The sequence below is a fragment of the Coregonus lavaretus genome (assembly GCF_964263955.1).
Source record: "Coregonus lavaretus genome assembly, chromosome: 11".
In the NCBI taxonomy this organism is placed as follows: Eukaryota; Metazoa; Chordata; class Actinopteri; order Salmoniformes; family Salmonidae; genus Coregonus; species Coregonus lavaretus.
The window spans coordinates 2,638,160-2,710,248 of NC_139998.1; the positions used below are offsets into that span (position 1 = coordinate 2,638,160).

Consider the following 72,089-nt stretch of genomic DNA (forward strand, 5'->3'; position numbering starts at 1 on the left):
AGCAAAACAGTCCTGTAGCTTAGCATCTGCGTCATCTGACCACTTTTTTATTAACCGAATCACTGGTGCTTCCTGCTTCAGTTTTTGCTTATAAGCAGGAATCAGGAGGATCGAGTTATGGTCAGATTTGCCAAATGGAGGGCGAGGGAGAGCTTTGTATGCGTCTCTGTGTGTGGAGTAAAGGTGGTCTAGAGTTTTTTTCCCTCTGGTTGCACATTTAACATGCTGGTAGAAATTAGGTAGAACGGATTTAAGTTTCCCTGCATTAAAGTCCCCGGCCACTAGGAGCGCTACATCTTGATGAGCGTTTTCCTGTTGATTAATGGCCTTGTACAACTCATTCAGTGCAATCTTAATGCCAGCATTGGTTTGTGGTGGTAAATAGACAGCTATGAAAAATATAGATGAAAACTCTCTTGGTAAATAGTGTGGTCTACAGCTTATCATAAGATACTCTACCTCAGGCGAGCAAAACCTCGAGACTTCCTTAGTATTTGATTTTGTGCACCAGCTGTTGTTTACAAATATACACAGACCGCCACCCCTTGTCTTACCAGAGTCAGCCGTTCTGTCCTGCCGATGTAGCGTATAGCCTGCTAGCTGAATGTTATCATTGTTGTCGTTCAGCCACGACTCCGTGAAACATAAGATATTACAGTTTTTAATGTCCCGTTGGTAGGATAACCGTAATCTTAAATCGTCCATTTTATTCTCAAAAGCTTGAACGTTGGCTAATAGGATTGATGGAAGAGGCAGTTTACTCGCTCGCCGTCGGATCCTTACAAGGCACCCGGATCTGCGTCCGCGATATCTCCGTCTCTTCCTCACGCGAATGACGGGGATTTGGGCCTTGTCGGGTGTCTGTATGATATCCTTCGCGGCCGCCTCGTTGAAGAAAAAATCTTCGTCCAATGCGAGGTGAGTAATCGCTGTCCTGATATCCAGAAGCTCTTTTTGGTTATAAGAGACGATGGCAGAAACATTATGTACAAAATAAATTACAAATAACGCGGAAAAACACACATTGGTTATTGTGTGTGATTGTTTTCCGTGAGGTCGGCAGTGTTCGGGTGTATGCGTGTTTTGTTCCTCCCTGTTTGGAGGTTTTGTTTGTACTTTGATTACTGTAGTAAGTAAAGTAAAGTTTGTCTGCCAGTAGCTCGGTGTCCTGCACTTGACTTCACTCACAGCATACACGTCGCCCTGACAGTTAGTCAGTTGAACTAAGCTCATGACGCATTAATAAGTGATATTCTTCAAGAATGAATGGGTAAATATAATTCATTTGAATTTGAAATATCACAGAGTGGGCCTTTAAGATAACTTTGACCTATGAGTTATGCTTTGACCTATGAGGTTGTGATGTTCTCTGGTTAGTTTGGAAGAGATCCTGGGAAAACCATAATGGCAACCTGTTTCAACATTCCTCCAATCAACATTCCTTGATAGAGTGCAAATGCTTCCTTAATCTATTCTTATGAAAACCAAAAAAAGTATCAGTTACAGACAACGCATTGAAGAATGTAAGCAAAGCAGAAGAGAGTAAATTAAATTGAATTGGGCCTAGATACATTTGTTTTGTGTTTGTTAATAGGGTTTTACAGGTGAGAGAATCCACTTCTAATCCCTTATGAGCATTATGGTGTTGTTGTGACCCTTATTAATTAGCCTACTACTGTTGTCGATAGTCACACCAATGCTTCTCTCACAGTGGTGGTGACAGCTGGTGGTAGTTCAACCACTGAGAAGCCAGTGGGTGTTTGGCCTTTAGTACCCTACAGGCCCCTATGACAACACAGTTCCAAGCCACTCACACTGAGGAGAACCAGTAGAAAACGCAGACCACTGGCGCCGACGAAGATGGCGGTCTCGCGACTAGCTCTTAGGAAACTTTGCAGTATTTTGTTTTTTTATGTATTATTTTTTTACATTATTAGCTCAGAAAGTGTTTTGCATCATTACATACAGCCGGGAAAAACTATTGGATATCAGAGCGGTGGTAACTCACCAGCATTATGACCAGGAATACAACTTTCCCGAAGCAGATCCTTTGTTTGCTCTCCCCAGGGCAACTGAACTGATTCCAGCGGCTGACCCAAAACATCGCCAGCGGAGGAGAGGCACTCGGAGCGGCCTGCTGGTCCGACTTAGGAGGCGCGCACACCACCCACCACTTCCAAGTATTCTACTCGCTAATGTTCAATCTACGAACTACGGGCAAGGATTTCTTTCCAGAGAGACATCAAGGCCTGTAACATACTCTGTTTCACGGAAACATGGCTCTTTTGGGATATTCTGTCGGAATCGGTCCAGCCAGATGGGTTCTCAGTTCATCGCGCAGACAGGAATAAATATCTCTCCGGGAAGCAGAAGGGCGGAGGTGGTGTGTTTCTTGATTAATGACTCGTGGTGCAATTGTAGTAATATAGAGGAACTCAAGTCCTTCTGTTCACCCGACCTAGAATATCTCACAATCAAATGCCGACCGTATTATCTCCGAAGATTTTCTTCGGTTATAGTCACGGCCGTGTATATCCCCACTCAAGCCGATACCACGACGGCCCTCAAAGAACTTCACTGGACCTTATGCAAACTGGAAACCACATATCCTGAGGCTGCATTTATTGTACCCGGGGATTTTAACAAAGCAAATTTGAGGACTAGGCTGCCAAAGTTCTATCAACATATTGACTGTTGTACTCGCGCTGAAAAAATCCTCGACCATTGCTATTCAAACTTCCGGGATGGTTATAAGGCCCTCCCCCGCCCTCCTTTCGGCAAATCTGACCACGACTCCATTTTGCTTCTCCCTTCCTATAGGCAGAAACTCAAACAGGAGTACCCGTGCTAAGGACTATTCAACGCTGGTCTGACCAATCGGAATCCACGCTTCAAGATTGTTTTGATCACGCGGACTGGGATATGTTCCGGGTAGCTTCCGAAAATAATTTAGACATATACACTGAAACAGTGACTGAGTTTATCAGGAAGTCTATAGGTGATGTTGTGCCCACTGTGACTATTAATACCTAACCAGAAACCGTGGATAGACGGCAGCATTCGCGCAAATCTGAAAGTGCGAACCATCGCATTCAACCATGGAAAGGTGACTGGGAATATGGCAGAATACAAACAGTGTAGCTACTCACTCCGCAAGGCAATTAAACTGACAAAACATCAGTATAGAGACAAAGTGGAATCGCAATTCAACGGCTCAGACACGAGACGTATGTGGCAGGGTCTACAGACAATCACGGACTACAAAAAGAAAACCAGCCACGTCGCCGACACTGACGTCTTTGCTTCCAGACAAGATAAACACCTTCTTCGCCCGCATCGAGGATAACACAGTGCCACTGACGAGGCCCACTACCAAGGACTGTGGCCTCTCCTTCTCCATGGACGACGTGATTAAGACATTTAAACATGTTAACCCCCGCAAGGCTGCCAGCCCATACGGCATCCCTAGCCGCGTCCTCAGAGAATGCGCAGACCAGCTGGCTGGTGTGTTCATGGACATATTCAATCTCTCCCTATCCCAGTCTGCTGTTCCCACATGCTTCAAGAGGGCCACCATTGTTCCTGTACCCAAGAAAGCAAAGGTAACTTAACTAAACGACTATCGCCCTGTAGCACTCACCTCTGTCATCATATGAAGTGCTTTGAGAGACTAGTCAAGGATCATATCACCTCTACCTTACCTGTCACCCTAGACCCACTTGAATTTGCTTACCGCCCCAATAGATCCACAGACAATGCAATTGCCATCACACTGCACACTGCCCTATCCCATCTGGACAAATCAAATCAAATCAAATTGTATTTGCCACGTGCGCCGAATACAACAGGTGTAGACATTACAGTGAAATGCTTACTTACAAGCCCTTAACCAACAATGCAAAGTAAAACAAATAAAACAAGTGTTAAGCAAAAAAAAATTAAGCAAATAACTAAAGAGCAGCAGTAAAATAAAATAACAGTAGGGAGGATATATATACAGGGGGGTACCGGTGCAGAGTCAATGTGCAGGGGCACCGGCTGGTCGAGGTAATTGAGGTAATATTTACATGTGGGTAGAGTTAAAGTGACTATGCATAAATAATAAACAGAGTAGCAGCAGAATAAAAAAGGGGGACGGGGTGGGGGTGGGGGGGCAGTGCAAATTGTCCGGGTAGCCATGATTAGCTGTTCAGGAGTCTTATGGCTTGGGGGTAGAAGCTGTTGAGAAGCCTTTTGGTACCGCTTGCCGTGCGGTAGCAGAGAGAACAGTCTATGACTAGGGTGGCTGCAGTCTTTGACAATTTTGAGGGCCTTACTCTAACACCGCCTGGTATAGAGGTCCTGGATGGCAGGAAGCTTGGCCCCAGTGATGTACTGGGCCGTACGCACTACCCTCTGTAGTGCCTTGCGGTCGGAGGCAGAGCAGTTGCCATACCAGGCGGTGATGCAACCAGTCAGGATGCTCTCGATGGTGCAGCTGTAGAACTTTTTGAGGATCTGAGGACCCATGCCAAATGTCTCCTGAGGGGGAATAGGCTTTGCCGTGCCCTCTTCACGACTGTCTTGGTGTGTTTGGACCATGATAGTTCCTTGGTGATGTGGACACCAAGGAACTTGAAGCTCTCAACCTGTCCCACTACAGCCCCGTCGATGAGAATGGGGGCGTGCTCAGTCCTCTTTTTTTTCCTGTAGTCCACAATCATCTCCTTTGTCTTGATCATGTTGAGGGAGAGGTAGTTATCCTGGCACCACACGGCCAGGTCTCTGACCTCCTCCCTATAGGCTGTCTCATCGTTGTCAGTGATCAGGCCTACCACTGTTGTGTCATCGGCAAACTTAATGATGGTGTTGGAGTCATGCATGGCCATGCAGTCATGGGTGAACAGGGAGTACAGGAGGGGACTGAGCCCACCAGCTGACCTTTTTGGTAATACAGTGGACCGATATACACGAAGCCTCTGGGTCTCTATTCTGACGGTGTTACTTTACACCGCATTCAACTTCCTTTCTATTTGCAGCTGATTTATTCCTTTCATTTTTTTTTTTCTCCCTTCATCCTCCTACCCTGTTCTCTCTTCTCCTCTATCCTCATTACCAGTCCATTCACCCTCGCCGGGCGCAGCGAAATGGCTTTGGTCCATCCTCTCCCCCCTTTTCTTTAACATTATTCATGGTTCTTGTCGTGCCTCATCCTCATCCCACCCCGTTCTGCCCTCGTCCTTTGTGCAGGGGAGACATATTTAATTTAATCTGTGTACTTTTTCAATGGAGCAAGCAATGAGGTGGATCAAAGTGAGTGTTTAGCATTTGATTTGGACCGATATGGAGATGAATGTGGGCGTAGGCTAGGACATGATTGGCCCAGATTGGTTATCTATGTGTGTCTGATAGTCTTTTTATTACTGAGGATGTGTGAGCTACGTCCGTAGGAGGTAGGATGTAGGCCTATTGATTTGGTTGTACTTTGCTCAGTGTTGAATATGGAGTGAGTGTTATGTTGGTCTCCTGTGGCTTTCACTAGATGTATGATAGGAGGCCGGTGGACTGTTAGACTGGCGTGACATAACAGCTTGTTTGGTAGATAGCCCTAGATATAGCCGGTTCAATTGAGGTCCATATGTATTTCTACGATTACTTAAAATCCCAGAACATAACAGAGAATCTTGTATCACACTGAAAAGTCATGATCTACTTCATAACCAGGCCATTATGGCTTAACTTCCTCCAGTTCATATGACTGTCTTTTTGTTAGGGGTTGAAAAGCTACCGGTAGTTTACCAAAGTTACCAGAATCTTCAGTAATCTTGGTAATTAACAGAAAATCTATGGCAATCTATCGTAACTTTGGTAACTAAACTTGAATGACTTTCACAAAATGTATTAACAAATAATCCACATTTTTGATGTGTCCATATTGTCCATGAGGTTTTAGTAGATAGACCATATGGTTCAAGACACAATAGGCTAATTAATTTTAAAAGCCTCTAATCAACAATGGCACTATTTTCAACTGCCACCAGTTTGACGCCAAAACATTGACAACAACGACATTGTGACATAGTAAAATAAATAAGTGTGTAAAAATATATATAAAGGATATTTCATGCTGAAACCCTCATTAAACAATAGTATTCACTAAGTTGATGGTTTATATTTAGGATAATGTTTTACAGCTTTGTCGTTCTATTTTTTTGTTGAAAATCATATTTAATTATTTGATAAGGCCAGAGATAACTACAGACGCCTGTAAAAATCAGAAGTACCCAAAATGGTCACTAGATGTCTTGCATTAGATTACATAAAATCCTTGAAAGATAAAAAAATCTGGCAGTTTACTGGTAAACTTTAAAAGTTTCCAGTAAAATACACTCCCTTTGCAACCCTTGCACATAGTGTTGCTTTCTTAAGATAATTCTGTAACCCAAGCTCATGGACTCATTTCTGCGCCAACAGCCACAGAGGAGTATTTAAAAAGGACAGTCCCTCCCTCAGGTTACCTTTTTCCGCCGCCACTTTAAGAGAAAGAAGACAGGCTCGCTGGCCGAAAAGGCGGAGCTGGACTATTGCTGCGGTAACCGCCGCCCCAGCATCGCTGTGCTGACCAGCAAGGCTTGCCGGCGCTCTAGCGTGGGCCTCCCCTCGGTTGCTCTGGCCCAACGCCACCGCTCCAGTGTGCAGCTACAGGGGCTCCCACTCCCGCTGGCGGGGGGTCACTGCGCAGGAGGCGACCGGCTGGCCAAAGCGGCAGGTTACGGCAAATCATCATGCGCCAAGTCATCCTCTGGCGCTAATGTCCGGAGACGCTCCAGCACCACAACGCCCAGCATGAACCCACGCTTTGCCAAAGCTGCGCACCATTGACACCCACCTGCTGGGGCCCTCCATGTTGCTGGCCAGCCTCATCCAGGTGACTGAGGTGGAGGGCGGGGAAGGGGAGAGCCTGTGGAACCTGGGCCTGCCTGCTGCGGGGGAGCAGCAGGTGGAGATGCGGGGCAGCGGAGGTGGCAGAGGGCCCTGTCCCACTCCAGCACCCTCCACTCGGATGGCGACAGTACCGATGACCACCACAGCCTCTCAGAGGATAGCCAGCTCTCAGAGCCCGACAATGAGCTGCAGCACCCAGCCGAGATGGTGGAGAAGTTGGATGTTTCCAAATGGGAAATCGAGGACACTTCCTGGTGGCTTACCCAGCATTCCCCCTTGCCACTGAGGTTGGTGGCCGAGAGAGTCTCCTCGTCTCGGCCCCTCATATGTGCCCCCTGCTGCCTGCGGAGGAACTTGTCATGTCTCTCGGGTGACGCCACGTCGTACAGTGGCTACTGCCGCTCCAGTCAAATACAGCGCCGGCCAATCTCCACCATCTCCAAGGTGGGCAGCCCCTGGCCGGGTAGGGAGCCTCCGCTGCCAAACCACCGGAGCTCAACCGTCTACCTCCGCCACCCCGCATTCTGCAGAAGTCCCGGGAGCCACTCAGCAGGCTCACTCAGCCCTGCCCTGGGTGCCTACTACGTCCCCTGGCTAGGCCTCCTGTAGCTCAGTTGGTAGAGCATGGTGCTTGCAACGCCAGGGTTGTGGGTTCGATTCCCACGGGGGGCCAGTATGGAAAATGTATGCACTCACTAACTGTAAGTCGCTCTGGATAAGAGCGTGTAAAAAAAAATCCTTCTGTATGTAGTCCATTACCTCCATCGGACAGGGTCCCATCTTTGTTAGTGTTCTTCCATCGTAACGCCTGTGTGAATCTGTGGTAGCTAGCTGCTTTGTTTTGTTTTGTGAGTGACTAGTACTATCCCGCTGTCCTTTTAATTTGAGGAATGTGTGTTTTTTTGTGACCAGTTGTTGAGGAACATGTGTGTTGATCTTTGTGAGGGACAATGCTCATAACTCCTGAGGTGAAATTTTCGAAGGCAATCATTGTCACACAGGTTAGGTCTATCAAAAAAAAAAATGTTTTATGCTAACGTAGTCTATGTCCTAATGTAGGGGTTCTCAAAGTGGGGTCCTTAAGGTACTGCAGAGGTTCCGTGGCCAGATGTTCCGAGTTGTGTTTTGATAATGAGGGGGTCCCTGATGAATTTGAAATCACAAAAGGGGTCCCCGGACCCAAAAAGTTTGAGAATCCCTGCCCTAATGAACCTGCCCCAGATCAGATGTACTCCTCATATGAGCTGTCCTTTCCTTCTCATTCTCGAGCATCCTAAACGATATTATAACCGCGATCGATAATAGACAGTACTGTGCAGCCGTTTTCATTGACCTGGCCAAGGCTTTCGACTCTGTCAACCACCGCATTCTTATTGGCAGACTAAATAGCCTTGGTTTCTCAAATGACTGCCTCGCCTGGTTCACCAACTACTTATCAGATAGAGTTCAATGTGTCAAATCGGAGGGCCTGTTGTCTGGACCTATGGCAGTCTCTATGGGGGTGCCACAGGGTTCAATTCTTGGGCCGACTCTTTTCTCTGTGTATATCAATGACGTCGCTCTTGCTGCTGGTGACTCTCAGATCCACCTCTACGCAGACGACACCATTTTGTATACATCTGGCCCTTCATTGGACACTGTGTTAACAAACCTCCAAACGAGCTTCAATTCCATACAACACTCCTTCAGTAGCCTCCAACTGCTCTTAAACACTAGTAAAACTAAATGCATGCTCTTCAACCGAACGCTGCTTGCACCCGCCCACCCGACTAGAATCACTACACTCGACGGGTCTGACCTAGAGTATGTGGACAACTACAAATATCTAGGTGTCTGGTTAGACTGTAAACTCTCCTTCCAGACTCACATTAAGAATCTCCAATCCAAAGTTAAATCTAGAATCGGTTTCCTATTTCGCAACAAAGCCTCCTTCACTCATGCTGCCAAACATGCCCTCGTAAAACTGACTATCCTACCGATCCTTGACTTCGGCGATGTCATTTACAAAATAGCCTCCAACACTCCACTCAGCAAATTGGATGTAGTCTATCACAGTGCCATCCGTTTTGTCTCCAAAGCCCCATATAATACCCACCACTGTGACCTGTACGCTCTTGTTGGCTGGTCCTCACTACATATTCGTCGCCAAACCCACTGGCTCCAGGCCATCTATAAATCACTGCTAGGCAAATCCCCGCCTTATCTTAGCTCATTGGTCACCATAGCAACACCCACCCGTAGTCTGCGCTCCAGCGGGTATATCTCACTGGTCATCCCCAAAGCCAACACCTCCTTTGGCCGCAATTCCTTCCAGTTCTCTGCTGCCAATGACTGGAACAAATTGCAAAAATCTCTGAAGCTGGAGACACTTATCTCCCTCACTAACTTTAAGCATCAGTTGTCAGAGCACCTTACCGATCACTGCACCTGTACACAGCCCATCTGAAATTAGCCCGCCCAACTACCTCATCCCTATATTGTTATTTATTTTGCTCATTTGTACCCCAGTATCTCTATTTGCACATCATCTCTTGCACATCTATCATTCCAGTGTTAATACTAATTGTAATTATTTTGCACTATAGCCTATTTTATTGCCTTACCTCCATAACTTGCTAAATTTGCACACACTGTATATATATGTATTTCTGTTGTATTTTTTGACTTTGTTTTGTTTTACCCCATATGTAACTCTGTGTTGTTGTTTTTATCGCACTGCTTTGCTTTATCTTGGCCAGGTCGCAGTTGTAAATGAGAACTTGTTCTCAACTGGTTTACCTGGTTAAATAAAGGTGAAAAAAAAAAAAAAAAAAAAAAAAAAAATAGAGACCACCTCCATAGAGCTACCTCATTAGCGACACCGCTAACAAAGACCGCTAGCTGGTTGGAGCTGAGTAACACGCTGCTACAGCATTGATCTCCCAGTTAGCATGGCTAACTCTCTAACAGTCTCAAAGGCAGGGAGGCCTGAGACAAAGGTCTCGATAGTGACTTAAGGACTGACTATCACTAGTGTTGTTTGAAAATGTTTGTATGATAGCTGAGGAAGTAAATCTGGTGTGTCTCTGCTGCTCCTGAACACACACGAAGCGGCATACATACACACGCGTTTTTTCAATGCTGAATTGAATGTCATTGAGAAAACAGAAAGTTGTCATAATGTATTTTTACGCAACCCTCCTTTCTGAATTGACAAGTAATCCAATAAGTAATCATCTAGTTTTTCAAAGTATTGTAATCACACAGGCGTGCGCTGTGTTTCAGTGGTTTGATCAAATATATACAGACATGATGTTGATCAATACTCGATTGGATTTCTAATAATAATATGCCATTTAGCAGACGCTTTTATCCAAAGCGACTTACAGTCACGTGAGCATAAATTTTTACATATGGGTGGTCCCGGGGATCGAACCCACTACCTTGGCATTACAAGCGCCATGCTCTACCAATTGAGCTACAGAGGGTCAATTGATGAAGTCCATTCAATGTACAGTATGGTGTAATAGCAAAACCTCAAGCAAAATACATAACACATTTCTCTGCTGCAGTTTTGGTTTGGGAGCGCAGCCTTGGGTGTTGTACTGTCCTGTTGATATTTTTAAAAGGCCTGGTTATTTCTCTCTTGTTTTGTTTCAGGAAAGCCATTGCTAAGTCAGGCCTCCAGCACTTGGCAGCACTGCCCAGCGCCTCAGCCCAAGGCAAAATCGACCCGCTTCGAGAGAACTGCAGCACCATAGACTGGAGTGTGAGTATAGCCTACAGCAGTGTTTCCCAACCCTGGTCCTCGAGTACCCCCAACATTACACAGTTTCGTTGTAGCCCTTGACAAACACACCTCATTCAACTCATTGAGGGCTTGATGATTAGTTGACAAGTTGAATCAGGTGTGCTTGTCCAGGGTTACAATAAAAATGTGTACTATTGGGGGTACTGGATGACCAGGGTTGGGAAACTCTGGCCTACAGCGTATAACGGTTTAGAAAGGTCCCATTCAAGGCCGCCACAGCAGAGATTTCAGATATTGAGGCTATATCCACAGTTGAGGCTTTTTCTTGTTACATTGTCCTCATAGAACCTCTAAAACAAGATTCTTTGCTTAGTTGCTAGAACTTTTTCAATGTGTTCACACAGGTTTTAGACCTAAATCGGGAGACAAAAAGAGGTGAAATGGGGATCGTTGCCTAAGCAAACATACAGAAGCAAAAACTAGTGACTCTCTCCAACCTCTATAATGTGGATAGATTACCTCCATATTCTCTTCTCTGTCCTCCCAGGGTAATGCCCAGTTTGGGGACCATATCTGGTTTGAAACCAGTCTCTCAGGAGACGTCTGTTACGTTGGAGAGCAGTACTGCATCGCAAAGACACTGGTACTGTTATTATTGAGACTGTTACAGTAGTACATTATTCAAGTATTATTTTGGGTACATTTTAAATAAAATAGTTGTTATTTAATTGTTTATTATTAATATTGGCTAAATAAAGACAAATGTTCTCTCTGTGATTCTAGCAAAAGTCAGTGGCGAGGAAGAAATGTGCTGGCTGCAGAATATCAGTCCACACCATGTGTACCGAGCAGCTAGAAAGGGTAAGTGACTGCGTGAACTTCATCAATTATTAGATTTCACTTTTTTGGAGGGGGTCAATGGGTCATTGACCAATGTTGTTGTATTTTCACTCCACAGGTTAATTTGAGATGTAAGGTATCGTTTAGGGAACCGGGATCTCGAAACATTTCAGAGGTCAGTATTTATGCTACCTGCACCACGCTATCTTTGTTTCTCTCCCAAGTTATTTGTTTGTTGACTGTATTTTGGACCGATTTAGTCTACTTTAGTACATTTTAGTTTCAATCATTTCTAAGCAGTTTTGAGTGACACAGAAGTCTTATCTGGTGTGCATTGACACAGAAGTCTTCTCTGGTGTGCATTATGATTTATAATGCGTTGTTGACTCAACAACGTTTCCTGATTTCAGCCCAATGTTGTGCGTCACCATTGGGTCCACAGGAGGAGCCAGACTGGGAAGTGTCGACAGTGTGGGAAGGTCAGTTAAAATTATTCAACAACATTAGATTCACATAGACACTACAGATACTGAAGTACTGCAAACCATTAAGAGCTGTCTTGACGCAGCTTTGAAACGTATGTTACTTATTCCTCCACAGGGTTTCCAACAGAAGTTTTCAGAGCTCACGCCACTGTCATAGTGCCGCCCACCTGGATCATACAGGTCCGCAAACCACAGGTACTGTAATGTCGTAATGTTCAACACACACACACACACACACACACACACAGGACAGCTGTTGGTGAGCAGTGAGCACTAGAGGTGCTACAGAGGCAACAAACACAGATATGTTGATTCAAAGGATGTATTTGTTTTTGTCTCCTCAGACATAATTAAAATCAAGTAAAAATAAGAAATGTGCATCAAGCCCAGTAAGAAGGTAGTAGAGGTAAGGAAAATCATGTTAACATAAAGCAATCTTGTGATTATGATCATGTCCTCTTATGTTGTCGCATATGATGATGAAAACGTTGAGAAGACACAGGATGCCATCTTGTTGTCTCAAGTGTTTTTCTGCTCCAGGAAGCCCTTCATAGTGAAGCCTGTCCCCTCTCAACTCATGAAACCTCTGCTGGTGTTTGTCAACCCTAAGAGTGGAGGCAATCAGGTGAGTTTGCTCAATGTCCACAGCACCCTTGAAACCCGTGTGTATGGGGTTGAATCCTTTAGATTTGTGCACACAACTCAAACATGCATTGATGTCAATGAGAGATTTATGCTGAAGTGGGAGTAAACACTGTCTGTGTCCCTTAGTGTACGAATGAATTACTGATGATGTTCATTAATTGCGGCTGCTGTTCTTGTCTATGGGCTCAGTTGTAAAAGAGATGTAAATCTCAATGTGATCTTCCCTGTTGAATAAATGATGTATTTACATTTTTACATTTTTGTCATTTAGCAGACGCTCTTATCCAGAGCGACTTACAGAAGCAATTAGGGTTAAGTGCCTTGCTCAAGGGCACATCGACAGATTTTTCACCTAGTCGGCTCAGGGATTAGAACCAGCGACCTTTCAGTTACTGGCACAACGCTCTTAACCACTAAGCCACCTGCCGCCCACGTTCATCTACTTACACGCCTTCTTAAAAGTGAAATGTGTTCAGTCACTTCATGGGAAAGACAGTGCATTCATAAATAAAACCCAGGGAGCCAAGATCATCCAGTCGTTCATGTGGTACCTCAACCCTCGACAAGTGTTTGATCTCACCCAGGGAGGGCCCAAGTAAGGGTAAGAGACCACACACTGATGCTGCCTTCACAATCACAAACCTTTGATCATGTTTTGAATGGTATAACAACATAAGTAGTGATTGAGTTTTTAATTGGTGTGCCTGGTTTGTGTTTATTTTTTAAGGTTAGAAATGTATTCCAAAGTGCCCAATCTGCGGATTTCGACATGTGGAGGGGATGGAACGGTGAGCAGCTATGGGACAGTTGAAAGAAAGCATGCTTTAGTCTACATCAGCACGTACATTCACAGTAGTGATATCATAAGTAATATGCTTAACATATTTTGTATTCCTGAAACATATTGATGGACATATAAGGACTGTATGGAGAGGATTACTTCACAGTTTCAGTAAAACAATCAGTTTGGTGCCTAACGTACACTACCCTGGTTCTGCAGGTGGGTTGGATCCTGTCTGTTCTAGACCAGCTCCAGTTGAACCCAGCGCCTGCCATGGCGGTCCTGCCCCTGGGGACGGGAAACGACCTGGCCAGGACCCTCAACTGGAGAGGGGTGAGTGACTGGCTGGCTGGAGAACCATGTCATGAACAAAACATTTCGCTTAGAAATGTTATACGGTGGTCAGTAGAGAGGGATGTCATGTCCCTCAGACTAGGTAGAATCATCACATTAATGTGAGTTACAACAGTATTATATCTTTAAATGTTATATTTTTCAATATTGTTTTGATTATTTCATTTCCACATAGAATACTAATTATGATGGAATCTGTTTTTTGTTTTGAATATCTCTATGAAATTCCTCTCTCTTCATCTCCCAGGGCTACACTGATGAGCGTGTGTCTAAGATCCTGTCTCACGTGGAGGATGGGAACGTGATGCAGATGGACCGCTGGAACCTGCTGATGGAGCCCAACCCAGAGGCCGGTCAAGAGGAGAAGGATGAGCACCAGACATGCAAGGTGACACTACTGACACCACCAGTCCTGTGTTCATAGTAAAGTTCATTAGAACTTCACTAAAGTTCATATTTAGTTTAGAGTAATCGCTCGTGGACAGATCTACATAAACATAACTGTAGAATCTGTCGGAAAGGAATGGGGTGCATGGGATAACGACCAGCAGTAGTTCCGGTGTTTGGGTTTTTCGTCACTTGTTATTTGGACAAATCACGATTTTGCAGGTGTTAGCATCTTTCGAATTGCAGAAGGGGAGGGGACATTCGGCCTGTAACATGCGAAGAGAGAGGGTGGAGCTCCTCGTTCTAGCATATCTTAATCCCTTCTCTTAACACGTATGGACCCAGAACTCAATCAAGCAGCTGACCAATTACATGAGACTTTAGTTCTGGGTTAACCGAGATTAAGTTTGGAGTGATCATTCTGTCACTATCCATGTGTGATATGACAATAACTTTTGTATTTATCAATGTTTTATTAAATGAAGATAACAACATAAAGATTGACCACATACATTCTTTTTTTGCGATTCATTGATGCAGTTTTTGATATATTCACATTTATATAATATGGGATAGGGACTTTTTCGTGGACATACTGTATCTACGGTATTTGCATCAGCCCTTACAGTGAGGGAAAAAAGTATTTGATCCCCTGCTGATTTTGTACGTTTGCCCACTGACAAATAAATGATCAGTCTATAATTTTTATGGTAGGTTTATTTGAACAGTGAGAGACAGAATAACAACAACAAAATCCAGAAAAATGCATGTCAAAAATGTTATAAATTGATTTGCATTTTAATAGGGGAAATAAGTATTTGACCCCCTCTCAATCAGAAAGATTTCTGGCTCCCAGGTGTCTTTTATACAGGTAATGAGCTGAGATTAGGAGCACACTCTTAAAGGGAGTGCTCCTAATCTCAGCTTGTTACCTGTATAAAAGACACCTGTCCACAGAAGCAATCAATCAATCAGATTCCAAACTCTCCACCATGGCCAAGACCAAAGAGCTCTCCAAGGATGTCAGGGACAAGATTGTAAACCTACACAAGGCTGGAATGGGCTACAAGACCATCGCCAAGCAGCTTGGTGAGAAGGTGACAACAGTTGGTGCGATTATTCGCAAATGGAAGAACTGTCAATCTCCCTCGGCCTGGGGCTCCATGCAAGATCTCACCTCGTGGAGTTGCAATGATCATGAGAACGGTGAGGAATCAGCCCAGAACTACACGGGAGGATCTTGTCAATGATCTCAAGGCAGCTGGGACCATAGTCACCAAGAAAACAATTGGTAACACACTACGCCGTAAAGGACTGAAATACAAAATACAAAATCAGCAGGGGATCAAATACTTTTTTCCCTCACTGTATATCTATATACATTATTTCTGGTGGCTATCTATATCTTTCATGTGTCTGCTTTGTCTGTTAGCTCCCCATTGATGTCTTCAACAACTACTTCAGCCTCGGCTTCGACGCTCACGTCACACTGAGTCCAGAGGTTTGTCAAACATTTTCATATTTCGCTAGCTGAAATTACTTTCGCTAGCTGAAATGACTTTCACTAGCTGAAATGACTTCACTATAATAATTGTTACTGCAGCCTAAAGCAATACTTCTCTCTCTCTTAGAGGCCAACCCGGAGAAATTCAACAGCCGTTTGCGGAATAAGATGTTCTATGCAGGGGTGAGTGCTTCGATTAAATATCTCACTTTGATCCTCTCTCACTATGGATTGTTTGCTCTGTGTCTGATCTGGTTTACTGTATATCTGGGTCATGTTCATTAGGGCAAAATGTTTCGAAACATTTTGAAATGGAAAACAAGCATTCACAAAGTTTCACTTTGTTTCAAACTGTTTGCCGTCTGCACACGCCTTCTCTGACTGCCTGAGTGGTAGCTCCAAAGACCTGGCCAAACACATCAGAGTTGTGGTGAGTGGACTTCTAAACCTGTTCTAGACCTTAATTGGACCAAGACTCTGAGCACAACGAGAAAGAATCTGAATGGTTCCCATGACTTAGTGTTGATACCATATTTGATCAGTTTCTAAAATTAAAGTTTTCCTGACCAACATGGTTGATTTTTAGGGATGTTGCTAGGATCCCAATGTCCATTCTAGAGTTATATATTGAATTCTATGGTCTGTACTCTGTTTCTCTGAAACCCCTTTGCATCAGTGTGACGGCACAGACGTTACCTCCAAAGTCCAGGACCTGAAGTTGCAGTGTCTAGCAATGTTCTTCAACATTCCCAGGTGTTAAGCATTTAGAATCTTTTGACGCTGATGGGACGCTCCACCAGTATATACACTCCAGTGGAGGTTCCTCAGAGGAGGAAGGGGAGGACCATCCTCCTCAGTGAATTTCATAAAAAATAAAAATTGTAAAAAAAAAAAAAAAGTTTTATTTCTTAGATAAAACTATACTAAATATAATCATGTCACCAAATTATTGATTAAAAAAAACTATTTTGCAATGAATGTCTACAGCAGCCTCAACAGCACTCTGTAGGGTAGCACCATGGAGTAGCAGGAGGACAGCTAGCTTCCGTCCTCCTCTGGGTACATTGACTTCAATGCAAAACCTAGGAGGCTCATGGTTCTCACCCCCTTCCATAGACTTACACAGTAATTATGACAACTTCCAGATGACTTCTTCCAACCTATCAGAGCTCTTGCAGCATGAACTGACATGTTGTCCACCCAAACAAAGGATCAGATAATTAATCTAGTACTGAAAGCATAAACTACAGCTAGCTAGCACTGCAGTGCATACAATGTGGTGAGTAGTTGACTCAAAGAGAGAGAAAGACAATAGTTGAACAGAAATACAATTCTTCCAAAATGAAGGAGAAGCAAGAGAGAGATAGAGAGAGAGATTTCGTCATTTTTTTGTAAACTTTCAGTTTCACTTACTTAGCTAGCAAAGTTTAGTCTACTCAAACACCCTGCTCAAACAGAGGGATGCTATGTTAGCTACCTGGCTATGACTATCCAATACTACACTGGAACTATTCCAAGTCAAGGTAAGCTTTTGGTTATACTAATTTATTGCCACCGGGGCTCGCCAGTGTAAGTGCTGAACTGCTTACTGACTGTAACGTTACTGCATGATTGTAGCGGGTTTACTTACTCGTTAGTTCTATTAGCTATGTTGACTATGACGTTACTTTAGCTAATATGGTGACAAGGATATAGGCTGTGTGTAGCGGTTATGATATGGTTTGGCTTGGAAAGTTTTTTTTGCCTGGTCACATACAGCTGATGTGATGAAGTCCACAAGCGAAGGGAAAAGGTGAGAGGAGGAGAGCGCATAGATGTGAGATGGAATACAACATGGCTGCAACGAAAGTGAACTGTGTTTACGCGTGATCAGTGGTTTATTCATTCTTCCGATTCTGTTGAAAAACGTTTCTTAAACGGAAAAAAACGTGGATAAACATACCTGAATTTGTCTAATAGAAACACTCGCTTGCAACTGTTGGACTAATGATTACACCCTATATCAGCTAGATGCAGATGTATTGAATGTGTCACTGTCTGTCCATGTGTCACTGTCTGTCACCTCAAATAGGCTAGGTTGTAGCAACCTCATGATGGTACAGGGAAAATTCAAGTATCATGTAGTAGTCTAAACCTATCGCTGTTACATTGAACTGGGTGAATGGAATATGAATGACAGTCATCCAATATGCTGTAATAGAAATAAGGCCATGCTGATGATTTTTTTTTTAATCCTCCCTCATCTTAAACGGCACTGACCGCCACTGATAAACTCTCATTTATAGACATTAAGTCAATATAATGGACACACAGAACGATATAAATGCACCAGTATCCCCCCTGTTCCTCTGTGTTGTAGATGTGCATTATGATGCAGTTATACAGCATTGTAAGTCTTGTCATGAGCATGTATGACCACCCTATAATGTGTTATATTCATCTTATAAAGAGCCTGACTCATAGAGTTGAATAGACGGCACACTTGGCCCAAAGCCTTTTAGCATGGACAGCGCATGGGACTTGCTATGGGTTAAAGAAGGATCCCATAATTACATCCAGGTCAGCAGAAGAGGTAAGCCAATGAATTCTACTCCTAAGCAAACATTCCATAACTGCTGCAGGTGGCATTAAATCACCAACATAAACGTTATACCTATTCAGACTATACACACTCCAGCACAGTAGGTGGTGGTATGCACCTTTTCAGTTTATTTATGCCGATACACTCATAGAAGTAAAAGAATGGACTACTTTAAAATGGAGATGGCCCTCAATGGCTCTGCCCATGCTGTCACAGAAGAGGCCATTGGAAAGACAGGTGATGAGCTCTCTAGTAAATCTCTATGGCATGACCAGCCATTTTGAGACGGTAGAACATTTCCTTCATAGAGACATACCATATTATAAGCCTTATTAAAAGACATCATAAAGGCTCATACATGTTTGCAACAAGTTATAAAGCATTAAACCTGCATTATACTTATTATCAAGTATTTGACTGTGTACTGCAGTTACTGTGCCGGCACCAAGCCATGGGGTCACCCCAGTGAGCACCTTGACTTTGAGCCACAGAGACACGACGACGGCTGCATCGAGGTCATCGGATTCACCATGACCTCTCTGGTGAGCTCTCAACCTCCTCTGATGTCCTCTACATCTCATGGAACACATTCATTACCATATGTACCTAACATGCACGTTGTAGTCTATGTGTATATCTATTTTGTTATTTTAAGCACCATTGGACTCTTTCAACTAATATTCAGGCTTGGATTGTGATGCGTTGTCTGAATGTTATTTTCATTACAACATCGTCATTCAACTCTCATCAGTATCTCTCAATTTCCCTCTGGGGATCAATAAAATGTATTCAATTCAGTTCAATGTCCTGTCTTCCTGTTCATCCCACTCTGCAAGCGGGTGGTCACGGCGAAAGGTTGAACCAGTGTAAGGAGGTGACCCTGACCACGTACAAGTCAATCCCCATGCAGGTGGACGGCGAGCCCTGTAAGCTAGCCCCCTCCGTCATCCACATCAACCTGAGGAACCAGGCCAAGATGGTGCAAAAGACCAAGAGGAGGATCTCCATGCCCCAGCTCAATGAGTTAGTAGCCCTAAACCTTGTGATACCAGACCTCAACACTGTATTCCCGTTCGGCAATTGGCTTGATGAGGAACCTAGAATGACTGTAGTCGAGGCTAGAGTTAAGGCTACCCATATGATTCCATATGGATTTCTAGTAACTCACTCGTGGCCAACAATAACCTATACAATATGTACAAAAATCATGTTTCTGTCTGTGTCGTCTAAGTCAGCAGCCAGTTCCTGAGAAGCTGCAGATCAGAGTGAACAGGATCAGCATGCACGCTTATGAGGGCCTGCACTACAACAAGGACAAGCTCAAAGAGGCCTGTAAGTAAAAACATACATATTCTACACACCACACCTCTACCATTCCTTTACTAGGGAGACTACTATGGCAGGGGTATAGCAGATCCATAAATGCAGGCTTTTGCTCCAGCCCATTAGCAAACACCTGTAACTGAATGTCTTTTCTCTGTCTCAGCTATCCCACTGGGCATCATCACGGTCCCAGGAGACAGCGATCTGGAGAACTGCCGTTCACACATAGAGAGTCTACAGGACAGTCTACAGGAGGTAGGTACAGGAGGCGCATGTAGGAGATATGTACAGTTATGGGCACTAAAACGTTTTTAAAACCCTGTTGCACACACATTGCGGCAATTGTTCGTCCAATACGTTGACGCAACCTAAAATGTTGGTGCCCGCAACTGTAGGGAGGAGTGGGAATACAGATTAGCCAAGTCCCTTTTATAGGTAGTGCAATAGAGAGTGAAATAGATAGAGAGTGAAAATGCGTGTGGGCGAAAGCATGAATGAGTGTCAGAATAAGTGAAATCAAGAAAAAAGGAACGAGTGAGAGCGTGAGAGAAAGAGAGTATGATGAGTGTCTTTTTAATAATCTGACCATAGACTTCATGTTGTCTGCTGTGCCTGCTAGTGGAGCTCAGATGAGACACATAGGGAAGATCTCAATTGCATACTCCTCGCATCTTCTCTCCTCGTCTCCTTCCCAAAACCCATTGGATGAGAAAGCTGGAGGTCCCGCCCCTCTGACCTTCTCCTCCAATGGGTTTTGAGAAGGAGGCGAGGAGAGAGGACGTGAGGAGAATGCAATTGAGATTCTCCCAGTTACTCCTTTCACGTAGGATGTAAAAAAAAAATTGGCCAATGTTTGTATGACCCCCTTTCAAACAGGCCCATTTTTCATAAGCTTTCATAAGCCTTTTATACCTTCGGTGCGCGTGACGAGTGCACAGTGGGGGTGTGCAGATGTTGGGTGTGCAGATGTATGTATTTTTTTTAAATATTTTATATATATATATATAATTTTTTTTGCAGATGTTGGTGGGCGTCTATTTGAATAAATCCATTGAATATACACCATCATCAAGAAATCCATTATCAATTAGTTTAGGCAGGTCCTAAGAAACATTATAAGACTAATAGCATGTATTTTCAAAATAATAGATTAGCATATTTTGAGTTTAATTATGTTACTGGTCTGTACAGCCTATAGGCTACATGGCTGCGGCATGCAAGTTAAATCAATATTTTGTTAATTAAACAGACAAGACACCATGATCACAGCCAACACACATACACTGAGTATACAAAACATTTCCATGACATAGACTGACTGACCAGGTGAATTCAGGTGAAAGCTATGATCCCTTATTGATGTCACCTGTTAAATCCACTTCAATCAATGTAGATGAAGGGGAGGAGACAGGTTAAAGAAGGATTCTTAAGCTTTGAGACAATTGAGACATGGATTGTGTACATGTGCCATTCAGAGGGACAATGGGCAAGACAAAATACGTAAGTGCCTTTGAACGGGGTATGGTAGTAGGTGCCAGGTCCACCGGTTTGTGTCAAGAACTGCAACGCTGCTGGGGTTTTTACGCTCAACAGTTTCCCGTGTGTATCAAGAATGGTCCACCACCCAAAGGACATCCAGCCAACGTGACACAACTGTGAGAAGCATTGGAGTCAACATGGGCCAGCATCCCTGTGGAACACTTTCGACACCTTGTAGAGTCCATGCCTGACGAATTGAGTCTGTTCTGAGGGCAAAAGGGGGGGGGGGGGGGGGGGCAACTCAATATTAGGAAGGTGTTCCTAATGTTTGGTATACTCAGTGTATATTTTATAGTAGCAATGTAATGGAATATAACAAAACAAAATAGAAATAACATTTCTCCCACACATCTTGAGTGTCATAGGAACACGTGGAACCGTGTTCAAATTTCACAACCTCAGCGGGCTTTTAGTTGCCTATATACAATCGAGCAACATAATAGGCCTACACTTTGATTTAGGCTACATTATTACAAGCTACATTTTTCTGATCAGTGATAGATGAGCAAATGAATAGATGAGCTATCACCTCCACCTACTTATTTGCCCAGCCAGAGACCAAGTAACCAAATATACAGACAGAGGTTCAGTGAAACAAAATCACATTGATTGATTATCAGACAAGTCACAGAATGGTAGAGCACGGCGCTTGTAACGCCAAGGTAGTGGGTTCGATCCCCGGGACCACCCATACACAAAAATGTATGCACGCATGACTGTAAGTCGCTTTGGATAAAAGCGTCTGCTAAATGGCATATTATATTATTATATTATAGAATTTTGGTCGGGAGTAGCCTACTAAGCAAGTGAATAGCAAAAATAATGCACTTGTAAACTACATTCTAGCAAAATGTTATGATTAGTGCGAATAGAGCCAACTAGACTAAGGATGAACATGAGCAGCAATCACCTCAACTTAACTAACATTTCCCCAGCCTAATTGCAACCAAATATCCAAACAGAGATTTAGTGGGGGAAAAAATCGGACATTGACTGATTTATCAAGACGAGTTCCCACGCTTGTCTCAAAGCAGTGCGATGGCGCTGTCTCAATCAAAACGGTAGTGAAATTATAATCTAGTTGACCGCACGCGGGCATTGCTTCAAATGTATTATAACGATTGGATCACTTCGGGAGTTTCAGTAAGCAACAATTTGATACATGCCTGTCAGTGTAGTGCGTGCAAATGCCGCTTCATCATTACGGCTATGCAGACTGCCAAGTTTGAGGTCTTATAACAACAACAGAATGTTCATGATTGAATGCATGCCAAAGACCGTAAGATAAAAGGGAACATTTATACTGAGGGGTTTGCAGAACCTTTAAACACATTGCAATGATCATGACTAGGTCGGTTGGCGGAAATGAAAGTACAGGCTTTGTTGCCGGGTTTTCATCTTGGTTTGAAAGGGATAATACACATTACATACGCTCCTCTGAAAAAACTGAAGTACCTGTTTCTGAGCGATAAAGATGATAGTTGGCCAATAAGTAGGAATGAGATGACATAATTAAGCTGTTCTCCTATTCTCTTACAGGAAAGTGATGCTGTGAAATCAAAGAGGCTATCATCACAAAAGCTTTCCCCCAAAAATGTGCTTCCTTGACTGTAAGTATTGCTACCTGAACAAAGAACATATTTTGTAAGAGAACGAACTTCCTCATTGTGGAAACAATTGAAATTAGGTTTCTGTCCAGGTATGTAATATCAGTATTGGGCAGGGACATTTAGATTCAGAAAGGTGTTAACTTTATTTTCAGGCACAACTGCTGATCGATTCTACAGAATAGATGGTGCTCAGGTATGTACTTGTTATTGTGTCATTCAATTACAACAGATTGTTTTTTCTTGACCACGTGACTTGACTAGGAAAAACATTTGGACATTATGGGAAAGCTTATAAATATGCAAGGCCACCATCTATAGCACCCACTGTCTAGGGTTTTAATGAGGCATGTTGTTATGACACAATGTCATGACTCTTTTATAAACTCTGTTATAAACTGTTATAACTTCAAGGAGCACCTCATCTACACCTCCTCCAAGACCGGCCTGTGCAGGTCAGACCCTGACTTTAGCCTGACTCCTATACGTCTTTGTGAGAATTTTCAGTTGTAATATGGTTTCACCAATTCATCAGACCATTTAATGTTGTTCTATGGTTGCACCAGTGTTATTTATCAGACTAATTAACATTGGTCTTGGTGAACTGTGGTGTCTTTTTGATGACTGTTCATTCAGTGTCTACATTCTAATTTTGTGGCATCGTAGCATATTGGTCATGAGCAATGGCCAGGAGCGATAACCCAATGACCTTAAAACAACCTTGATAGAACATCAGATCTCAAAATGTTGCCCATTGGGTAGTTATAATTATAGCTACTCCACAGCATACCTGTATGTGAGTGTTTGTTTTAATGATAGTGGATCAGTGTTCTCATCTTCATGGTCAGCTATCAGTATAGCATTATGGCTTGCTATTTGACATAGCTAAGTGTCACAAAGCCATGCCACCTCGCTCCGGTTCAGTATGGAAGAAAAGTTATTTCTACACATGTATGAAAAAACTTCTAAAGAACTTGATTCAGCATTGGTGTGGCTAATTTGAGCTCACTCACCATATTATTGTTTAATAATAATAGTAATAATGCATTTTATATATTTACATTTACGTCATTTAGCAGACGCTCTTATCCAGAGCGACTTACAAATTGGTGCATTCACCTTATAGCCAGTGGGATAACCACTTTACAATATGTATTTTTTTATTTTTTATTTAAAAAAATTTGGGGGGTAAGGGGGGGTAGAAGGATTACTTTATCCTATCCCAGGTATTCCTTAAAGAGGTGGGGTTTCAAGTGTCTCCGGAAGGTGGTGAGTGAAACCCCACAATATATCTAAACACTTTCTCACAAACCCCTTAATATTTAAGATGTGTCGTCCATGCTTTGTCATGGGTCGTTCCATGTCATTTCAGCAAGCCATGACACCCACCATCTCAGATTGTTCTGAAGTTGTTCTGTAGTTAGAAACAGCTAAGATAAGCATTCCGGAAACAATATTTTGTTGAAATGCAATACTCCGAGCTGCGGCTTTAAGGATTGTTTCTTCACCTATGTAATGTATTCTCAGTGAATTTGTGGATGTTTTTTTCCTCTGTTCAGAGAAATGAGTCATTGAAGTTCTTGGGTTTATTTCCCATATAGTTGTTGGGTTTATGTTAATTCCCATATACTCGTTGTTGGGGTGGGATTGGCGTGGGGTGTGGGGGTCCGTGGGTGGCTTTTGACAATTTCTTTGGATTCCTCATGTCTAACATTGTTAGAAAAAAGTTGGTCCAAATCAGATGTTAGGTACTATATTTATTGAATATTATATGAATCCTATAAATTAAAAAGGCCAATATGGGTGCAATCAATTAGCTAAATTTTTCAGAGATCTAATTATATTTCAACAAAATAATGTTGCTGGAATGCTAATCTTAGCTGTTTCTTTTTTTTTTTTTCTCAAAGGTTTTTTTATTTGTCATTTTTTATGATTATACAGATAACAGACAGAACAGGTAGAGCGCAGAACACACACGGATCCTCTACCAAATCAAATCAAACCCACCCCAACCCCCCAATGCTCTAATGGAGTCCCACCCCAAAACCAGACTTAAAGCAGGCATGATATACAATGACTAAGATAATCAAATAGTTAAAAAAAATACAAAGATATTATAAAACAAAAAGTAAAAAAATAGTAAAAATAATGATACTGTTAGATTCAGCAGAGTAAAAAACTAACGGACGACTAGTATAGCTCAAACCAAGTTTAATCACCCAATGGGTCAAACAGCTGAAAAGACAAAGACATGTTCCCACCAGCACAAGTACAGTTGAAGTCGGAAGTTTACATACACCTTAGCCAAATACATTTAAACTCAGTTTTTCACAATTCCTGACATTTAATCCTAGTAACAATTCACTGTCTTAGGTCACTGTCTTCACTGTCTTAACATTTTTGACATGCGTTTTTCTGGATTTTTGTTGTTGTTATTCTGTCTCTCACTGTTCAAATAAACCTACCATTAAAATTCTAGACGGATCATTTCTTTGTCAGTAGGCAAATGTACAAAATCAGCAGGGGATCAAATACTTTTTTTTCTCACTGTATATGTATGTATGTGTATATATATGTATGTATGTGTATATAGATATGTGTGTGTGTGTGTGTGTGTGTGTGTGTGTATATATGCACAGTTGAAGTCGGAAGTTTACATACACCTTAGCCAAATACATTTCAACTCAGTTTTTCACAATTCCTGACATTTAATCCTTGTAAAAATTCCCTGTTTTAGGTCAGTTAGGATCACCACTTTATTTTAAGAATGTGAAATGTTAGAATAATAGTAGAGAATGATTTATTTCAGCTTTTCATTTTTTTCATCACATTCCCAGTGGGTCAGAAGTTTACATACACTCAATTCATATTTGGTAGCATTGCCTTTAAATTGTTTAACTTGGGTCAAACGTTTCGGGTAGCCTTCCACAAGCTTCCCACAATAAGTTGGGTGAATTTTGGCCCATTCCTCCTGACAGAGCTGGTGTAACTTTGTCAGGTTTGTAGGTCTCCTTGCTCGCACACGCTTTTTCAGTTCTGCCCACAAATGTTCTATAGAATTGAAGTCAGGGCTTTGTGATGACCACTCCAATACCTTGACTTTGTTCTCCTTAAGCCATTTTGCCACAACTTTGGAAGTATGCTTGGGGTCATTGTCCATTTGGAAGACCCATTTGCGACCAAGCTTTAACTTCCTGACTGATGTCTTGAGATGTTGCTTCAATATAACCACATACTTTTCCTTCCTCATGATGCTATCTATTTTGTGAAGTGCACCAGTCCCTCCTGCAGCAAAACACCCCCAAAGCATGATGCTGCCACCCCCGTGCTTCACGGTTGGGATGGTGTTCTTCGGCTTGCAAGCACCCCCTTTTTCCTCCAAACGTAACGATGGTCATTATGGCCAAACAGTTATATTTTTGTTTCATCTGATCAGAGGACATTTCTCCAAAAAGTACAATCTTTGTCCCCATGTGCAGTTGCAAACCGTAGTCTGGCTTTTTTATGGTGGTTTTGGAGCAGTGGCTTCTTCCTTGCTGAGTGGCCTTTGAGGTTATGTCGATATATGACTTGTTTTACTGTGGATATAGACACTTTTGTACCTGTTTCCTCCAGCATCTTCACAAGGTCCTTTGCTGTTGTTCTGGGATTGATTTGCACTTTTCGCACCAAAGTACGTTCATCTCTAGGAGACAGAACACGTCTCCTTTTGAGCGGTATGACGGATGCGTGGTCCCATGGTGTTTATACTTGCGTACTATTGTTTGTACAGATGAATGTGGTACCTTCAGGCGTTTGGAAATTGCTCCCAAGGATGAACCAGACTTGTGGAGGTTTGCCTTTTTTTTCTGAGGTCTTGGCTGATTTCTTTTGATTTTCTCATGATGTCAAGCAAAGAGGCACTGAGTTTGAAGGTAGGCCTTGAAATACATCCACAGGTACACCTCCAATTGACTCAAATTATGTCAATTAGCCTATCAGAAGCTTCTAAAGCCATGACATCATTTTCTGGAATTTTCCAAGCTGTTTAAAGGCACAGTCAACTTAGTGTATGTAAACTTTTGACCAACTGGAATTGTGATTAAGTGAATTATAAGTGAAATAATCTGTCTGTAAACAATTGTTGGAAAAATTACTTGTGTCATGCACAAAGTAGATGTCCTAACCGACTTGCCAAAACTATAGTTTGTTAACAAGAAATTTGTGGATTGGTTGAAAAACGAGTTTTAATGAGTCCAACATAAGTGTATGTAAACTTCCGACTTCAACTGTATATATACCCCATTTTAGGTGGAGTCTCCTCCTTTTCTCTAAACATTACATATTTGTTGCTAGGCAGGAAGTTAACTGATGTGGGTAATAAATTGTTCCTTCCCCTTCATGTGACCTGACCTGACCTCGGCCCCCATTCCTCACTAATCCACAGCTATCCACCCTTATCTGACCCCACCATATACATTCCTACTACATATAACCATTAACTTCTGGTGTATCAAGTATTTCAAATTACAACCCAACAACTGAAACCAGACTGTAGCCCTTCTCCTCTCCATAGAATACATGATGTCTAACAATAACATGTTCTGACAGAATGTAAACGCAACATCCCCTCTCTCCCTCAGTTACATGAATAAGGATATTTCAAGTTTAGAACCCATCACTACAAATTCTAATTTGGGTTGGTTTATGGAGTTGTGAAATTAGCTGGGTCCATGTCTTCTACAAAGGATAGGAAAGGTTGGCAGATATTATAAAATGTAATTGCAGATCCCCTAACGGAGTAGTGTATTTTCTCTAGCTTGAGATGTTGCATAACTTCCTTTATCCAATGGTTAAAATTAGGAGGAAACCGATCCTTCCACTTAAATAGTATAAGACGTCTAGCTAGAAGAGTAGTAAATGCCAGCATGTTGCCTATAGAACTGTTTAGAGGGGCCTCCTGTGGTGCCACTCCCAATAATGCAATAAAGGCAGAAGGTTCTATAGGTCTCTCCAGTATCTCCAGTTCAACTCCGCTGAACTTAAACTTTTGCAGGTTATGCGCCATTTACGCATTAAAACAAAAATAAAAGTTGAACAACGTAAAGCACGTCATTGAAAGGCTGTGTTTCCTAGCTCTTTTTGGGTCAAAGCGCAAAGAAAGTATTAAATAAATGCAATTTCAGCAGGAGCTCGGAAAAACGTCACCTACTCCATTGTCACGCCCTGGCTCTGGGGACTATGTTATGTTGAGCCAGGGTGTGTAATTCTATGTTTGATTTTCTATGTTGGGCTGAGTGACTCCCAATCAGAGGCAACGAGTGTCAGCTGGGTGTCTCTGATTGGGAGCCATATTTAACTGTCTGTCTTTCACTTTGTGTTTGTGGTTTCTTGTTCATTTCGGTTTGTGTTAAACTGTAGACGTCACTTTATTGTTTTGATCGTGTGATCAGTAATAAAAAGATATGTTCACCTTCAACGCTGCGCCTTGGTCCTCATCTCTAACCAACGATCGTGACAGAAGAAACCACCATAACTGGACCAAGCAGCATGAAGAAGAGAGAGGAAGGACTTGGGAGCAGTTGAGTAGGAGTCTCGACTGGGCCAAGCCAAGAGAAGAGGAGAGAGGTTGGAGTTTGGAGCAGTGGGGTGAGAGTCTGGCGAGAATGATGGAGGCCTGGCCCACGGGGAGGAGAGACCCCCAGAAAATTTTTAGGGGGGGGCTCACGACGTCGGGGCAGCAGGAGGCCGCTATGGAGCGGTCCAGCGGGGTTGCAGAGGAGGCCGCCAGGTTACGGGGGCCACTGGTAGAAGAGGGGATGGAGGGTGTAGAGGCACGGCGAGAGGTACTGGCGTGTGTTGCCAGTCCGGTCCGGCCCGTTCCAGATCCCGGTGTAGAGCCAGTGGTGTGTGTCCCCAGTACGGTCCGGTCTATTCCTAATCCCCGCACCAAACCTACGGTGTGCGTCGACAGCCCAGCCCGGCCCGTTCCTGCGCTCCGCACCAAGTCTGTGGTGCGCGTCGCCAGCCCAGTCCGGCCCATCCAAGCTTCCCGCACCAAGCCAGTGGTGTGCGTCGTCAGTCCGGCACGGCCCGTGCCTGCTCTCCGCACCAAGTCTATGGTGCGTTTCGTCAGCCCTGTCCGGCCCGTTCCTGCTCTCCGCACCAAGTCTGTGGTGCGCGTCGCCAGCCCAGTCCGGCCCATCCAAGCTTCCCGCACCAAGCCAGTGGTGTGCGTCGTCAGTCCGGCACGGCCCGTGCCTGCTCTCCGCACCAAGTCTATGGTGCGTTTCGTCAGCCCTGTCCGGCCCGTTCCTGCTCTCCGCACCAAGTCTGTGGTGCGCGTCGCCAGCCCGGTCCGGCCCGTCCAAGCTCCCCGCACCGGGTCAGTGGTGCGCGTCGTCAGCCCGGTCCGGCTCATTCCTGCTCCCCGCACCAAGTCAGGGGTGCGCTTCGTTAGCCCGGTCCGGCCCGTTCCTCCTCCACGCATCAAGCCAGGGGTGTGCGTCGTCAGTCCAGCACAACCCGTGCCTGGGTCATGTCCGGAGCCGGATCCGCCGCCGAGGCGGAGTGCCCACCCGGTCCCTCCCCTGTTGTGGTTGTTTGGCGCGGCCGGAGTCCGCGCCTTTGGGGGGGGGGTACTGTCACACCCTGGCTCTGGGGACTATGTTATGTTGAGCCAGGGTGTGTAATTCTATGTTTGATTTTCTATGTTGGGCTGAGTGACTCCCAATCAGAGGCAACGAGTGTCAGCTGGGTGTCTCTGATTGGGAGCCATATTTAACTGTCTGTCTTTCACTTTGTGTTTGTGGTTTCTTGTTCATTTCGGTTTGTGTTAAACTGTAGACGTCACGTTATCGTTTATTGTTTTGATCGTGTGATCAGTAATAAAAAGATATGTTCACCTTCAACGCTGCGCCTTGGTCCTCATCTCTAACCAACGATCGTGACATCCATGGCTTGCTCACTAGCGCCCCAATCTGTTTCTAACAACAGAAACGATTTCAGAACAATCTGAGATGATGGGTGTCGAAATCCTCTTTGTTGTGCTTTTTGAGGTGGAACGACCCCCCTGTCTTTATCTTTGAATGAGAGGGGCTAAAATTGTGAATGTTCATCGGTCCCACACAACTATTGCTGATTTCAGACCCATGCTTAGGTATGCTGTCTGTGTTACACTTACTGTCTTGCCATGCTTTTACTTGTTGTGATCATCATCTTGTCATGGTGATGATGATGATGATGATGATGATCATAACCTCAGTCTAATGTAATTTAGCTTTGTGTAAAAGCTGTCTTTTGCCATTTCCTCACAGTTCTGGAAGTGCTCTGTCATGTGATGCGGAAACAGGTAAACATACCCAGATTTGTTCTCAGTAATCTGAGAACAGGTACAACCGCAGTTGTCCATTTTGAACAATATTGAATTTACGCAGAGCAAAGTTTCAGCCTCACGTTGTTTAAGGTCCACTGTTCAAAAAATGTAATGAAAAGCCTCAAGTAAATTGTGAAAAGTAAAGATGCCTAACTCTGCTTTTACAGTAACTGAGTTAATTGAGTGTGTGAAGACAGAATATTTCAAAAGGGTAACTCAATAACATGTTTAGTTACACAGCATTCATTCCTACCATGCATCCTCCTTTAAGTCTTCTTACATTGATTTAACGTCTTCACTTTAAGAAGTGTAAGATAGTAGGCAAGTATGAGTGTACAAGTTAAATCACCAATAAAGTTAAAGCAAGTTAACGCACTATAAAGTTCAATCACTGTAAAGTTGAAGAACAGTAAAGTTGAAGAACTGTAAAGTTGAAGCATTAACCATAATTTTTCCTCACAGCTCATAGAGCTCCACAAACAGGGGGAAGATAATTTCACGCAGGATACTTTGGGCTGCACCTTACACCATTATGCAGTGGAGATGGGCTGCAAGGAGATTGCCAAGTACATCATAGACAACGGTAAGAGACTAACCCATCAAACACCGCAGTTGACTCCCATAACTTTAAGAATTAGAAAGTGATTTCAAGTACTGATATGACACTGTTTATTTTTAACTTCTCGATAATGGAAGCGCTCTGCAGTATCACATACACTGAGTATACAAAACATTAAGAACACCTGCTCTTTCCATGACATAGACTGACCAGGTGAATCCAGGTGAAAGATGTCACTTGTTAAATCCACTTCAATCAGTGTGAATGAAGGGGAGGAGACAGGTTAAAGAAGGATTTTTAAGCCTTGAGACAATTGAGACATGGATTGTGTATGTGTGCCATTGAGAGAGTGAATGGGCAAGACAAAAAATTGGAGTACCTTTCAACAGGGTATGGTAGTACCGGTTTGTGTCAAGAACTGCAACGCTGCTGGGTTTTTCACACTCAACAGTTTCCTGTGTGTATCAAGAATGGTCCACCACCCAAAGCACATCCGGACAATTTGACACAACTGTGGGAAGCTTTGTAGTCAACATGGGCCAGCATCCCTGTAGAATGCTTTCGACACCTTGTAGAGTCCATGCCTCGACGAATTGAGACTGTTCTGAGGGCAAAAAAAGGGGGGTGGGGGTGGGGGATTGCATCTCAATATTAGGAAGGTGTTCCTAATGTTTGTTATTCTCAGTGTATAAACCCAATGAACATATAAATATTTTCCCTCACTGTTGTGGATCAAACATAAAGAAGCATTCTAACACATCTAACATGAATGATAGATATGTGTAAAATACTGTAGGGGCGCTTGTGTGCACATGGATACTGGATGCAATATCTGAATCCTGTCAATTTCTTTACACACAGCACCTACCACTCTCCTGGATGTCACAGAAAAAGAGACGTGAGTCATATTGTCAACTTCCTTTTATTGATTTTCTATATGAAATCTTTTGACACAGAACATCATGCAACCAGTTCAACTCTCTACTGATTACTATTAAAGCATAGCTCTGCCCTCAAATAATACAAATTAAAATAAACCTCATTTATATGAAATACTCAGTTCCTGGATAAAGTCTGTCAACTGGGTCAAACCTAGAGCTCCCAGGTACAACACAACCTGATTGACAAATGTTGTTTGTGTGTGCGCACGTCTGTGTCTGCACGTATGTGTGTGTGTCTTTTTGTCTCTGTATGTGTGTGCGTGTGTGTGTCTATGTATGACACAGAGGGGAGACGGCTCTCCATAAAGCTGCGTTCACGCGTCAGAGGACCATCTGCCACTACCTGGTGGAGGCCGGGGCTTCCCTCATGAAGACTGACCTTCAGGTAAATTAAATTGAATCAGGCTGATGGTTATCATAATCAGGCTGATGGTTATCATAATCAGGCTGATGGTTATCATAATTACCTAGCTCTAGTTCAGTAAAGGGGCCTTTTTTACTTGACCTTCAGGTAAAGGGCTCAATTAATCAGGCTGATGGTTATCAAAACCAGGCTGATGGTTAATAATAAAGCCTAGCTATAGTCCAGGAAAGGCCTATTTTAGGGGCATATTGCTGTCTATACTTTGTAATTGTGATTAATGTTCTTCTCTGTCAGTGCGAATTGTAGCCCTGCAGGATTCCTGGCTGGTCCCATAGATCCACAATGGTCTTAGTACACTACACAGTCACCATGGTGAACTCACTGGCAACAGGAAAAAGCCTATCATATGAGAATATTTTCCTGTTTTCTTGCCAATATAAAAACTAGATTTTATTTCAGTGTGTTTTTTTTGCATTATCATCAGAATCTACCAAAAAGCACAGTTACACACACACACACACACACACACACATACATTTATCTGTTTAACCCCATCTCCCTTTCTCTCTCTCTCGCTCTCATCCCCCCTTCTTTCTCTCAACCCCTCTCACCCCTCCTTTTCTCTCTCTTCACCCTTCCCCCGTCCTCTCTAATCCCCACTCTCTCTCCACCCCCTCATCCCCCTCCCCCGCCCTCCCTTCCTCAGGGTGAGACGCCGAAGCGGCGTGCGGAGAAGGCCAATGACCAGGAGCTGGCTGAGTACTTGGAGAACTGCCAGCACTACCAGATGATCCAGTGAGAGGACCAGGAGACTGCTGTATGATGATCCCGCTATTTACCGCAACCGCACCACGCTCTCTCTCTCTCTCCCTCTCTGTTTGCCAAACCTAACAATAGAAAGCTCTGTACTGGGTTCGGGGGACGAGAGGTGTCTTCCCTCTAATAGACCAGGCGGGCTACACCATAGAAATATAATTACTATAAAATGACTATTCCTATGGGCTACACTCCTAGTATGGGTCGAAGTGTACGGGTGAGCCAGTGGAGGCAGGTCTTCCTTTCTTCCTTTTGCTAGTGATGCTTCAGTTTGACTGGAGTGTTGAGTGCTATGTGTCAAGAGTGCATGTATGTAAACCGCTTTTCTTCTATTGTGAATGGGTCCAAGTCCGTTACACAGCAAGCAAATGTAAACAAAAGGGCAAATGAAAAAAATAACAGCTTTTTGGGGGGTTTTCAGGGCTGGAGTAACTGTATCTGAATGTGGCTTCATGAACCTTGTATCTTTCTCCATATGCAATGGCAAGGTATCTATAGATAATGTGTAAAGTGTGTGTCATTGAAAAAGGTTGGTTTTAACGCCCTAGAGTTTATTGACACACCGGTCCCTCAACCTAAGTAACATAATTTTTTTTTTAAACATCAAAATCCAGCTGTTTAAGCTAGAGATATTTTTGGGGCTGCATCTTAATCCTCCGCATCCGCCTATGGTGACCTTCTGCATCTGCGGTGGAAGGTGGCCGAGCTACAATGGTGTTTGTAAGACCATGAGACATCCCAAAAATCGTAGCATCCGAACGGTTTGGCCTACAAAAACGAATATGATCACTCTATGGAAAGATGAGACTCTCACGAACACGATGGTGTACTCCACAAGTGTCACGGGACTTGTCTGAAGGTAACCGGTACCGGTAAAGAAAAAAATATGTGCCTACCCAAAAAAGGGGTTAAATATTTCCTGAGCTTTCTTATATCTCCTAGATATAGGACAGATACTTCAAAACTATATTCCTTATGATTTATTTTTTGACTGTTTTTTTTGCCATTTTATGAATGTGTTATTCAATAGGTTTCTATGGGATTTGGTAGTAAAGGCCAAATTCTATATTTTATCAAATCATTTATATTAAATTTTTTATACCTAAAGGGTATAAACAGTCTTAAAGTTCTAAATCAAATAGCTAAATGATAATAATATAATATGCCATTTAGCAGACGCTTTTATCCAAAGCAACTTACAGTCATGTGTGCATACATTTCTACGTATGGGTGGTCCCGGGGATCGAACCCACTACCCCCCCCCCCCCCCCCCCCCAAAGTCAATACTTTGCAGAGCCACCTTTTGCAGCAATTACAGCTGCTTGTCTCTTGGGGTATGTCTCTATACTTTTGGCACATCTAGCCACTGGGATTTTTGCCCATTCTTCAAGGCAAAACCGCTCCAGCTCCTTCAAGTTGGATGGGTTCCGCTGGTGTACAGCAATCTTTAAGTCATATCACAGATTCACAATTGGATTGAGGTCTGGGCTTTGACTAGGCCATTCCAAGACATTAAAATGCTTCCCCTTAAACCATTAGAGTGTTGCTTTAGCAGTATGCTTAGGGTCATTGTCCTGCTGGAAGGTGAACCTCCGTCCCAGTCTCAAATCTCTGGAAGACTGAAACAGGTTTCCCTCAAGAATTTCCCTGTATTTAGCGCCATCCATCATTCCTTCAATTCTGACCAGTTTCCCAGTCCCTGACGATGAAAAACATCCCCACAGCATGATGCTGCCACCACAATGCTTCATTGGGATGGTGTTCTCGGGGTGATGAGAGGTGTTGGGTTTGCGCCAGACATAGCGTTTTCCTTGATGGCCAAAAAGCTCAATTTTTGTCTCATCTGACCAGAGTACCTTCTTCCATATGTTTGGGGAGTTTCCTACATGCCTTTTGGCGAGCACCAAACGTGTTTGCTTATTTTTTTCTTTAAGCAATGGCTTTTTTCTGGCCACTCTTCCGTAAAGCCCAGCTCTGTGGAGTGTACGGCTTAAAGTGGTCCTATGGACAGATACTCCAATCTCTGCTGTGGAGCTTTGCAGCTCCTTCAGGGTTATCTTTGGTCTCTTTGTTGCCTCTCTGATTAATGCCGTCCTTGCCTGGTCCGTGAGTTTTGGTGGGCGGCCCTCTCTTGGCAGGTTTGTTGTGGTGCCATATTCTTTCCATTTTTTAATAATGGATTTAATGGTGCCCGTGGGATGTTCAAAGTTCCGGATATTTTTTTTATAACCCAACCCTGATCTGTACTTATAATAATATATTATAATATGCCATTTAGCAGACGCTTTTATCCAAAGCGACTTACAGTCATGTGTGCATACATTTTTACGTATGGGTGGTCCCGGGGATCAAACCCACTACCCTGGCGTTACAAGCGCCATGCTCTACCAATTGAGCTACAGAGGACCACTTTGTCCCTGACCTGTTTGGAGAGCTCCTTGGTCTTCATGGTGCCGCTTGCTTGATGGTGCGCCTTGCTTAGTGGTGTTGCAGACTCTGGGGCCTTTCAGAACAGGTGTATATATACTGAGATCATGTGACAGATCATGTGACACTTAGATTGCACACAGGTGGACTTTATTTATCTAATTATGTGACTTCTGAAGGTAATTGGTTGCACCAGATCTTATTTATGGGCTTCATAGCAAAGGGGGTGAATACATATGCACGCACCACTTTTCCGTAATTTATTTTTTTGAATTTTTTTAAACAAGTAATTTTTTTCATTTCACTTCACCAATTTGGATTATTTTGTGTATGTCCATTACATGAAATCCAAATAAAAATCCATTTAAATGACAGGTTGTAATGCAACAAAATAGGAAAAATGCAAAGGGGGATGAATACTTTTGCAAGGCACTGTATAACCCCCCCTTAGACTCTAGAGAATTAACCAGGGATACTGTTTGTGTAAGTGTGGGCTTGAGAAAGCATTAGGGTTGCAAAGCTACCAGTCATTTACCAACGTTACCGGAATCTTCGTTAATTTGGGTAATTAACAGATAATCTATGGTAACTTTGGTCATTTATACTGATCAAAAATATAAACGCAACATGCAACAATTTCAAGAAGGAAATAGAAGGTAATCATAGAAGGAAATCAGTCAATTTAAATAAATAAATTTGGTCCTGATCTATGGATTTCCCATGACTGGGCAGGGGCACAGCCATGGGTGGGCCTGGGAGGGCATAGGCCCACCCACTTGGGAGCCAGGTCCACCCACTGTGGAGCCAGGCCCAGCCAATCAGAATCAGTTTTTCCTCACAAAAGGGCTTTGTTACAATACTCCTCAGCAGCCCCCCTCCCAGTCCATAGACGATCCCGCAGTTGAAAAAGCCGGATGTGAAGGTCTTGGGCTGACGTGGTTACTCGTGGTCTGTGTTTGTGAAGCCGGTTGGATGTACTGCCAAATTCTCTAAAATGACGTTGGAGGTGGCTTATGGTAGAGAAATGAACATTAAATTATCTGGCAACAGCTCTGTTGGACATTCCTGCAGTCAGCATGCCAATTGCACGCTCCCTCAAAACTTGAGACATCTGTGGCATTGTGTTGTGTGACAAAACTGCACATTTTAGAGTAGCCTTTTTATTGTTCGCAGCACAAGCTGCACCTGTGTAATGATCATGCTGTTTAATCTTGATATGACACACCTGTCAGGTGGATGGATTATCTTGGCAAAGGAGAAATGCTCACTTACAGGGATGTAAACACATTTGTGCACAAAATGTGAGAGAAATAAGCTTTTTGTGCTTATGGAAAATGTCTGGAATCTTTTATTTCAGCTCATGAAAAATGGGACCAACACTTTACATGTTGCGTTTATATATTCGTTCAGTATATATTTGAATAACTTTAAAAAAACGTATTCCATATATAGTATTCATTTTTATATCTGGGTCCATATTGTCCATGAGTTTCTAGTGGATAGAAAATAGCCTAATGAATGAAAAAAGCATCTAATCAACAATGGCATTATTTTCAATTAACTCTGCAACTCTTCCAACTATTGACTTTTTTCACAACTACCATCAGTTTGGCCCGAAAACATTTACGACAAAGACAAATAAATAAAGGATATTTAATGCTGGAACCCTCATATTAAACACCAATGGTATACACTAAGTGAATGGTTAATATTTAGGATAATGTTTTAAATCATCTTATTTGTTTTTGTTATATATTTTACATGTGATAAGGCCATACAGAAGGCCAGAGATAATTACAGACATCTGTGATATTCTGAAGTACCCAATAAGGCCACTAGATGTCATCTGATAAATTCCATATATACCTTGAAAGTTACTAAAATGTTGGTAGTTTACTGGTAAACTTCGAATGTTTCCAGTAATATACCCTCCCTTTGCAACACTAGATAGGATAGATGCTTTGCCGTATTGAATGAAGGCTTTCCTTTTGAAAATCTAAAACCTCTGGATGTTCTTGTTTACTCTAATGATCTGCCATTGGATATTTTACTTAAAGCTTATGTCTACCACTAATAAACCAATGTATACAGTTGAAGTCGCAAGTTTACATACACTTAGGTTGGCGTCATTAAAACTCGTTTTTCAACCACTCCACACATTTCTTGTTAACAAACTATTGTTTTGGCAAGTCGGACTTTGTGCATGACACAAGTAATTTTTCCAAGAATTGTTTACAGACAGATTATTTCCCTTATAATTCACTGTATCACAATTCATGTGGGTCAGAAGTTTACATACACTAAGTTGACTGTGCCTTTAAACAGCTTGGAAAATTCCAGAAAATGATATCATGGCTTTAGAAGCTTCTGATAGGCTAATTGGCATCATTTGAGTCAATTGGAGGTGTACCTGTGGATGTATTTCAAGAACTACCTTCAAACTCAGTGCCTCTTTGCTTGACATCATGGGAAAATCAAAAGAAATCAGCCAAGACCTCAGAAAAAAATTGTAGACCTCCACAAGTATGGTTCATCCTTGGGAGCAATTTCCAAACGCCTGAAGGTACCACGTTCATCTGTACAAACAATAGTACGCGCGTATAAACAGCATGGGACCACGCAGCCGTCATACCACTCAGGAAGGAGACGCGTTCTGTCTCCTAGGGATGAACGTACTTTGGTGCGAAAAGTGCAAATCAATCCCAGAACAACAACAAAGGACCTTGTGAAGATGCTGGAGGAAACATGTACAAAAGTATCTATATCCACAGTAAAACGAGTCCTATATTGACATAACCTGAAAGGCCGCTCAGCAAGGAAGAAGCCACTGCTCCAAAACCACCATAAAAAGCCAGACTACGGTTTGCAACTGCACATAGGGACAAAGATAGTACTTTTTGGAGAAACGTCCTCCGGTCTGATGAAACAAAAATATAATTGTTTGGCCATAATGACCATTGTTATGTTTGGAGGAAAAAGGGGGTGCTTGCAAGCCGAAGAACACCATCCCAACCGTGAAGAAAGGGGGTGGCAGCATCATGCTGTGGGGGTGCTTTGCTGCAGGAGGGACTGGTGCACTTCACAAAATAGATGGCATCATGAGGAAGGAAAATTATGTGGATATATTGAAGCAACATCTCAAGACATCAGTCAGGAATTGAGTGTATTTAAACTTCTGACCCACTGGGAATGTGATGAAAGAAATAAAAGCTGAAAAAATCATTTCTCTCTACTATTATTCTGACATTTCACATTCTTAAAATAAAGTGGTGATCCTAACTGACCTAAGACAGGGAATCTTTACTAGGATTAAATGTCAGGAATTGTGAAAAACTGAGTTTAAATGTATTTGGCTAAGGTGTATGTAAACTTCCGACTTCAACTATATCTATGAAATGCTATACTATATTTAGAAATAACTGCATTTTTGCTTATGATCAAATATGAAAAAAACAGGCATCCTAGTAACTCATTATTAAAAGCCGCATTTGCACTACCACTCTTATTGCTAAAGAAATACTTTATATTTCTCTGTGGCTTGAATTTGCTCTCGCTGCATTACCTTGTACAGTCCTTAGATATTTATATACCACAGCTTTGAGATATTTTTCTGTTCTCTGTCCATGTTTGTTACATAAAATGTAAATCTGATGTATTTTTACAAATGTGTACTTTGTGATGTATAGTTTTTCTGTAAATAGGTGAAACATCCTTATTTACTTATTGGAAGCATCTTTAGCCCATGTAAAACTGCCTCCGTCTTGTGTTTTGGATGATGAGTGGACTTAAGTGTGTATTACGAGGACATTAAGAGTGTGTTATGAGGACGTCAGAAAGTTAACCCTATATCCGCCAAAGCAAGTACATTATATGTTATAGACCATGATACATGTGTTCAATTCTACATACCTGTTTCTGTTGTTACATTTATTGTCATTTATTAACTCTGATACTTCTTACATTTCTGGTTCTTTAGGGAATCTTTGCTTTGAAAGACATGGCAATAGCACCACGTTTGGCAATAACTATGCTTCATAATGTATTTCTCCCTTTACTTCAGCCAACAAGATACACTTGCTAGATTAAAATGTGTTTTACATGCTACAAAAGTCTAGTAAGAATTCAACACATAACAGTGAACAGATTCCCAAATATTTTTTTATTGCACACCATTACTACTTAAGTCAATTCTTTACTACTGTACTGTATCTTTCATATATTAGCCAGTTAACATGAGCATTAATCACTTCACTTTATTAGCCTTATTCAGTCATTTGTCTAGCATTCCTTTGTCTCGATGAAACTTATTTAAACTATTGTATGTGTAACCTGACTGCTCAGTCAAGTATCTTACAACATCAGTTTACTTATCACTTTACAACTTTTACAAGTATTATCAGAAATATGGCTTGATTATTATGAAATATAGATCGCTTTTTATCAATACTTAGAAATCTTTGTAGACCTGCTTATTTATGTGTTATAAAACTTATTTGGGTGTGTTATCAATGCTTTGTTTTGAGTTGCTGTGCAATTCAGGGTTGGAGAATTAGCATCAAGCCATTGAGAATGTCAGAATGACTACTGCTGCTGTCCGATGTGCAGTCCCTTTCAAAAGATAATGTTTGTACTTATGAACAGCGACCAGAGTAATGGACAGACCTGTATGAAATATATATATTTTTAAATATAGTTGTATTGTGCTGTATATTTGCTCTTCAAGCCTGTTTACTACAGTTTTTATTTATTTTTATAAACCTTTAAACAATGATTGTTGCAGTTTCTGACTGTCACTACTTTACTTTAAAAAATATATTTATGGTTACGTGATACGTTTAAGTTAGTTGAAGCATGGGGATCTTTGTTCAATTGGCTCTTCTTCTTTTCTGGGGTAAATAGAATGAAGGGCATCTGGGCGTCTCCCTTTTTTATCATAATGAATAAGATTACATTGACAGGGGGTACCTCATCTCAGATCAGCCCTGGGATTGATTGGGGGGGGACATTCCTGGGATCAGAAAACGTTCACAGATTATTTCATTGGTTGGTTCCTTACTTGATGGCTGTTTTTTTCTTGGGTTGGAAAAGGGAGGACAACTTTATAGGACTCAGCAGGGGAAGACTTCCTTCCACAAGTTGGCCTTCATGTGACTTTTCCCAGCTTCCCAGCTGCAGGCTCCAATAGCAACAGACCAACAATGTCCCCCACGCCTGACTGATCCATTTCAGCTTGAGGAGGGAACCGACAACCTTGGGTGGTGGTGGCATTCAACTCTGCCCTGAGAAGCAACAGTCAACAAAGCCATGAGAGAAATATATAAGCTTCTGCTTTTTTCAGCTTTAATACATGTTTAATATACATAAAGAAGCATGTGAATGTTTTTTCAAGCTATATAGCGGAAGGGTCACTGTGTTTTTATTAAAGTGTATTGACAGGTTTGTCTAGATTAAACCATGTAACATAATTATACTGAACAAAAATATAAATGCAACACGCAACACTTTCAAAGATTTTACCGAGTTACAGTTCATTTGAGGAAATCAGTCAATTGAAATAAATTCATTAGACCCTAATCTACGGATTTCACATGACTGGGAATACAGATATGCATATGTTGGTCACAGATACCTTTAAAAGAAATGGGCATCAGGATCTCATCACAGTATTTCTGTGCATTCAAATTGCCATCGATAAAATGCAATTGTGTTCGTTGTCCGTACCTTATGCCTGCCCATACCATAGCCCCAACGCCACCATGGGGCACTCTGTTCACAACGTTGACATCAGCAAACCGCTCGCCCACACGATGCCATATACGTGGTCCGCGGTTGTAAAGCCAGTTGGATGTACTGCCAAATTCTGTAAAATGACGTTGGAGTCGGCTTATGGTAGAGAAATTAACATTAAATTCTCTGGAAACAGCTTTGGTGGACATTCCTGCAGTCAGCATGTCAATTGCACACTCTCTCAAAACTTTAGACATCTGTGGCATTGTGTTGTGTGAAAAAATTTCACATTTTAGAGTGGCCTTTTATTGTCCCCAGCACAAGGTTCACCTGTGTCATGATCATGCTCTTTAATCAGCTTCTTGATATGCCACAACTGTCAGGTGGATGGATTATCTTGACAAAGGAGAAATGCTTACTAACAGGGATGTAAACACATTTTTGCACAAAACTTGAGAGAAAAATGCTTTTTGTGTGTATGGAAAATGTCTGGAATATTTTATTTCAGCTCATGAAACATGTGACCAATATGTTGCAATTATATTTTTGTTCAATGTATAATGATATATTAATATAACAATACAGACACCCCAATCAACTTAAAAGCACTAAAGAATTCACATTATGAAAATACATTACTTCAACAAAACATGTTGTTAATGAAAGAAACAAAGGTTGCTACTGTGTACACAAGAGCCAAATGGTGATCTATAACCCAGTGACAAACCTTACACAAAACCTTACAGTATTTATACAGGTATTATTTATCCAACTGAATCATTCCCTGACTAAACAGGTGTTCCTCACCCCATAACAGAAGTCATGTGGACTTCATTGGGAAAGAATGGATGAGAGGGATAAAGGAGAGATGTTTATGACCATGGGTAAATATGAGTGCATTGTGGGTCTGTTGTGCAATAAGGAAGCAGTGAATCATTGATGGATGAAGTGAAGCTAATTACTGGGATGGAAAACCTGAGAATCAAGATGCGAATTACTGGTCCTAGTAGTGAAAAGTGAAACTGTATATTCTACAAAGCTCTTTGGCTTGCAATTCACCTGCCATTCTGCAGGATTCCTCCATACCTCTCTACATTCTTATAACAGACATGTGGTTCACAATTTTGGATTGTAACATAACACTGACATAATATTTGCATTTAATGCTATATTAAATGCAATATTAATCTATTTGGGAGTCTACAGTGTTACTTGATGACAACAGGTGTATTTAACAATAATAAAAGGTCTGTCACAAAAAGTTGTAAGTGATAAACACTGTAAAACACGTTTGAATGAACAATAATTAATGAAGCAGGCAGTTCTCAGAAATCATGACCACTGTATATTGTGCAAATGAGATGGGCTTGTTTTGCCTACCATTATATGGATTAAAGTGATGCCACATGGGTAAGTGATGTCACCGAGTGGCAGATTTAAACATTGTTCATATGTGACCAGCTCAAACTAGTTTCGAGAAAAAAAAGTAGGACGACACAGTAAACGCAAGCTGTAGTCTGGGTGCGGGAAAGCAAACGACTACACAACCGGTATAGTGACTTGACTGACTGTGAAGTTGCCTACTTGTGAGAATGAAGTAAGTTGACGCACTGTTTTCTTATGCCGCATTTTTTTGTCAGTTTAAGGCATTAATTATTAAGAATAATATAGCATATCCATATGTAATTTACATTTTTTCTTTGTTCACTGATTTGCTGTCGATGTTCAGAACAAGTGCATGCCTTGGTAGGCTGGGTATTACACATTATACACAAACCAAATCTCAAATTTGTTTTACGAACTATCAAATAGCATATCGGTACAGACTGGGTTTTTTACTCTATATTCTCAAAAAAAATGTATATACCGCTTTAAGACTTCTTACAATGGGAGGGACATTTTTTAAACTTGGTTTTCACATTCCTACAGGAGCATCCTTGTGTTATGATGTAGCCCAACTCTATCGGGTGTTAGAAAGGGTATCCTATGGTGTTACTTGTTTATGCTTACAGGTATTACCACCTAAACCATATAATCAGATGTAATTGTTCAATGAGATATAATTGTTCAATTCAAATATGGGGAAAATAGATTAAGCTTTTGATAGTGGAAGTGATCCAATTAATTGAGTTTTGATGATAGAAAAAGTGGCTTCTAATAATTATGGGACAATCATCCGACAGTGTGGTTTCTAAATGTGTTTGTTCTCCTTTCAAAACCATCAAAATGTTGGGATTCATCTGACCCTGTAGGAAGTTACCATGGCTAGCTCATTGTTTGCCTTGGGGGTTTATTTTACTCCCAATTAAAGCAACACTCTTCATGCACTTGCAGGATGTCAATCCTGCCAGAGATTTTCCACACACTTTTGTCTAGTTTTAGGATATAGGGCATCGCATGGTTAGGTAATCCAACTATATAACTATGTCATGGTTGAACTGAGGAAGAGTGATTGGAGGAATGGAATGCACCCCTATCACTCTTTTGTGGCTCCCTCCCGTGACACAACCATTTTTAAAGATTGTATTTTCCCAAACTTTTAGGTAAGGCTTTGTTTGTCTTGTACGTAGTTGTGAGACAGTTGTTGTGAAGTAATTGTGAATAGTTGTGAAAGAGGGAGAATCATCAGCTCATGTTGTCTATTTGTTCAATATGTCTACGCATATTGGTTCCATGGTTATAACAAGGTCATGTCTTAGTAAAAACTTGATTCACATTGTTTACACAGTGTTTGGTTGATATGATCATTTTGTTCTAGAGATCCACAACAGATCTGCGTTCAAGATCATCTTTAAATGATTTTCATGAAGTTTGCCTTTTGGGAGAGTGAACTCTCCGGTTCATGAGGAAGTTCTCAAAATGTACTGCCCTCGCATCTGCCAAAGGGAGCATCACGCTTCTTTTCTTCATCTTAAGACTTGATTGTCTTCTTATGCAAATAGGTTTACATTCAGCTGGACAGTGGAGAGGCCTTGCTCCTAAGATGTGGCATGGGATCTGTGTTAGGGCTTTTGAGAGAAATGAAAACAGGCAAGAAGGCCTTTTGTTTTGGCCCAATGAATCAGTATTCCTTTGAGCGGACTCTAAAGGCTTTTCAGCAAGCGCTTGGCCTCTCTCTCTGCATGGCTGGAGCACAGCGAGAGAGAGGGAGAGGGAGCCTGCTGAGAGCCTGTTCTGTTCACACAAAAGCCCGGAGAAGCCCTCCACATTTAGGGCCGGGAGACGAACGGGATTTGCTCGGCCGGCTGACGTGTGAAAGAACGGACTCATTTAATGGAGGCCTTTCTCTTGAAACTGAACTCTCAAAGAAGACTGTAATTTCCCAGCCCAGTAATGGAGGGAGGGGGAGGAGAGAGACAGGGAGAGATGTATGGGTTATTGACACATTTAATGTATTCAAAGGGGGATGCCTGTGGCCCACATATTAAGGGGATACACTGCCGTGCTTGTTGATTGAGCGCTCATCAAGTAATGGCAGAAGGCTTGAAGGCATTAGTTGATTCAGTGAGACAAAGGTTAACCAGACAAAATATTATGATCGGATAAGAGCAATGTAAGAATCCATTAGCCTACTTTCATCATGCAAAACTGTCAACAGGAAAGTATCTGTATGTGGTGTATAGCTGTAGTAGCGTGGTTTTCCATGTAATCATGGAAACAAAGATACAGATATTAGTAGGCTATGTTCATAGGCTAAAATGATCCACCAACTAAGATGAAGTTAGTTAACTGCATAGTATCTTCTAAGTAAAGTTGTCTATAAACTGACTGAGAACAGAACAAAGTATGTTATAATAAGTACAGTGTACCGCATTGAGGTGCAGTAACTCAGAGCAACACATACAGTGCCTTCAGAAATTATTCACACCCTTGACTTTTTCCACATTTTTGTTGTGTTACAGCCTGAATTTAGAATATAGTAAATTGAGATTTTGTGTCACTGGCCTACACACGATACCCCATAATGTAAATGTAACGTCAAAGTGGAATTACACTGAACAAAAATATAAACATGCAACAATTTCAAAGATTTTACTGAGTTACAGTTCATATAAGGAAGTCAGTCAATTGAAATAAATTCATTAGGCCCCGATCTATGGATTTCACATGACTGGGAATACAGATATGCATCTGTAGGTCACAGATCCCTTGAAAAAAAAGGTAGGGGTGTGGACCAGAAAACCAGTCAGTATCTTGTGTGACCACCATTTGCCTCATGCAGCGTGACACATCTCCTTCGAATAGTTGATCAGGCTGTTGATTGTGGCCTGTGGAATGTTGTCCCACTCCTCTTCAATGGCTATGCGAAGTTGCTGGATATTGGCGGGAAATGGAACACGCTGTCGTACACGTCGATCCAGAGCATCCCAAACATGCTCAATGGGTGACATGTCTGGTGAATATGCAGGCCTTGGAAAAACTGGGACATTTTCAGCTTCCAGGATTTGTGTACAGATCCTTGCAACATGGGGCTGTGCATTATCATGCTGAAACATGAGGTGATGGTGGCGGATGAACGGCACGAGAATGGGCCTCAGGATTTCGTCACAGTATCTCTGTGCATTCAAATTGCCATCGATAAAATGCAATTGTGTTCATTGTCTGTGGCTTATGCCTGCCCATACCATAACATCACCGTCACCATGGGGCGCTCTGTTCACAACGTCGTTGACATCAGCAAACCGCTCGCCCACACGAACGCCATAGACTCTGTCTGCCATCTGCCAGGTACAGACGATCCCTCAGGTGAAGAAGCCAGATGTTGAGGTCCTGGGCTGGCTTGGTTACACGTGGTCTGCGGTTGTGATGCCGGTTGGACGTACTGCCAATTTTTCTAAAATGATGTTGGAGGCGGCTTATGGTAAATAAATTAATATTAAATTATTATAATTAAATTATCTGGTAACAGCTCTGGTGGACATTCCTGCAGTCAGCATGCCAATTGCACGCTCCTTCAACACTTGAAACATCTGTGGCATTGTGTTGTGTGACAAAACTGCACATTTTAGAGTGGTCTTTTATTGTCCTCAGCACAAGGTGTACCTGTGTAATGATCATGCTGTTTAATCAGCTTCTTGATATGCAACACCTGTCAGGTGAATAGATTATCTTGGCAAAGGCGAAATGCTCACTAACAGGGACGTAAACAAATTAGTGCAAAACATTTGAGAGAAATACGCTTTTTGTGCGTATGGAACATTTCGGGGATCTTTTATTTCAGCTCATGAAACATGGGATCAACACTTTCCATGTTGCATTTATATTTTTGTTTATTGTATAAAAAAAATAAAATAACAATAATTAAAATTGAAAAGCTGAAATGTTTTGAGTCAATTAGTATTTCATCCCTTTATGGCAAGCCTAAATAAATTCAGGAGTATACATTTGCTTAACAAGTCACATAAGTTGCATGGACTCACTCTGTGTACAATAATAGTGTTTAACATGAGTTTAAGATGGTGCCGACAGAGATGGCGGCCTCGCGACTAGCTCTTAGGAAACTTTGCGGTATTATTTTTTACTTTATTTGCTCAGGAAATATTTTGTGTCATTACATACAGCCGGGAATAACTATTGGATATCAGAGCGGCGGTAACTCATCAGAACTACCAGCATTACGACCAGGAATACGACTTCTCCGAAGCAGATCCTTTGTTCGCTCTCCCCAGAGCAATTTAACTGATTCCAGAGGCCGACCCAAAACATCGCCAGCGGAGGAGAGGTACTCCAGGCGGCCTGCTGTTTCTACTTAGGAGGCGCGTACACCACCCACCGCTTCCAAGTATATTACTCACTAATGTTCAGTCTTTGGATAACAAAGTTGATGAGCTCAGGGCAAGGATTTCTTTCCAGAAAGACATCAGGGCCTGCAACATACTTTGTTTCACGGAAACATGGCTCTCTCAGGATACTCTGTCGGTATCGGTCCAGCCAGAAGGATTCTCAGTTCATCGCGCAGATAGGAATAAATATCTCTCCGGGAAGCAGAAGGGCGGAGGTGTGTGTTTCATGATTAACAACTTATGGTGTAATTGTAGTAGCATAGAGGAACTCAAGTCCTTTTGTTCACCCGACCTAGAATACCTCACAATCAAATGCCGACCATATTATCTCCCAAGATAATTTTCCTCCGTTATAGCCACGGCCGTTTATATCCCCCTTCAAGCCACGACGGCCCTCAAAGAACTTCACTGGACTTTATGCAAACTGGAAACCACATATCCTGAGGCTGCATTTATGATAGATCTAGGCAGAGTTGCAAAGAAAAAGCCATATCTCAGACTGGCCAATAAAAATAAAAGATTAAGATGGGCAGTCTGAGATATGGCTTTTTCATTGCAACTCTGCCTAGAAGGTCAGCATCCCGGAGTCACCTCTTCACTGTTGACGTTGAGACTGGTGTTTTGCGGGTACTATTACTGAAGCTGCCAGTTGAGGACCTGTGAAGCGCCTGTTTCTCAAACTAGACACTAATGTATTTGTCCTCTTGCTCAGTTGTGCACTGGGGCCTCCCACTCCTCTTTCTATTCTGGTTAGAGTCAGTTTGCGCTGTTCTGTGAAGGGAGTAGTACACAGCGTTGTACGAGATCTTCAGTTTCTTGGCAATTTCTCGCATGGAATAGCCTTCATTTCTCAGAACAAGAATAGACTGACGAATTTCAGAAGAAAGTTATTTGTTTCTGGCCATTTTGAGCCTGTAATCGAACCCACAATTGCTGATGCTCCAGATACTCAACTAGTCTCAATAAGGCCAGTTTTATTGCTTTTTTAATGAGCACAACATTTTTCAGCTGTGCTAATATAATTGCAAAAGGGTTTTCTAATGATCAATTAGCCTTTTAAAATGATAAACTTGGATTAGCAAACACAACGTGCAATTGGAACACAGGACTGATGGTTGCTGATATTGGGCCTCTGTACACCTATGTAGATATTCCATAAAAAATCAGCCGTTTCCAGCTACGATAGCCATTTACAACATTAACAATGTTAACACTGTATTTCTGATCAATTTGATGTTATTTTAATGGACAAACAAATTGCTTTTCTTTCGAAAACAAGGACATTTCTAAGTGACATCAAAATTTTGAACGGTAGTGTATATATTCTTAATTCATTCCTTACTTAGATTTGTGTGTATTGGGTATATGTTGTGAAATTGTTAGATATTACTTGTTAGATGTTACTGCACTGTCGGAGCTAGAAGCACAAGCATTTTGCTACACCCGCAATAACATCTGCTAAACACGTGCATGTGACCAATACAATTTTATTTTATTTTATTTGAATGACTACCTCATCTCTGTACCCCACACGTAAGGTCCCTCAGTCGATCAGTGAATTTTAAACACAGATTCATCCACAAAGACCAGGTAGGTGTCCCAATGCCTTGCAAAGAAGGGCACCTATTGGTAGATAGGTAAAAAAAAAGCAAAGACATTGATTATCCCTTTGAGCATGGTGAAGTTAGTTATTACACTTCGGATGGCGTCGCAAGACACCCAGTCACTACAAAGATAGACAAAGATTCCTAACTCAGTTGTCGGAGAGGAAGGAAACCGCTCAGGGATTTCACCATGAGGCCAATGGTGACTTTAAAACAGTTAAAGAATTTAATGGCTGTAATAGGAGAAAACTGAGGATGGATCAACAACATTGTAGTTACTTCACAATACTAACCTAAATGACAGAGTGAAGAGAAGGAAGCCTGTAAAGAATAACAAATATTCCAAAACATGCATCCTGTTTGCAATAAGGCACTAAAGTAAAACTGCAAAAGAAATTTGCAAAGAAATTAACTTTATGTCCTGAATACAAAGCGTTATGTTTGGGGCAAATCCAACACAACACATCACTGAGTACCACTTCATATTTTCAAGCATGGTGGTGGCTGCATCATGTTATGGGTATGATTGTCATCTGCAAGGACTAGGGAGTTTTTTTTAGGATAAAAATTAACGGAATAGAGCTAAGCACAGGCAAAATCCTAGAGGAAAACTTGGTTCAGTCTGCTTTCCAACAGACACTGGGAGACACATTCACCTTTCAGCAGGACAATAATCTATACACTGGAGTTGCTTACCAAGACGACAATGAATGTTCGAGTGCCCTAGCTACAGTTTTGACTTAAATCGGCTTGAAAATCTATGGCAAGACTTAAAAATGGCTGTCTAGCAATGATCAACAACCAACTTGACAGAACTTGAAGAATTTTAAAAAGAATAATGTGCAAATATTGTACAGTCCAGGTGTGCAAAGCTCTTAGAGACTTACCCAGAAAGACTCACAGCTGTAATCGCTGCCAAAGGTGATTCTAACATGTATAGACTCAGAGGTGTGAATCCTTAAATGAGATAGTTCTGTTTTCAATACATTTGCAAACATTTCTAAAAACATGTTTTCACTTTGTCATTATGGGGTATTGCGTGTAGATGGGTATATATATAATATATATATATATATATATAATAATATAAATATATATATTTAATCAATTTTGAATTCAGGGTGTAACACAACAAAATGTGGAGTAAGTCTGAATACTTTCTGAAGGCACTGTAGCTGACTAAACTCCACTCCATGGTGAAGGAAGTTTCTGATGAACTCCACCAACGGAGTGGAGCAGAGACCAGGCTTTTTGGAATTCAGGTCCGACTAAATTGATTCACCCAAGGTCAATACTTTAAAAAATATTAATTATTAAACGCTGACCTTGTACCTATGTTTGACCTCTGTAGTTTATGTGTCTTTCTTTGTTTGGTGTCAATAAACGTTAATCAAATACAACCACCGACTGTTTACTTGTTGAGATTCAATTGGCACATGCGCATTTGCGCTGAGTTGCCATCTTAGAGCAACAGCAATGAGAAAACTGTTGGTGGTTGTATTTGATGGGCAAACATAGGTACAAAGTTAGCATTTCATAATTTACATTTTTTAAAGTATTGATCTTGGGCGAATCGATGTAGTTGGACCTAATTCCACAAAGCCTGGCCAATGCACTTTTTCAGAAGTTTAGTGAGCTAAGTAACACAAGGAATGCGGCCTATCATGACTTGCTGGTGTTTTGGAACAATAGAAAGGACTGCAGACAACTTTCCGGAAAGGTGTGGAATGTGTCACTAGGCATTGCTCTTGATTTCATGATCTGATGCTGGGAAGGATCCCAGAAACAGAAGTGTTGTCCTTGGAAGGAAGGACAGTCTAGTTAGTAGGACAGGAATACCTGGTTGGACCTGCTTGGGTTGAGTTTCTGCCCGACTACATTGCAGACGCCTGCCAGATCTCAAAATGATTGGATAGGTGTTTAACGATCAGCTAACCAAATCATAGGATATATGCCGCGTTCATGTACTCGTCAGAACTAGGAAACTTGGAAATGTCAGACTTGCTAACTGGTTGTAGTTATACACGTGCAGCGTTCAACCAGTTAGCAAGTTTCCTAGTTCTGACTAGCACGTGAACGCGGCATTAGTAATCTGATGCCAAACTGAACAGTCGATGAGGTGGCACGCAACCATTGGTTGAGGCAATGCAACGCCTGCGCATCTAGTCGGGCAGGAACTCAACCATGATCACTCACAAGTTACTAACCATCCCAACCATCCAATCACAAGTTACAGCCTAGGTGTCTCTGTCTATTAGAAAAAAGTTAATACTCTGGCTTGAAGAGAGTGCATAGGATGATTAATGTTGCTGTAACATTATGTAATCATAGTAGGATCAACGCCAACGGCTACATTGCAGATGTGTGACAGATTTAAGATGTAACTTAAGCACATCCAATATTGTACAATGTAAGCCAGTACATTATGACGATGGCTCACAAAAATGCTGTTAAAATGGGGTGGCCATGTAAAATAAACGGAGTGGCTGTGCATCCGAGTTCTCTTCCCAACAGCTAAAGGTCCGAAGCCTCTGCGCAAATAAAACTCCCAAAAGCATAAACATATATAGGACATAGATGGAACCATAATGTGTTTTGATAATCTCTTTCAGCCCAGTGGCTAATATACTTTCCAATAGTATGTTGATAATGATATTACATCTTCTCTCCACAGAATGCGAGGTGTGCTCTCAATGACACTTGTGCTGCTTGTGGTCTTGATGGTCACAGCAGAAGCAGCACACAAACATGGTGACAAAAAAAGTGAGAAATGTGATCAAACTACATTGTGTACAAAACGTCAGATTAAAAAAAGATATATATCCCTTTGAAGGAGCTCATGTTTTTGTTATGTTGTGTTTCAGCAAATGTCAGGCAAAACCAATACAATGATTTCTTTCTTTTATTTTTGGTGCCACAGGTCAGAAAGCCAAAGAGGGGGGCAAAGCAGAGTGTGCTGAGAAGCACTTTGGCAAATGTGTGCCCAACGCTGGTGACTGTGGAGATGGATTCCGTGAGGCCACTTGCGGCGAGCACACCACCAAACACAAGTGCAATATCCCTTGCAACTGGAAGAAGGCCTTTGGTGGTAAGAGGGCAAATGTTGGAAATGGATGTGGTCCTGACACACACATACAGTACATACATATATTCACATATATGTGAATATACTACATGTATCTGCATTCTGTACCATCATCATTAAGTAACTAGGGCCTATAGTTTTTCGTGGTCACTGGTCAGGTCTCATCGTGGTCAGGAAAAACTCTGGTCCCTAATCATAACGGAATTAGATTAACTGATACCTTTTGATTTTTATGGATATTTTTCTGATAAAATAGATGCTATGTATTTCTAGCTGACTGCAAGTACAGGTTCACCAACTGGGGCGAGTGTGACACGACCACCGGCACCAAGAGCCGGTCAGGAACCCTGAAGAAAGACATGTTCAAGTTAGACTGCAAGGCCACCATCGAGGTGACCAAGCCCTGCTCCTCCAAGCCCAAGGGGAAGGGAGGAAAAGGTGGGTCGGATTTCATTTAATAGACCACCATAGGACAAACCCAGTGGGCAAAACTGGTTGAAACTCTGTTTGTTAAGGGGATGTTGAATACAGATGGCATACTTTTTAGCAGGTATGTATTTGTCACTAAACTGGAAAAGTAGGTTCTCCAAAACAACATGAAAACACAAACCCAATACTGCAGAAAATAAAGCACTTCATATGCTGAAAGGAATTTCATAGCCACCATATCACAATGCAATTCGCCCTTTGACTGAAATAGCCCAATTGAATCCAAACCCCTGTCTTTTTCTTCTTCTTTTTTTCTAGGGAAGAGGACAGAGTGACAACTAAAGAGGGAAGCTTGAGGATTGACTGAGACACAGCAGGTGTGACTTCTGGCTTACTTCAGCAGCACAATCGTCTCCCTCCTTCGCCAAACACTCAGCCAGTGTCTCTGACTACGTCCCAAATGGCACCATATTCCTTATATAGTGCACTACTTTTAACCAGAGGGCCCTGGTCAAAAGTATTGCACTATATAAGGAATAGGGTGCCATTTGGGATGCGGCATCTGTCTGCCACTGAGCGCTTTTCCTTCTCAAAACAACAACCCAACAATCTCTGTCTATACTCATGTTCATGTCTTTTCATGAAAACAATCTTGTTATGTTTTTTTTGTTTTAAGGGTTTTTAAAAAAACGTTACATTCTTTTCAATAGGCAACTTGACATATAAGTCAGTCTTCATAGTTTATAGGCCATCCTATGTTTTTTTAACAGAAAATGTCAAGATTTCAACTTCTATAGATAGTTGTAATAAAGCTATAGGTACGAAATTAAACATCAAAACAAACAACACTACAAACAAAATTATAATATTTCTTCAATGATCATGAGTGTTGTTGACCATGTTCCAGAAGCTCAAAAATACATATTTTAGAAGATTGTAGAGGAATAGATTTTGTAAGTGGATATGTGTACTGTCTATATCCAGGAAACAAATATTAGAATACTATGGAATAATAGAACTCCTCTGCTAAATGAATTTTTGAACTATAGAAATGACTGGCATTGCAACATAAGGTTTGTATAAAATAATAAAATACTGTACTGTTGTTTGTATAACAAAAATGAGTTGTGTTTTGTCTGAATACTTTCCATATTAAGTAATTGTTTTTCTGTGTTAATTGTAGGGGAAACCACTTTATTTAATTTATTTTGGAAGACATTAGAATACTTGAAAAAAAGGCAAAGCCTTCCTCCCTGAAAGCAAACACTAAGGTAGAAAGGATAAACTCCTTGGAGTAAAGAAAAAGGACGAAAATTACAGTAAACGTGAATTCAGTTACAAATGATCAGTTCTCATTGATATGAAGTAATACATGTTAAATTAACATCAGTCATTTAGCAGTGTCTGATAACTTGCTAAATAATAATAATCAACTTATATGAAAGCACGCCACAACAAAAGTGTTTTGTAAACAATAAAAAACAGGTTAAAATGTTATGAGCTGTGTAATTACATGCCTTGACTCTTACAGTGATATAAACTCTTTACTCCATTATCCATTGTCAATTACAGCATTACCACTGGTGAAATACAACTGTTTACCATGCACAGTCACATATTAGAAACCAGATAGAAAGTATTTTCTTGAGCAGATTAAGGCTTCATGCCATCTTGTTATGTGGTATACCACTTCAGCGCACCACATTATATCACATTATCGATATTTAGTAGCCCTTTCCCACATTCCTAAAGGGTTATTTGTTATACATTTTATGCATCATTATTACATATTGGAGAAGTTCAGGCCAAAAGGGAGTACATTTTAGGATTCTCTTTGTGTAACTTTTCAAGCCATTGATTGAAAAGCCACAAAACCCTTATCATTCAGATTCAACTTACGTTTTTATTACATTCCCTCTGCAACGAGAGGTAACATCGCATGGACACTCACCTTAAAGTCGCAGTCAGGTTTGATATCATAGGTCTGTCCAAGGATTTTCGATGCCACAATTTTCATACATTTACATTTTAGTCATTTAGCAGACGCTCTTATCCAGAGCGACTTACTGTTAGTGAGTGCATAAATGTTTCATACTGGCCCCCCATGGGATTCGAACCCACAACCCTGCCGTTGCAAGCGCCATGCTCTACCAACTGAGCTACAGGAGGCCTACCTCCTTCCAACTCTGGCTCTGCCACCAGGGTCACCTTCATCTTTGTGTACTTTTGGATTGATTCACAGTTTCCAATGTAGCAGCCTGGATGCTAAGAACCCTGGTTATTCCATTTGAGTTGAGAAAAATACTGTCGTAGTACTTGTTGGAGCGTACATTGGTCACCTTGACTTTTTCTCCAACCGATGCTCTGCAGCGGCGCGCCTGCTCCCTCCAGAGACAGACCTTAATGGAACTTGTTTTGTCTCATCCTATTTTGACTACCTTCCCTTGCTTTATTGCCAAGTTGCCCACAGCTTTTCAGATGTGCGATGGGCATAATCAAGGCGTTTGATGCATGCTGAGATCGAAGAAGAGGATTACCCTTGTTGCTTTTCCCTCTCCCTTTCCTCCCTGGACCTGGTGCTGACACTTCATCCTCGGATTTGCCCACATATTTTCTATTCTGTCCATTTGCTGCAGGTGGCTCATTTTCAGATGATTCAATTGTTGGGTTCTTAGGCTGTTCTTTTTTGCAGTTCTGAACAAAGGGACGCAGGAGGCCCTGAACAGCAGAATCATTCCTTTGTATCTCCCCCATCACTCTCTTAATCACTAATCACATTAATAGACGTATCCATTCCCAAGTGGTTAATGATAGTTCTAGGCATGTCTACTCTCACGGTTTTAGTCTTTTTACCATGTGTAATTTCTTTCAAAAGGTGAACCATAATTTTGTACTCTTCCTTTGCCAGCTCATCTAAAATGCCAGTGAGCGCTGTACGCCATTCATGCTCTGCATCACTTGAAGTCATCTCTGGGAAAAGGCAAAATACAGTCGCTAGTGAGTCTACACAACCCTTGCACAGTCTTCACATTTTCCTGCCTTAAAATTAAATTTAACAAGGGAATAAATTCAATTTTTTCCCCTATCGATCTACACAACCTACCTAAAATTATGGAAATCTGTCCAAATTAATTTTAAAAAATAGAAATGTAAACGAAGATGTCTTGATTGCGTATGTATTCACACCCCGGAGTTAATACTTGGTGGAAGTTAATACACATTTGGCAGCCATTAAAGCGCAGAATAATTTTGTATAAGATTCTACCAACTTTGCAAAACCTTTAGGGCAACATTTATCCATTGTTTTTGTCAAAATTGCTCAAGCTCAGTAAATTTAGTTGGGAATCATTGATGGACAGCAACATTCAAACCTTCTCTGATTTTCAAGCAGATGTAAGTCAGGACTGAGATTGGACAATTCAGGAACACTCAACACCTCTTGGAAAGCCATTCTGGTGTGTCTTTGGCATTAACATTTCGTTTTTTACTCTATCCCAGGGTTAGGTTTTGAGAAAACTGAGGCAGGTTTTTTTTTTTCTACTCATTTGTCTCCCCAATTTCATGATATCCAATTGGTAGTTACAGTCTTGTCCCATCGCTGCAACTCCCGTACGGACTCGGGAGAGGCGAAGGTCGAGAGTCATGCGTCCTCCAAAACACGACCCTGTCAAGCCACACTGCTTCTTGACACACTGCTTGCTTAACCCAGAAGCCAGCCGCACCAATGTGTCGGAGGAAATGCCGTACAACTGGCGAACGTGTCAGCGTGCATGTGCCTGGGCCGCCACAGGAGTCGCTAGAGCGTGATGGGACAAGGACAACCCGGCCGGCCAAACCCTCCCCTAACCCGTATGACGCTTTGCCAATTGTGCGCCGCCTCATGGGTCTCCCGGTCATGGCCGGCTGCGACACATCCACATCCTTTTTACCTGATCATTGCTCCTTTCATGGTTCTTTTGATCCTGACAAACTCCCCAGTCCCTGCCAGTGACAAGCATACCCATAACATGATGCTACACAATATTTTCCGTAAGACTTGGGCAATAACATTTTTCATGCTCATTAAATCTCAATTACACAATCATTTATTGAATCAGGCTAAATTAAAAAGTCACTGGGTCAATAATACAACAAAATGTATCAATACATTTTATTATGGTAAAGTAAATAAATCAAATAAACTCTCCGTACAGTTGTTTCAGGTATGCCAACTAAACATGCTGTCCCTTTGTTTTAAAATGGAGGAGCTCATCTAGATGTGGCACTCCTAGTGGCCAGTGATTTTAATGCAGGAAAACTGAAATCCGTTTTACCTCATTTCTACCAGCATTTCACCTGTGCAACTAGAGGGGAAAAAACTCTAGATCACCTTTACTCCACACACAGAGACACATAAAAAGCCTACCAAACTGGCTAAATGCTTTCAATGCTCGCTTCGAGGCAAGCAACACTGAACCATGCGTGTGAGCACCAGCTCACACAGTCATCCAGCTCTCCGTAGCCGATGTGAGTAAGACCTTTAAACAGGTTAACATTCACAAAGCCGCAGGGCCAGACGGATTATCAGGACGCATACTCAGAGCATGCGCTGACCAGCTGGAAAATTTCTTCACTGACATTTTCAACCTTTCCCTGACCCAGTCTGTAATACATACGTTCAAGCAGACCACCATAGTGCCCAAGAATTCCAAGGTAACCTGCCTAAATGACTAAATGCTTTGAAAGGCTGGTCATGGCTCACATCAACACCATCATCCCAGAAACCCTGGACCCACTCCAATTTGCATACCGCCCAAACAGATCCACAGATGACGTAATCTCTATTGCACTCCACACTGCCCTTTCCCACCTGGACAAAGAAACACCTACGTGAAAATGCTGTTCATAGACTACAGCTCAGCATTCAACACCATAGTGCCCTCCAAGCTCATCACTAAGCTAAGGTCCCTGGGACTGAACACCTCCCTCTGAAACTGGATCCTGGACTTTCTGACGGGCCACTCCCGGTGGTGAGGGTAAACAACGATACGCTGACCCTCAACACGGGGGCCCCTCAGGGTTGCGTGCTTAGTCCCCTCCTGTACTCCCTGTTCACCCGCGACTGCACCTCAACAACAGTGGTAGGACTGATCACCAATGACGATGAGACAGCCTACAGGGAGGAGGTCAGAGACCTGGCAGTATGGTGCCAGGACAACAACCTCTCCCTAAATGTGGGCAAGACAAAGGAGCTTATTGTGAACTACAGGAAACGGAGGGCCAAATTCACATCGACGGAGCTATAGTGGAGCGGGTCGAGAGCTTCAAGTTCCTCAGTGTCCACAACGCTAAGGATCTATCATGGTCCAAACACACCAACACAGTCGTGAAGAGGGCACGACAACGCCTCTTCCCCCTCAGGAGGCTAAAAAGATTTGGCATGGGCTCTCAGATCCTCAAAAAGTTATACAGCTGCATCATTGAGAGCATCTTGACTGGAGCATTCCCGCTTGATATGACAACTGCTCAGCACCCGACCGTAAGGCGCTACAGAGGATAGTTTGTATGGCCCATTACATCACTGGGTTCCAACTCCCTGCTATCCAATACCTCTATACCAGGCGGTGTCAGGGGAAGGCCCTCAAAATGGTCAAAGACTCCATCCACCCAAGTCATAGACTCTTCTCTCTGCTACCGCACGGCCACTCTAAAATGTGCAGTTTTGTCACACAATACAATGCCACAGCTGTGTCAAATTTTGAGGGAACATGCAATTGGCATGCTGACTGCAGGAATGTCCAACAGAGCTGTTGCCAGATAATTGAATGTTCATTTCTCTACCATAAGCTGCCTCGTTTTAGAGAATTTGGCAGTACATCCAACCGGCCTCACAACCGCAGACCACGTGTAACCACGACCAGGTGCTCCACATCCGGCTTTGTCAACTGTGGGATCGTCTGAGGAAGGGGGGTGCTGAGGAGTATTTCTGTCTTTACTAAAGCCCTTTTGTGGGGAAAAACTCATTCTGATTGGCTGGGCCGGGCTCCCCAGTGGGTGGACCTGGCTCCCAAGTGGGAGAGCCTATGCCCTCCCAGGCCCACCCATGGCTGCACCCCTGCCCAGTCGTGAAATCCATAGATTAGGGCCTCATTTATGTATTTCAATTGACTGATTTCCTTCTATGAACTGTAACTCAGTAAAATCTTTGAAATTGTTGCATGTTGCGTTTATATTTTTGTTCAGTATAGTTAACCAAATAGCTATAGCTATCTGCATTGACCCTTTTTGCACTAACTCTATTTGACTATTTTTTGCACTAACTCTATATCAAATCAAATCACATTTTATTGGCCACATGCGCCGAATACAACAGGTGCAGACATTACAGTGAAGTGCTTACTTACAGCCCTTAACCAACAGTATATTTATTTTTAATAAAAAAGTAAAATAAAACAACAACAAAAAAGTGTTGAGAAAAAAAGAGAAGAGGTAAAATAAAATAACAGTAGGGAGGCTATATATACAGGGGGGTACCGGTGCAGAGTCAATGTGCGGGGGCACCGGCTAGTTGAGGTAGTTGAAGTAATATGTACATGTGGGTAGAGTTAAAGTGACTATGCATAAATAATTAACATAGTTACACTGACACACTCACACATAGTTACACTGACACTCCAACACATACACTCACACATAACACATACCCACAGGCACACATTCGCCACACACACACTTACACACTTCCACACGCTGCTGCTACTGTCTATTATCTATCCTGTTGCCTAGTCACTTTACCCCTACCTACATGTACATATCTACCTACATTTCCTCGTACCCCTGCACATTGATTTGGTACTGGTACCCCATATATATAGCCAAGCTATCATTGCTCATTGTGTATTTATTCCTTGTGTAATTTTGTTTTTTCTATTATATTTTGGGTATTCTGCATTGTTGGGAAGGGACCGTAAGTAAGCATTTCACTGTTAGTATATACACCTGTTGTTTACGAAGCATGTGACAATTAAAATTGTATTATAAAAAAATGTTTAAACACACACACACAGTATTGTATAGCTAACCTCGTGGGGATACACCATTCAGTCCCATTCAAAATGCTATTTTTCCTAACCCCTAACCCTAACCCCAACCTTAAACCGAAAACCTAACGTTAACCCTTAACCTAGCCATAGCTCCTTTATTTCACTTATGTATAAATCGATCTGTGGACACCGTAGATCAAAATGGCTTGAATTGTGCGATAGCCCTGGTTCCCACGGTGTGACGTAAGTGTGATGAGTGTGATGGAAAGGAGTCAGGCGCAGGAGGGTAATCACCGAATACAGAGTTTATTCCTTCGTAGACACACAAATGCGCTCAAATAGCGATCAACGAAACAGGCACAGGGGAAACCATCATCCCTGGCAAATACACTGTAACGGATATCCAATAATACATAGGAACAGGGGAAAATCTACCCTGGCAACAATATGTTACGAGTAGCTCCACCGAGCTACACAACTCTCACAAATCACAATCACCCACAAGGACAAGGGGGCAGAGGGAACACTTATACACAGACTAATTAGGGGATATGAACCAGGTGTGTGTGATTGACAAGACAAGACAATTGTGATGATGATTGGGGCGGCAGGGGTTAGTAAGCCAGTGACGACGAACGCCGAAGCCTGCCCGAACAAGGAGGGGAGGCAGCCTCGGCCGAAGTCGTGACAGTACCCCCCCCCCTTGACGCGCAGCTCCAGCGGGACCAGGAGGACGCGGAGCAGGGCGAGCCGGATGGCGACGGTGGAAATCCCGCAACAGGGAGGGATCAAGGATATCCCTCACCGGGAACCAGCACCGTTCCTCTGGACCGTACCCTTCCCACTCCACGAGATACTGAAGGCCCCCCACCCGACACCTCGAATCCAGGATGGAACGGACAGAGTACGCCAGGGCCCCCTCGGGATCCAGAGGAGGTGGAGGAACCTCCCGCACCTCAGACTCCTGGAGTGGACCAACCACCACCGGCCTGAGGAGAGACACATGAAACGAGGGGTTAATACGGTAATCAGGGGGAAGTAATAACCTATACGTGACCTTGTTGATTCTCCTCAGGACTTTGAACGGCCCCACAAACCGCGGGCTCAGCTTCCGACAGGGCAGGCGGAGGGGCAGATTCCGGGTCGAGAGCCAGACCCGAAAACCCGGTACGAAGACCTCACTGCGGGGCCTCACTGTGGTGACGGTCAGCGTTGGCCTTCTGGCGATGCACTGCGCGCTGGAGGTGAATGTGGGCAGCGTACCCAGTCATCTACCGCAGGAGCCTCTGTCTGGCTCTGGTGCCACGGTGCCAGAACCGGTTGGTAACCTAAAACACATTTGAATGGTGTTAGGTTAGTATAGGAGTGGCGGAGAGATTTCTGGGCATATTCTGCCCATGGCAAGAACACCGACCACTCCCCCGGCCCGTCCTGGCAGTAGGACTACAGGAACCTACCCACATCCTGATTTACCCGTTCCACCTGCCCATTTGACTCGGGGTGAAACCCAGAGGTCAGGCTGACAGAGACCCCCAGATGTTCCATGAACGCCTTCCAAACCTTGGACGTGAACTGGGGACCTCGGTCAGACACTATATCCTCTAGCATCCCGTAGTGCCGGAAGACGTGAGTAAACAGGGCCTCCGCAGTCTGCAGGGCCGTGGGGAGACCGGGCAGAGGAAGGAGGCGGCAGGACTTGGAGAAGCGGTCCACAACAACCAGGATAGTGGTGTTACCTTTGGAGAGGGGAAGATCAGTCAAAAAATCTATACTAAGGTGAGACCATGGTTGTTGTGGAACTGGTACAGGTTGTAGCTTACCCGCTGGGAGGTGCCTAGGTGCCTTACTCTGGGCGCACACCGAGCAGGAGGAGACGTACACCCTCAAGTCCTTAGCCAAGGTAGGCCATCAGTACTTTCCGATCAAGCAGCACACTGTACGACCGATACCTGGGTGACCAGAGGAGGGTGACGTGTGCCCAGAAGATCAGACGATCACGGATAAGAGCAGGCACGTACCGCAGCCCAGCTGGACACTGCGGTGGAGATGGATCTGTGCGTGATGCCTGCTCTATATCCGCGTCCATCGCCCATACTACCGGCGCCACAATGCAGGAGGCCGGGAGTATGGGGGTGTTGTCTCTGGGCCTCTCCTCTGTGTCATACAGCCGGGACAGTGTGTCTGCCTTCACGTTCTTCATACCCGGAATGTATGACAGTGTAAAATCAAACCGGGTGAAGAATAGGGTCCACCTGGCCTGGCGAGGATTCAGCCTCCTCGCTGCCCGGATGTACTCCAGGTTACGGTGGTCCGTCCAGACGAGGAAAGGGTGTTTCGCCCCTTCGAGCCAATGCCTCCACACGGTCAAAGCTCGGACAACAGCCAACAGCTCCCGATCACCAACGTCGTAGTTCTGCTCCGCCGGGCTGAGCTTCTTAGAGTAAGAAAGCACAGGGGCGGAGCTTGGTGGCGTGCCCGAGCGTTGGAACAGGACAGCGCCTATCCCTACCTCGGACACATCCAACTCCACTACGAACAGTAGTGATGGATCGGGGTGGGCCAGTACCGGAGCTGAGGTGAACAGACCCCGCAGTCTCCTGAAGGCCAGGTCAGCCTCAGCAGACCAGCGGAGCCGGGACGGCCCACCCTTCAACAGGGATGTAATGGGAGCTGCAACCTTGCCAAAGCCCCGGATAAACCTCCGATAGTAGTTGGCAAAGCCAAGGAGGCGCTGCACCTCCTTAACCGTGGTTGGAGTCGGCCAATTACTCACGGCTGAAATGCCATCTCCCTCAATCTCCACACCTGAGGTGGTAATGCGGTATCTGAGGAAGGAGACGGACTGCTGGAAAAACATACACTTCTCTGCCTTGGCATAAAGGTAATTTTCCAACAGTCGGGCCAGCACTTTGCGAACCAGGGACACATACTCGGCGCGAGTAGCGGAATACACCAGGATGTCATCGATGTAGACCACCAGACCACGACCAAGCATGTCCCGAAACACCTCGTTCACAAAGGACTGGAAGACGGATGGAGCATTCATCAAACCGTAGGGCACCACCAGGTATTCATCATGCCCAGGAATGAGGGGGAGAGGATAACTAAATCTAATCGTCTCCTTGTTCAGTGATCGATAATCAGTGCACGGGCGCAGACCGCCGCCTTTCTTCTTCACAAAGAAGAAACTCGAGAAGGCGGGTGAAGTGGAGGGACGTATATACCCCTGGCCCAGGGACTCGGAGACGTATGTTTCCATAGCCTCCATTTCAGCCTGCGACAGGGGTTACACATGACTCCTGGGAGGTAGAGCGTCTACCCGACGGTTTATCGTGCAACCCCCAGCCCGATGAGGTGGTCATTTAGTCGCAAATCAAGGTTTTTGGGGGGAATGCGCACGGTGGAGGTACCGTCTGGACTTTCCACCGTGGTTGCACCAACGGAAACATCTAGACACCTACCCTGACACTCTCGCGACCACCCCGTGAGAGCCCTCTGCGGCCATAAGAAGGTGGGGTTGTGGAGTGCTAGCCAAGGGATACCTAATTCCACAGGGAAAGCAGGAGATGCAATAATCGAAAAAATAACCTGCTCATAATGTGTCTCCTGGGTGATCATGGTGACTGGTATGGTGACTTCCGTAACAAACCCGGACCCTAATGGTCGACTATCGAGTGCTCTGATGGGGAGTGGAATGGATAGGGGAACCAATGAAATGCCTTGACGGCGTGCAAATGCCCTGTCCATAATGTTCCCAGCTGCGCCTGAATCGAATAGCGCCTTACACTGGGGAACTACCATGTGATCGGGAAAGTGGATAGGTAGGGTACAGTGCACAGTAGAGGGCTCTGAACAAGTGTGGGTGTTCGATACCTGGGGTGATGCGAGAGTGCCCTGCCTGCCGCCTCCAGGCCCAAAAGAACGTTGACTACTACGTGTAATGTACTGTCCCTTCGTGCCACCAGAGTAGCACTGTCGCTGTCCTCCTCCGCTCTCTCGGCCGGCGGCTCCACCCAACTCCATCGCCTCGGGATACGAGTCGTCCGGGGTGGAAACGGGAAGACCCCTACCAGGACGTCCTCTGGCTGCCAGCAGGTTGTCCAAACGAACGGCCATGTCCACCAGTTTATTGAAGGACAACATGTTGTCCCAGCAGGCTAGCTCCCGTCGGACGTCCTCCCACAGATGGCCCCGGAAATGGTTGATCAGGGCCCGCTCGTTCCACCCGGACCCCGCTGCCAGCGTCTGAAACTCCAACGCGAAGTCATGCGCGGTCCTCGTCCCCTGCCTCAGGTGGACCAGCCGCTCACCCACCTCTCGACCCTCGGGCAGGTGATCGAAGACCGCCTGAAAGAGGCGAGCGAACTCCCCGTAGTCCTTCAACGTGGCTCCTCCTTCGTTCCACACCGCGTTGACCCACTCAAGGGCTTTCCCACATAGGCAGGAAACGAGGACGGACACCTTCTCCCGCTCCGATGGCGCCGGCCTGATGCTGGAGAAGTACAGCTCCATTTGGAGGAGGAATCCCTGGCACAGCGCCGCCGTCCCATCAAACGCCCGTGGTCGGGATATCTGGATCCCTCCGGGTGCTGGGGTGTAGGTGGTTGGATCCGGTTGGCCAGCTGGTCTCGACAGATCGGGTCCCCTCCTCTCCAGGCGTTGGACGACCTGAAGAACCCGATCCATCGCGTCCCCCAAGCTGGCCAGCATCGTGGAATGCTCTTGGACCCGTGCCACGACTCCAGGCATGCGCTCTTCTCCCGCTGACTCCATATCAGGTGGGTGATTCTGTGATGATTGTGATGGAAAGTAGTCAGGTGCAGGAGGGTAATCACCGAATACAGAGTTTATTCCTTCGTAGACACACAAATGCGCTCAAATAGCGATCAACGAAACAGGCACAGGGGAAACAAATACACTGTAACGGATATCCAATAATACATAGGCACAGGGGAAAATCTACCCTGGCAACAATATGTTACGAGTAGCTCCACCGAGCTACACTACTCTCACAAATCACAATCACCCACAAGGACAAGGGGGCAGAGGGAACACTTATACACAGTCTAATTAGGGGATAGGAACCAGGTGTGTGTGATTGACAAGACAGGACAATTGTGATGATGATTGGGGCGGCAGTGGTTAGTAAGCCGGTGACGACGAACGCCGAAGCCTGCCCGAACAAGGAGGGGAGGCAGCCTCGGCCGAAATCGTGACAGTAAGATGTGAAATCTGAAACCACTTGAAGTCGGGATGTCACCCCTACCATTTCATTCGGTCTTTCGTTTATCCATCAACTCCTGGCTGAACTCTACGTCACAGGCTTTTCTAGTGTTAACTATGGAATGCCGTTTGGGTCTTTGCGTGTCAAAAAAAGATATACGTCAAATAACACTATTTGACGCGTCAAATTAGCTTTTAATTTGACACGTCAAATAATACAATTCTATTATAGAATATTGTGTTTGCTGAATTTGCATGTGCAAGCCAAGCGCCACCACTACGATCAGTAGCACTGTCAAAGCTGGACAAAAAAAAAAGTCTGCAAACAAGCACACACCGGCCACCAACGATGTGTTTACGTTGGTAATAATGCATTATTTGTTCGACCGAATGGGAAAATGTCTGTGTGAGCATTTGAAATAAGATCAGGATCAAACGCGCAGGATCAGAAATGTTTGCAAATATCTTTGATACAGATGTTATTAGCAACTTCTGGGGTAGCTAGCTAGCTAGCTTTAGCTTGGTAACGTTACCTAGCTAGCACCAATGCAACTAATGTTAGCCTGAAAACAATGACCAATAGAAACTGCAGTCATTTTCAATATTCTTAGCAATGATTTAGGAATCCATGTGAGTAAGTATTAGCTAGGTAGCCACTTGAACTTGAAATGTAACTTCAGTTCATGAAAATAACTAGCTAGCCAGCTACTTAACACTGTTGCCCAAAGCTAATGTTATAAGCAGCCAGTAAACTTCATCTGGCTGGCGAGGCTTGTCACCGGCAGTGTTGCCAACTCCTCAGTAAGGAAAGTAGCTATTGGCTGTCCTAAAAGTCGCTAAATGACGTCATCACCTAATTTGCATGATTGGCCATGTGCATGTAATTGTGATGGACGCTGTAGGAGAGACGAATAACGTTGTGGGAGAGACAAAAAATGAGTAAACAGCTGCGCGAGGACTGGGCCGCCAGTGAGTGCTTTGGGACGGGAGTGGGGCCCGCAGCACCCGCTGCTCGTTGAGAAGAGTAAGAACGATACGTGCTTTCATGTCAGAGTCTCCAATAACACAGGAAAAAGTTGCTAGATTTGACGCTAGTCGCTTTATTTAAAATGTGTCGCTAGATGGGTCTGAATACTGGCTAAATATAGCGACAAAGTCGCTAAGTTGGCAACACTGGTCACCGGCAGTGTTGCCAACTCCTCAGTAAGGAAAGTAGCTATTGGTGGTCCTAAAAGTCGCTAAATGCCGTCATAATCTAATTTGCATAATTGGCCATGTGCATGTAATTGTGATGGACGCTGTAGGAGAGAGGAATAACGTCGTGGGAGAGACAAAAAGTCAGTAAAAAACACCCTAAATATGTTTTGAACTACAAATTAACTTTCTTCTGTCGATTCTTGTTTTTTTTTAATGTCACAATTCCAACCCTCCTCCTTTATCCGGGCTTGGGACCGGCAAAAGTGACCCAAAAGACACACTCTGGCGGAGTTACTTAGTTTTTTATTTTATTATTTATTTTATTTAGTTTTTTAGTTTAGTTTTCTTAAGTTTGGTTTGGTTTTTAACCTTATGGTCCACTTAGGAGCCTACAACAAGTCACAGTAAAACATGAACATTTTTAACCATAACATTTAAAACATTTTTTTGTATACAATCTAAATGGACCAAAAATAGACAACAGAAAAAACTGTCAGTGGCAATGTGAGAAAATGATGGTAACTAGTCTGGCCCTAATTCAGTTGAATTGTTTGTTTTTTTCAGACCCCCCTCCACACACACACAGGCTGTGCTGCTCACAGAAAGAGTGGGTCATAGTCATTTTGGTCAAGGCTCTCTATGGCAGGTTCAGCAACTGAGGGAGCTGACATAAATGAGTAAGCAGCTGATGTGCCAAAAAGCTGCAAAACATTATCAGGCAGCTGGTGCTCATAGCAAGCCTCACCAGACAGCTTCAGTCCATATCGAATGTACAGGATGGAGTTAAGGGTCTGCAAGGACATCCGATTTCTAAGTTTGCTTTTTACCCCACTCATCTGGCTGAATACTCTCTCGACTTCAGCATTCGAGTGTGGCAAGGACAACACAGACACAGCAGCCATGGCAAGTTCTTGAAACGGGTTGATATCAGCTGCATCCCTGAACTTCCAAATCTCACTCCAGAAGCCCAGTGTGTTTGTTGTCTCATTCCATTTACTAAGATGGATGGCACACCATTGCTGGACAATCTTGTCTATCTCTGCAGGGGAGTAGCCAAGGAGCTTGGCTATTTTTTCTATTTCTCCAGGGCTCTTATTGTGCTTTAGAGTTTCCTCCACATTGAAAACTGACATGTACTGCAATGCTTCGATGTTGTCCGGCAGTCTCACCCTCAGCTCATTAGTGAGGGAGATGGTGAAGGCTACACACCGCTTTCGGACATTGTTTTCATCCTCAGGCGCAAGGTGGAGCTCAGCTGCCTTTGACTCAAAAAGGTAACCAAGGTATGGTTTGGGACTGATGTATCCATCTATTGGCCCTTTGAATACATCAACATTTGCCAGTAGATTCAGCACCCTGCTGCTCACAGACTTGATCAGGCTACCCAAGCTGTCAAGTAGCTTAAGAGGATCTACTTGCTCTCCCTCAAAAGCCTTGATGGCCAACTGTACCTCACCCAGCACTGACTTCAAAAAAGTCAGATACAATATGTTTTGAGGATCACTGTACATGGAGTATAAAACCTCAGCCATGTAGCAGTGTTCACTGGACTTGGTGAATGTGAAATGCAGCCTAAGCTCCTCCCACTGGTCCAAAATGCGTGAAACCGCGGGTTCAATTGAGAGCCAACATGTGGCACACACCTTGGTTATCTGAAAAGGTTTCTCCCCACAGTTGATGGTCTCATATATGGCCTTGTAGACCTCCCTGCGCTTTGGAGACACTGAATACCAGTTATAAGTCTCTCGTACAAAGTACTCCACACTACGGGGGATGGTGTCATTGGAAGCATGACTTACAGCAAGCTGCAGAGAGTGGCACACACAGCGAATAAGAACCAGATCTTTGAGGCCATACTCCTCCTTCAGCACTTTATGGACCCCATTGTTAATCCCCGTCATAACAGAGGCATTGTCAGTCCATATCCCCAGGAGTTTCTCTTTTTTAAGACAACACTTCGAGGAAAACCACAACAGCACGGGCTATAGATTTGGCATCTCCTCCCTCCAACTCAACAAGCCCCAGAAATGTTGATACAATTGTCTGCTTGGTGTCACTTAAGTACCTTATCACAACCCCCAGGTACTTAGATTACATACATCCGTGGACTCATCGAGGAGGAGGCTGAAACACTGGTCACCCACATCTGCGACCAACCTTTTCAGAAAGTATGGTGCTAGAACACCATTAATCCTTTCAGTGCACTTTGTCCTGTGCATTTTGAAGTGGGTAGCAGCAGTGGAGTCTGAGAAAGCAGCTCTACATGCTTCTCCAATGTGATCACATGCCAGCATGGAACAGTGTTCAGCGATAGCTAATGCCATGGTGGCCTCAGCCTTTTTTGCAGAGTCAATTTTTTAAACCATAAATGGCAGCTTGTTTTGGGTGGAACTGTTATAAGGCTTTGCCTTTTGAGCATGTTTTTGAGTTGTCATGTGTTTTTTTACATCACTAAGTTTGGCGTAGAAATCAGCCCTTCAATACAGGCAGTATGCCCGTGTATCATCTCCAATAAACGGCTTCAACCAGCCTTTGAATTCAGGGTTTGATTCCCACTCCTTTCTGTATTTTTGAGTGTACAGCTTAGACTGAGACATGAGCTATCCAGCTAGATGTTTAGCTTATGTCACAGAGAGGCACACAAACAGTGGACAAGGTGAGTAAGTGACTGAGGCTGTGTGAGTCAGATGCAGTGATTTATTGTTGTGCAGTGATTTATTTTAGACAAAGAACATTTTACATTTACATCCCACCCTGAATGTAAGCCAGGGCGGGATCAGCCAGCGGCAACTTCCCGCATGCGCGATTCATTTGCAGTCTGGACGCGGAGGGGTGAACATCTCCTGCTCTGACTGCAGCTGGGAGGGACTGCTGCGCGAGGACTGGGCCACCTGTGAGTGCGTGGGGCCCACGCAGCACCCGCTGCTCGTTGAGAAGAGTAAGAACGATACGTGCTTTCACGTCAGAGTCTCCAAAAGTCTCCAATAACACCAGAAAAAGTCGCTAGTCGATTTTATGAAAATGTGTCGCTAGAAGGGTCTGAACTCACCGGACCGGGTTGTGTGTTGTGAAAAAAGCCACAATAAGGAATAGCCACAATAGTGGAATTTGCGGTTTGCCTTCCAAATAAAAGTACCTCTTTGAAAGTGACGCAGAAGGTTACAATTCGTGAAATCATTCAATATGTAGACTAGATAATGTTAAACAAGGTTGGAACGTGGAGCAATGAAATGGGGTATCAGTCTACTCAAGTGACACTCACAGAACACAACTGTGAAGAGTTTACGCAAATATTAGCGTTGTAGCTCTTATCGCAGGACTGTGACTGTGTGAAATCACCTCCGCAGTCAGCCTATTGTGCATATTGACATTCATATTGCACTGTACAGCCTTACCTAAGGATTGGGGATCAATTAAATGGGGTGTCAGTCTACTCAGTACCAAGAGCTTTTTCCCCAACGTCCTCTTCAGAGTTATCAGACTCCAAAACATCCAGGTTGTATTGTTTTTCCTCTGGAATAGTGTTCAATACACATAGTAGGGTGACTGGTACAATAAATGTGGTTCACAGTGGTTTCAGAGTCCTGCAAAAGAGCTACGACGCTAAACATGTATGAACGTGTTAATTTGTTATGTGACGAGTCATATTCAGGTCTTGATTGGTCACCAAGCTTATTTGACGCATCAAAGTGTTATTTGACGTGTATCTTTTTTGACACGCAAAGACTCAAACGGCTTTCCATAGTTAACCATAACAGCCTACCTGTAGCCCATTTCTTCTCAACAAGTTTCATCTACATTCGATCTGACGTAGGCCTACAACACCGTTTGCAGCGATTTGAGTGAACATTCAAAAATCTAGTGTCAGTAATACACATTTAAAAAAATAGTTTTAGGAAATGGCAGTATATCTTAACTACAATATTACATTATCACAAACATAAGCAGAAGGCTGACATAATTGTTAGCAGAAAAAGGAAGCGCATTCTTTTAACAACAATATACAGTGAGTAGAAACATTTGCTTAGTTTGCACATCAATAAATGAGTTGACTTGGAAAAGGACCATCATTGAAACTAATGTGCCGCTTTGATTCGTTTTGTTTGATTTTCTATAATATAATATGTTCTATAAAATACTATTTTACAAATTTACAATTACCTTAGTAGTCCATCAATAAAATAGGTCTTCCTCAAATAATAAAATGTTTGGCAAAGGGTTATAATAGAGTAGTTCACACCATCCGCAGTTCACACTTGTGTTTCTATACTGACACCTCAGCAGGTTCTTAAAGGTCTTTCTGAATGTGATGTTACACAGTGCGTAACACGCTGGGGTGACGGTGCTATTGATATAACAGCCAGTAGCCCATGGTCCAAACTCTGTTTGGAACGCAGAAGTAACAGTAGGTGCCAATGATGGCCATTACGCTGTATGGAGTCCAGGTGAGAATGAAGGCCAGGAGAATAGCACAAATAGTCTGTCACTTTCCGCAACTATCGGTCTCCTCTTCGCTTGGGTCTTACTGAAGCTGGGCTGACTAGTTGTATTGGAGACATTATGGATAGAGCTTGACTGGGAGACGTTGGTAGCAGAGCTGTTCTTATCCCCTGTGTGGTAGAACATGACCCTACTGTTGAACATCTGCAGTCTTGGTTTATCTCACTAGGTAAGTGGTCTGGGGAGTGGGGGACACCTGATGTGGGGATGACACCGTTATTGGCCTGCTCTGTAGAGTCTTTCAGCGCTTTCGAGAGGGGGGAGTTGATGATCCCCTGCTTAGGGCAGATACATGATCTCCGCTTCGATGTAAATAGCCCAGTTGCTCTTTGGCTCAGTGTCTGTCTGGGTTGAGACACAGTGCCCCCTCCTCAGAAGGCTGCTGTGTTTTGGTCATCCACTAGAGGTCCTCGCTCTTCTACTCTGCACCTTCAGTGTGGCAACTGCAGCTGGCAAAGGAGATGCGCATGTATAGGACGATCATAATGGCTGCGGGCTGGTAGAATGCAGGGAGCGTCATTCCCAGTGTGCCCGTGGGGTTGGACAGAAGCTGGATATAGCACTCCCCGTCAGGGACGATGCGTTTGCCCAAAAGGGACTGCCATAGAGGATGGCTGGGGCCCAGGGGAACAGAGACAGGCTGCTGCGATCATCAGCCCAGCCAGTCTGGTGGTCCGTCTGGCCGGGTAGGTTAAAGGCCGGGTCACGCAGAAGTAGCGGTCGAAGCTGTTGATCAGGAGGTTCATGACTGATGCGTTGCTGACCACGTAGTCCAAGGCCAACCACAGGTCACAGATGACTAGGGGCCAGTAGCCCTTGACGATGTAGAGGGTGTATAGGTTCATGGAGAGCAGGCTTTTGATGAAGTCAGCACACGCCAGGCTGAACAGGAAGTAGTTGTTGACCATCTGGAGGTGGCATTTGACTTTGATTGACAGCAAAAACAGGAAGTTGTCCAGGACGGTGATGAAGCTGAGAGATGGTCACTATGACGATGAGGATCAGCTAAGCAGTGGTGTACCGGCAGCCCGGTACACAAACCCCAGAGGTGCCCGCCTTATTGCTATTATAATCGAATAGGAAACAAGTATTTTTGCATCATACCCGTGGTATATTGTCTGACATACACACGGCTGGAATGCTGTTTCAGCCAATCAGCATCCAGGACTCAAACTACCCGGTTTATAATAAATGGTTTCAATGTCCTCTTTTCAGTTTTGGACACCATGGATAGCCCATCCACAATTTTCACAAAGCAACAACTTTTGTTATCAATTCATAGATCAATAATAATTAATAGATTATCCTTGAAAGGAAAGGAATTGCATACAATACACAGTATTTTTATTCTATGGTAATACATAAATCTATAGCCTATGTTTACCAAAAGCTAATAAACTCTGAATCTATAGATCAGTCAAATGGTACAAACCAAGTATCACAACCCCTTAATAACAACGCCTTTGTGAAGTTTCTTACTGTTTATTTGCCTTTTTCCATCGCCAACATTACATAGGATCTTTGGTGTTACTATATATGCTATAGAACTTGTTGGATTTTTAGTGTAATCTCAATTTACCTTAAAAGAACCCAAAAATCCACTACATTCAAATCTATATCAAATCAACCTTCCAAACATAGGAAGCATGAGGCAAGACCAGAGACTATTGTACACTAACAAAGGAACAAAACCAATAATTTGTAATTGATTAGTATAATCAACCAGTCACTGTTTTTTGGCTACATACTAGCGCCAAGAGTTTTAGTAGATTTAGGATAAGTAGTAGAGTAACTAGTGTGAACCATACAGGCACTGAGCAAAACCTCTACCGCTCTCCCTCATATGAACTAACCCATTTCGCCAAAGCCTCTGCCTCACATGGTTTAAAACAAAATAAGGCTCACAAACAGCTCAGAGACTGTGTGAAATGTGGTGGCCCTAAAGGGGCAAAGTAGTGAAAGATCTAAATTAATCAAAAACCAAGGCTGACATTAAACATTATTGGAACAATGCTATAATCACTGTCATTGTATCATTGGGCAAAACTGTTTCACACATACTGCATATCACAGATGACCCCACAGGTGCCTCAACACAAAGAAATGGAGTGTAAAACATGACATTCATAAGATAATCCCAAATAAGTATAGGGGGACCTTTATCTGCATTCTTCCCAAGTAAAAGGAAGAACGCAATCTGTCACTTTAAAAGGAGTAAACTCTCCCCTCTTGAGATCAAATGTGGTGTTCCACAAGGATCCATTCTTGGACCTCTATTATTTCTAGTTTAAATGAATTACTGCCTGTACGGGTTGGTGTGAGGTGTGACCCAGGTGCGGTGCAGGATAGACAGTAGGC

General features: G+C 43.2%; 1 protein-coding gene and 2 pseudogenes across 3 annotated transcripts; 2 read left to right on the forward strand and 1 right to left on the reverse strand.

Moving 5' to 3' along the window:
* The first annotated feature begins 5,277 nt into the window (after positions 1-5,277).
* LOC311136997 (diacylglycerol kinase zeta-like) lies at positions 5,278-32,741 on the forward strand (annotated as a pseudogene). Its single transcript has 31 exons — positions 5,278-5,292; positions 6,493-7,529; positions 10,564-10,672; positions 11,202-11,297; positions 11,438-11,515; positions 11,613-11,669; positions 11,905-11,973; positions 12,095-12,129; positions 12,520-12,604; positions 13,143-13,219; positions 13,352-13,412; positions 13,625-13,738; positions 14,007-14,147; positions 15,579-15,647; positions 15,780-15,833; positions 16,018-16,080; positions 16,327-16,403; positions 18,662-18,773; positions 19,055-19,258; positions 19,467-19,563; positions 19,718-19,809; positions 22,633-22,703; positions 22,856-22,896; positions 23,115-23,155; positions 29,773-29,838; positions 29,996-30,030; positions 30,222-30,265; positions 30,517-30,637; positions 31,475-31,511; positions 31,840-31,939; positions 32,625-32,741. The product of its transcript is annotated as a diacylglycerol kinase zeta-like (transcript).
* Positions 32,742-42,384: 9,643 nt separating this feature from the next.
* Positions 42,385-53,284, forward strand: LOC311137361 (midkine-A-like). Its single transcript, XM_084171810.1, has 5 exons — positions 42,385-42,485; positions 50,950-51,038; positions 51,196-51,363; positions 51,634-51,798; positions 52,108-53,284. Exons 1-5 carry the CDS (start codon positions 42,481-42,483, stop codon positions 52,122-52,124), a joined length of 444 nt encoding a protein of 147 aa, XP_084027936.1. The 5' UTR covers positions 42,385-42,480; the 3' UTR covers positions 52,125-53,284.
* Positions 53,285-59,989: 6,705 nt separating this feature from the next.
* On the reverse strand, positions 59,990-70,711 carry LOC311136998 (muscarinic acetylcholine receptor M4-like; annotated as a pseudogene). Its single transcript has 4 exons — positions 70,154-70,711; positions 69,488-69,661; positions 66,875-67,170; positions 59,990-60,049 (listed from the first exon to the last, which is right to left on the reverse strand). The product of its transcript is annotated as a muscarinic acetylcholine receptor M4-like (transcript).
* Positions 70,712-72,089: the final 1,378 nt, after the last annotated feature.

Bases quoted from the DNA above. Each gene is read 5' to 3' on its own strand.
- LOC311137361 (XM_084171810.1), top strand. The intron at 51,039-51,195 runs GTGAGAAATGTG...TTGGTGCCACAG, and splicing joins CAAACATGGTGACAAAAAAA to GTCAGAAAGCCAAAGAGGGG. The intron at 51,364-51,633 runs GTAAGAGGGCAA...ATGTATTTCTAG, and splicing joins CTGGAAGAAGGCCTTTGGTG to CTGACTGCAAGTACAGGTTC.